The following is a 60,948-nucleotide window of genomic DNA, read 5'->3' on the forward strand; positions in this document are numbered from 1 at the left end:
AGTGTTAGCAGTAGCATTTGAGAAACCCTTAAGCAAAGAACTTGCTGTTACATGTAATAGTTCTGACTTCTTATTGGGAAAAGAGCACATGAGTCACCTGAAGTAAAGAGATTCATATTTTCTCCCAGACACATCTTTTCTTTCCATGCTGTTTAAAGACTGAACTGTATAAAACAGGATTGACATTATGTAATTACTTGCCTCTTACACTGTGCTAATTCAATTTGCTTTTCATTCCCAGGTATTTAAAAGACCATTATTTTCCCATCAGACTTTACTGTCTGCCAATTAAAGGTTTAGATCGATGATGTGGAGAGGGAACTCTGTTATAAAAGGTTTCAGGTAGACATATTGAAAACGTCTGCCTTGAATTGCTTTTCTTTACTTTTTTTAAATGTCTGCAAGTTTTAGCAGATACAGTTTTCCTGACATTTTTAATAGTGTTTTCCGTCATTGTTCTGTAAAAGCAAAATATTTGTGTCTGAGTACTTAATATGCTAAGCAGTACTTGCTAAGAAAGTAAGAGGAAAGGATCAAACTGCTGCAGGACTTTCCATTTCTTTTGCCTTCTTGGACCTAACAGTTAAATTTACTCTGAATAAGAAGTTAATATTGGTTACAGTTTTGACATACCTCCCTGGCATATTGTTTTGCCCTTACCTAGCTAGGTAATTTTCAATTGGACCAATGTTATAGTTTTGCCAAGATCTTCTGAATCAGATGACCAGAAGTAAAGGTGTCCAAGGGAACATAAGGTAAGACTGGTTAATAATCGAACATATAACCACCTGAATGGAAAATACTAGTGCTATCTGTAGTTATTTAATATCATCTTAAGTAATAAGAGCTATGTTAGTAAGGGCTCTTTTTTGTACAGTAATTTGAATTTAGGTCATTTTCCTTCTTTCTGTGTGGTTATGGGAAATGGCTGCTCTTTTAAGGAGTAGAAAATCATGGTAATTGCATTATGCATGAGGACTGTGCAAAGGGACAGATGATTTAAAGGTATACACCTTTTCCTCCTCAGAAAGAGCATTTATTGAGAAAAGAAAAATGGATAGAAAGGTCACCATAGGCAGACTCGAGTATACCACATCATTAAAACATTTTTAATAGCAGTGACATTTCTGACAGCTATAATATGACTATAGTTTAGTGTTTAAGAATATATTGGAGAATGTCTTAGTACTTAGCGTTGATAAAAATGATTTTTCAGTGGTACCCTTCATTTAACTTTTTTAAGCAAATTAAGTTCTCAGGCTCAGCACCTGGAATGGGAAGTCTTTGAATTAGACAGTAGACTTGTCTTGTCTAGACAAGCATCAGAATTAAATATTCCAAGAAACATATTTTTGATTTTACTTTTCTTACTAGATTCTTTGATTTCATTAGCTATCATATCTCATTAGGAGATACAACATTTACATCTAATCATTTTATTGTCTTCATCAAAGTTTATATCTTTTCTTGTCTTCAAGAATAAACAAGATATACCAAAGAAAAAGACTTATGTTTCACTGCCTAGAAGAACACACTTCTCTATCCATAAGACTTTATGTTTCATGAAGATGACAAAGAATGGATCTGAGAAAGGTGCTAACCTTTTTTCTCCTGAAATTTGTGTCATTCCCCACCTGCAGTTTTCTGTCACTAGTTGTGTTTTGAGGTTTTGTTAGAAGCTAAGAGGGGGACAGAAAAGGCTTACCTTTCATTTCTCTAAATTCATTGCCACCTCCTGGAAGGGAAAGTCAGAAAAAAAAAACAAACCCTATGACATGCCAGTGCGATGGTGATGAAAAAATTACAGTAGCACCACAGTCCTACTGGAGGTCTCTTCTCTCCTTACAGCTCATTCTTGTTTCTTTTGAAATGGCCTTTTGAAAGGCTTCTGAAAAGGATGTATTACATCAATAGCGTGGCAGGAAACTGTATTTGTGACTCATTTGGTATTGCTCTTCCTTTTTATCCTGTAGATGGTGATAGGCTCTATCAGTTGCATAAAAGGGTGAGGGGCTCATACAGAGGGCTCTTACCGCGCGTGGTGAAAGTGTTCTGAAACATTAGTCCTAGTACTCCAGGTATATTTGCCAGATTAACTAAATGTCCCCTGAAGTTTTGCTTGGCTAGAACATTTTGCATTTCTTGTCCGGTACCACTGTTTCAGGTTGAGAAGCTGTTGTGCTCTCTCAGGTGGGGCCACATTTCCATGGTGGCTGAGGTTTCTCCCAGATACTGACTGCTAGATCTGTGCTTATAATCTAGTTTTCTCTTCACTTATAGCTTAATTATAAGCACATGTAATGAAAAAGCTGTTTTCCATTTAGCCTTAATGAAATTAAAGCTATGTTCATTGAAATTTTGTCAGGAAAAATAAGCTTTAGTACTTTAGGCAGAGAAGAAAAGCATCACTGTAAGTGTTTACATTTGATATAAAATGATTGTATCAGAATCACTTATTCACTACTTCTCTCATATTCTGATTTGACTAAGACATCTTAGAAACTTTCTTTATCTCCTCCAACTTTCCTATATGGCCAAGCCAGAAAGGGCCAGATCCAATAAAGAATCCAAAAATGTCCATATGCTGCAGAAGATACAGATTTAGGCATTTCATACAGGTTTACCACTTCCAATTTCAGTCAAACCACTTCTGACAAACAAATATCAGAATACAGAATTTTAGGCGTCCCCACTAATTGTTTTCTGGACCTGGCCCTAATGCGTCTCATTGTGAATGAATATCTTTTCCATGTAACCATTCAAAACAAAGCTGTTGTACTGATTGCAGTTTATCTCTACTCCATTGCATGCCTTCCTAAAGGACTTTTAAACTCCAACCCACAAGCCTTGCTATGTGTTTGGAGATCTTGTGGAATGCCTGTGTTAAAATAGCAGCACAATGCATTGGCTGGTGCATGCTCCCCATCAGTTACACTTCTTCCACCTGCAACAGACATGACCTTTAGTTAGATTTTTTTTCAATTTTTAAAATTGTTGACCTCTGCATCTATTATTAACATGCTATATTTGGAAATAGAAGCCTGTGGTGGTGTTTAGAAGAGTGACCTAAAAGCCCTCACTCTTTCTGTCGAAGAGCACAGTCCACATCTTCAGGAATGCAAAGGAGAAGTGCTGACAGTGCTATTCAGGCAAAGTTCTGGAGCTGTTGTTTTAGAAAGGTCTGATGTTGTAGTGTGTATTATTAATGAACACAAGATTCAAGATTAGAAACCCAGCAGTGATGTTTTCTTTGCAGCTGACCTTATACCATGACAGGCAGTTTTCCTGTTTGTGAAATAGTTTAAAATAAAGTACAAAATCCCCCTTCTCCTCACAGCTGGATTTAGCATGAATTCATGAGAGGTCCAAGATCCCCAGTGAAATAATTCTGCTCAGTTAGTCATTTCACCCTATGGCTTCCAGTATCTGGGCTTGGCAGACGGAAGGTACATGATACAAGCACATTTCACAGGCAGAACATCACCGCCAGTCAAATACCATTTGTTCATAGTTACAGTGCAGCAATGCCTGAGACTTATTATTATCTCCTTATGTTAAAGAGGAAATATAAATGTTTCAGACTGAACCAAATATGGTTGCATTATCTCCACCAACCTACTAAAGGTGACTGTGGTTGTCAACAGATAAATTGTCCTGTCTTACTAGGTTTCCAACTGCACGTTATAGTTACTGGGTATAACCCAGAGAGTTTAAAGCAGACTGCATTATAGGAGACAAAGTGAAGTCACAGTATGTCATGGGAGTAAAAACAGGAGGTCTCTGTTCATACTCTTTGTAAAGTACTAGATGTTAAGACTTTTATTAGATATTAGGAAACTCTTGGAAATATTATTTTTCAATACAGTTTATTTAATTACCAAACTTGTTAAAATCCCTCCATTCTACTTTCAGTTTCTCAGGATGTAGGGACTACTCTTCTTGAAAGACCACTTCTGTAATTCCAGAAAAAATGCTAGAGTTGCTAATACTGGGGATTTAATAATGTAGAAAGCAATTCTTTCTTAAAGAGAAACCAAAATACTCTCTCGGTTTTATCTCCACTTTTATTATGAGCTTTTTTCCCAGGCCATTGGGCTATGTAATTTGCAGCTTTCCCTAAAGGTCAGACCAGGTTCTTGACATAGTCTCTGAACTTACTCTGAATTTTTTTGTGAGGCACAATGATCCTGGTAAACAAATGAGGCCTCATGAGCTTGTGAGACCCACAAAGAAACAATATTTTGGTTCTTTTCCACTCTGGAACTTCAGTAGAAAAGCCACAAAACTGTTAAAATCTTACTTTCCTTCTCTCCAACTCATGTTCACAGTGCAGTTCAACTGGTGACTTTCTTGGGATGCTTTCCTGCATGTATGGTCAATGAGAGAGCATAAAGGCAAGGTTTTTCTTCTTCCCTTGCCTTGCCTTGCCTTGCCTTGCCTTCCCTTCCCTTTCCACCTTGTCTAGCCTAGACAAGAGTCTAGTGACTCTTCGTTTATCACTGATATATCAATCTTGAAGAAGAAGGGATATGGAAAAACAGACTTATTAGAGACAGAGTGGATGGAAAAAGAGAGGCTGTAGCGTATGTACTGAAGTACAGAATGATACTTTGATTTACGGTGAGATGCACTCTGAGGCTTTTTTTTTTTTTTTTACAGTTGCTTGTTTATTGCAAGTGATCATAATAACATCGTTTCTGTAACTGACTGAAGTCTGGGACCTGTAATTATTTAACTGATGCCGGCAAAGAAATCTACTGTTTGATAGCCAAGCTTTATATTTCATAAGGAGAATATCAAGCAAAAAAGAAAATAATATAGATCAATGGGTTAAACTTGAAAGTAGCCTTCAAAGCGTTCTTACTTTTCAGAAATTGACTCACAATTAAGAGAGTATTTGTTGGCTCTTTTAATCAAAATAAAACATATCAATAAATCAGGCAATCAGTGAAGAGCAGAGCATAACATATTGTCTGAAATTGTCCAGTGCTTCAAATCTTTCGGATGCGTGTGCATGCAGTGTGTTAGCTCTTTGTCAGAAGTGCTGCAATCAGTTACAGATTGGGTGTTGAGTGGGAGAGCGTGCCGTGTTTGTGACAAACCAAATATGAATTGTGGTGGTAATCCTGACAGTCTCCAGCCATAACAGAAGAGTGTCTTATCGCCCTCCTGTTAGGAGAGGAGAGGTGGCACTGTGGTAGGATTTGCATCCTGACCGAGGGTAAGCCTGGACCTTGCACCACGCTTCGGTTAAAGGCAGCTCAGTCGTTCTCGGGGGAGCCAGCAGCGCTGGACTGACAGTAAACTGGAGGTTGGTTTGGTATCCTAGGCCTTGGTAGAGGTTTACAGGGTGTACCGGTGCCTGTTCTGCTTCCATCAGGGCTCTGTCAGGTACATCTTCATAGTGCTAATAGCTGTAACCACCCTGGAAAAGTGCTTTTATGAGCGCAGATCTGTGGAAATCATCAGCCTAAGAACTGCCCTGTTGTTTCAGACAGTGGCTGATGACAGGTAGTTTGCTCCAGTGCTAGAAAGCAATAACTAGAGATTGAAATAAACTCTGACACTTGAGAAACATACTGATTATTGTTTAGCACAACTGTGGCTATTCAGATTATCCACATAAATATATTTTTTTTTCTTTTTAAATCCTACTGTATACTTAGGAAATCAGTTATGGAAATAGTTTGCTGGTCTGATTAAGAGGTGTGTGAGCATCCAATCCTGAACGGATTTACCCGTACATCTCTCCTTATATGTTCCAAAAGAGATCCAGCATAATTTTTAGGGAACAGATTTTTTACCCAGAGGAACCTGTCAATGCTTGGAAGGTGAAAGAAGAAGTCGTAAGACAGAAAAGTTACTCAGAACAGGTCATCCAGACATTGCAAGTTTCCACAGAGAAGTTTAATAATAGACCAGCTCAAAATATGAGGTCAGCACTTTCAGTTTGATTCAAAGATACTATTTTCTACACATCCTTACTTTTCCTAAAAAATTTCTATAGCTAACCATTTTGTTCTCAGTTCTTAAAACTCATTCAGTATTGTGCAAAGCCTTTAGAGGTCATACATACAGAGGAAGGCCGTCACCCTAATGTTATAAGGTTTTCCAGAGATACTTCTTTAGTATCTCTGGTAAAGAGGAGATAGAGGATCAGCCGCTGTTATCTTTTCTGAATTCTGTGAACTTAGAGTGCACTGCACATTGGATTAATGGACCTTTTATTCACTCCTCCCCTTCACCCAGGCTAGCAGGTTTACTTTTCACCAGGGTCGAGGAAACAAAATTAAACTCAACTGAAACAACAAAAAGCCCTGCTTCCAATCATTGCGCTAATCTCTTTCTTATGTATCTCCTATATATAACAGCCTTGATTCAGTCTCCTGAATTTTCTATATATTTGTATCAATTTTTCTTTAAACCAGGAGGTAGCATCACCTTGTCAGTATCTTTAGCTTGTAAATGGAATAGAGCTTGATTCACATTGTTGAAATGTCCCCAGGGCTGTGGAGACTTAGGTTTACAGATCACAAGGCTTTAGACTGCAGCAAGACTATTCTTTCTATCCTTGTATTCACATGGGAGGAAGACTGACGTCCAAAAGGACATTTGCAAGGTGGATCAGAGCTTGCTGGTTGAAAAATATACAAAGCAAAAGAGAGCAAGAAGCATGTTCATCTGATCCCATTCTCCAAGGACAATAGCCACTTCCTAAAGAAGCTCCTTCTTTGAAATTGTACAGGGCTACAACCTAGAAGCTGCTGCTCGGTTTCCTCTGGCAGTGGTAATAGGTCCAGGGGGCTGTATCATAGGCAGCCTTTAAGAGAAGAGTGCAGTTATCTGCAGCCCCTTTAATAACACTCTCTTCGTATCCTTTTAAGCTGCACTGTAGTTTAGAAATAAATGAAGTGAGGAACTTGACCCCCTGTTAATATAACTTGGTGCCTCTTCACTGGCTCTCACAGCCCTACACCAGTGCACACCAAATTTTGTTCTGAACCAGTGTGCTCCTCTAGGTACTCACACATCATTTCTGTCACTCCTTCTGCAGCTGGTGCCTTCCCTTCACTGGAGCAGAGTCTCCGAATGGGAGTGAATCCAGCTGTGCCCCTCTGCTGATCTCCCCGTTTATTGCTCACTAGAACTATGGCCAGACTGTCCTTGATTAAGCCAAACCATTTTAAATAGAAGTGTTACCTAGAACAATTTTTACCTAGAGCAGCTTAAATATTCCTTGAGCTATAAACATGCATCGGAGTCTCGAGCAGGATGGTTTCCTCCAAAAGGTGACCATCCTGCGAGGTCAGATCCACACAAACCAGCAGAACTAGGTTCTACAGAGGCAGAAAATATAGCACTAGGCAGCTGCCAGAAGGATCAGTAGCATTTCTTATGCATTGAATTGGATACAAAGCCCAGTTATTGAAAGGCAAAGGATGGCTGTTTTTCTGAGTGAGCTGGGAGGCTGGAGAGCAGAAGTCTAGCACTGGAGAACGGAGAGCATCACACTGGATTTTGATTTTACATAGAGAATGGTATTTTTGGAGGTGGGAATTCCCTTGGTTTTATCTTACCTTACAAAGTAATTAGTTTATGAGCACATTATGCATCAAAGTGATGATCAATTGTGTGTAGCTCACTTACAGGTGGAATAAGGATGGTAGAAAGGTTTTGATTTCAGTATTTGCAATCTATAGAAAAACGTGCAATAACCACTCCATCACTCAATTACCTCATTGAATATCTAAGACTTTGGGGAGCCAAAGGATAAACACCTATGTCAGTGTCTGTCCCACATTTTTTATAGTTTATTTTCTTCCTAAATTATTGAGATAAATTGTTTATATTCCTCCTTTCCATACATAGTCTATAATTACGTATGTTATCATAATATGAAAGAAACTGCTGTGCAAATTAGACTGATGAGAGAATTAGCTGTAAGGACCTAAATGAATAAGGCTAGATTCTATAGCATTAACTGGTTTCAACCTATGGATTTGAAAAGCTTTATGGCAGTAAAAACATTTTATCTTCTTCCTTTCTTGAACTTAAAAATATTTACCAGATAAAAATTTCCCTTTTCTCCTCTGTTGAATTTCATCCTTCAGAACTAAACATGGGCAACATTTTTCATGAACATGCAGACAGATCTTTTAATGATCACTGCGTGTCAAAATGGTTACAAAAAGGCCAGGTACATGACAGCGCCTTTATTTGTATTGTGCATTGGTTCAATCTGTTCAACCAATTCAGAAGAAAGCTTTCTGGTCAAAATGCAGCTAGCAATTCATGCATATCAGTTTGTATAATTACTGTGCTGTAAATGATGGAGTTTTCATTTTATATTTGTTTAGCTTTTATAACTGTTCCTTGATATCATTTTTCATCAGCTGAGAGTCAGTGAGATGAGTTTCTAGAAATACAAACTTAAAATAGAAAATAATTTGGAGTTGGCATATTTATTTGTAAAAATGCAAATATTGTAAAAAAAAGTAAAATTTGTAAAAGTTCAAATGTTGCCTTTTTTGGAACTGAGTACAACACAAACACAAACATTGTCTAGTAATTTTGATTACCAAGTCTACCTTCACTAGTGCCTGTGAAGGCAGAGCACACTCAATAGAATGTACAAGGTGATTTATTATGCCAGTAGTCAAGTGAAAATTCTCAATATGAAATCCAGCATATCTGGAATCATTGCTCAGCACCCATTTGAAGATAATTCCTGCATCAGAAAGGTTCATAATATTTGGCGACAATGTATTGATTTCTTCCTGACTCATGCAGAACTAATTCTCAGCCACACCAATTAGAGAGGAGAACATGGAAAAAAAAATCTGTAAATGTTGTTCATTTCTTTTGGCCATTTCTTTGATCTGTGTTTTTATCTGAGGGAGAAGTAGTGTGTCTAATAGGAAACTGTAATACGTTATGAAACAGTGAGACTTAGAGATCTTGTTAGGCAATCACTACTTCAGCAGAATAAAATGCTGTTGCAACAGGAGGAAAATTATACACCAATTATTTATCCAGTCAAAAAAATCGTACCCTGTAACTTCAAAGGTTTCCATTTATGAAATAATAGAGAGAGGGCAATTTCTATTCTTTTAGCAAGCTCGGGCATTTTTATTCATCTGAAATGCAGCATGCTGAAGTTTGGGACCTTACTTAAGATTATAAACTCAGAGAATAACATGTAGCCTACGTGACTGATTCTAGGAACAGTCAAAACAAAATAACTGTGTAATGTTTATACAGATTTAAAAGAGTTATTATAAGTAATTAACTTATCCTGTTTCTTATTATCCTTCAAAGACTACTTTCCCCATTATTGGAAAAATATTTTTTCAGGCTGCATATTCCCAGCTCATGTATTTGTTTGTTTGGTTTTTGTATTCTCATAATATTCAATAATACTCCTTATTTTGATAAACTTTGGAACTCTCTCCTAATATTTCCCCTAACATCAATTTCTTTTTTAAAAATTCCTTGACTACTAAACCAGAACAAACAGTGAAAGCAAAGTATCTGTGTGGCAATTCTGAGCACCTTTTATTAACAGTAGGTGGGATTAACTATCTTCTGTTTGTAGCAGGCTTATTGCATTTTGAAAATGAGGTCCTCTCAGTTTTGTCTTTGGCAAGAATTCCAAGGGAATGAAGGTGCAGAGTTAGCATAACGGAACTGTTAAAATGTGAATTATCTCTTATGCCAACAAGTATTTTATGCAAAAGGTTAGAGCATGAGAGTATGGTTTAGCAGGGAGAGGTGGCCTGGAAATGAAGTAACCTGGTGGAGCTCTCCCAGCAAAACAGTCTGGGAATATTTCCAAAAAGGGAGGTGAGGGGAATTCTTTCTGAGCACAGAGAACCCAAAAGGCTCCCCAGGGAAAAGTGAATTAGTTGAGGCACTTTATACAAACTATTAGCTGTCCTGTAAAAGAGCTACATTTTGTGCTACATTTTTTTTCTGTGTCAGAAAGCCCACATAAAGCTCGCAGTCCTTTTCGTTTGCCTGTGCCATGTGACAGCTCCCACATGCGCTTGCAGGTATAACCTGGGAACCAGAATGTGATTTGAGGCAGGGATCAGTGTGGGAGCCTGGGGAATAAAAAAAGTAGTAATAGTTTCAGGATCCTGACAACTGTTTTAGAAGGTTCATTTTGAGAGCAGGAGTTTCAGACTCCAGCTCCCTAAATTCCCCCCCACACACACTGTACAAATTAAGGATAGCCAGTATTCAATTTATGTTACAGTAAGGTAACAGGAGTCCAGCGGGGGAGTTCAGTCACGTCTGTCACAAGGAATATAAAAACACCGTGAGCAAATCAATTCATTATCTCTGAAGGGAGTAGGTAGGATAGGATATAGGTGTTATTTCACAAGATGGTTTTATTATCTGTAATAATTTGACATCTTTTGTATGCATCTTTCATGTGCCATTTTAAATCCTCCATTCCTTACTTGTATCAGCAGAAACAAAAATGACTGATGGTAAAGGAAAGCTGAGATTTATCTCTATAATTTCCAGAAAAGAAATATTACTTTTGAATGATTGGACTGCAGTAAGAAATGTGTTCTACATGAAGTGGTGTCAGAAGACAATACTATTTCATCACTCCATTCCTCAAGCGGTCTTCCTCCCTTCCTTAACGAAATGGAACAGTCTATGCCTTTATCACTTCTCCCATTTAATCTTGTTAATGCAGTCTGTTAAGACTCCACTTTTGCAACAGCACAGGTGTAACAGTGAATGAGTAGTGGGAAGAATACTGTTCTGCACCTGGGCGTCTTACTTATTTACGAAAAAATGTGTGATATTCAACCCAGAATAAAAACTGATGCAACTGGTGAGTTCAAACATTTTTTTCCCCCTTCCTTAGTAATATAAGATACTCCCATGAAGAATAAATAGAGAAATTTTAATCACACTGTGCAAAATCTATCCCTGAGACAACTCCACTTGGAGTTTTACTAAAGATTAATTCTTCCTACTGTGTTAGAAGATGGCAGATTAAATTGGTAAGTAGACAGTCGGGAAGTATAACATTTTTCAGACTGCAACAGATGCAAATCCAGGAATATCTCCAGCTGATTTGATTGCTTTTCAAAAGATGGGGCAAGGATTTTAAATAAAAAAGTGCAAAAGTGAAAATCCATAACGATGAGCAAAAATGCTATCAAATTCAAAAAGCTTTAAGAATGGAACATCAGAGGATTTCAGAGTCTTTGAGGTCTGAAATAATTTTTGTTGTTTTCCTGTTGTTATCTGTGGCTGTTGTCATTTTACCTCATAGGAGTTATATTATACTTAAGGTATCAGGGAAGATACTGCAAGGTTTGATCCAATCCCCAGGAAAGTGGGTAGGAAATTTTTCCATTGACTTTGATGACAGTTACATAAGGTCACAGGCAATGCACATTAGATCCTTTTTCTTTGCTGCACTGCTGTAATGCAACTTGAGTGTATTGATTTACTCCAGATTTACTCCAACTTAGTGTTAATCAGAACCAAAATCTGTACCAGCAGAAACACATTTCCGCATCCCTTCTTTTCCTCAGGCAGCCAGCCTAGTGGTTTTCTATCTTAAAAGAAAAACAAAAACCAAAAAAAATCCCATTTTTTAAAAAACGTTTTTTGCTACTGGATCGTACTTATTAATAAAAATAAATACATAAACTTTGCTTATGTATTCTTCCTTATGAACTTTTCCTTGAGCATCACAGTTAGTTATTTTGGCAAGAAGCCTCAAGCTGTAAAACATTTAACATGAAAAGCTGCATTAATTAGTGGTTTATCAGGACTGCAAATATACAATATATTTAGCTTGCTAGAATGTTTTGCCTTAAAAAAAAAAAAAAAAAGAAAGAAAAAAGAAAAGGTTGCATTATGCCCTGTGGTTTACCTTAGTATTGTTAATCAAAGTATAAGATTTTAATATTCAAGTCACTCAAAATTTTCCTGAAGATACCCTGCATAAGGCAGTCAGAAAACTGTATAATTAAGCATTTTTAATTGAAGTGGACAGCTAGGTTGACAGAGATTCCAGGAATGAAAAACCTTCCAGGAAATAGAACTAGTGAGGGATGGGGGGGGGAAAGCATGGATGTTGACAAAAACCTGTACTTACCAATTTGCAAAATGACCCTTTATGCTCCCCTTCATTCTGTTTTGCCTCTCCCATACATTGGTTCATGATCCACACTCTGTAGTACTTGATATTTTGGGATTACTGTATTGAAATGCCTATGTGCAGATGATCCAGTGTGATACACACATTTCTTCACAGATTAGCTGATCTACTTTATATGCTTTATTTTCAGTGTTAGACAAATGAAAGAAAACCTCCATAAATTTCCAGAAATGTAGTTATTATAACATTTGCTTGCTACAGGAACTGATAGAATGATTAAAAATCATACTGGAGGTGTTATGTTTAAGAAAAACTGAGTATTAAAGACTGAGCAGAATATCTGTAATTAAATATTTAAATATTCTTACAGGCATGTCTCATCAAAAAATAGCATAGAAGAGAGGTGCCTTGCTAGTAACACTGAAGTGCTAAAGGAAATCAGTTAAATTAGTCTGACAAATAAATTGGTCTAATTGATAAATCAGAATGAAAGCTATTTTGTTTTATAAATGATTTCCATAGCAGAATACTTACTGTGTGAGATACATCCTTGTTATACATCATTGTTAGATGTGGAAGATTTTTCTGTAACATATTTATAGCGCACTGTGTGTAGAAGAGAGAGAAATGTTGGAAAGTAATTGTTTTCTAGAGTTTGTGAAAATCATCGGTAACTACTGAATATACTTTAACAGTATGTTCATGCCATTTTAAGTTACATTTTCTTAACGTGAAAAGTGAAATAGCATCTTTGGATATAATGTCCTGTACCCAGTTCCCTGGTAAGATTTCAGGTAGCATAACAGTGTTTAAAGAGAATTTTCATACAAGTTTTTTAAAGGAACATACAGGATACAAATTTATTGGACCTTATATGTACTTTACCGTATGTGGCAATTTCTGGATTTTGTACTTTTGTACTTAAATACTTTCTTATTCTTCTGAAAATTCATATTTTATACATAGCTTTTTTCCTGCAGAAACTTTAACAATAGCAATAGCTTATAAAAGGCAGAGCGTTTTGAGAGCTAGAAAAAAATCAGTTCTTACCATATGTGATTAAATGTTCGCAGAAGGGAAGAATATTAAACATAAATATCAGATTACTTGAATGGCAAGATCACCTATTTATAAGAGGGTAAAATACCATTCTAATTATCACATAGTAATTTTTCTGGGTTTTATCATATTTTTGATTGTAATTATTTCTAACAGTGTATAACTTACTAATATCCAGAAGCAAAGATTTACATACTTTTTGATTCTTTTGTGTTAGATTATATGCTTATAAAGAAATGAGCATTTTAAATTCTCTGCATCTTCTACAACTTGTGCACAATTCTTGCACTGATTGTCAAAAATGGATATTTGTAAGTGTCAAAATAAGTGTGAAAATAGAATATCTGAAAGGTGAGGGGATGGAAAAGGTTCTTGCTCAGATGTCCAAAGCTGCTCTCTCTGTGGGTCCCACAACTGTATTTTGTGTGCATCCACAGCTTGAACAAACCTCTTCAAATTCCTGATCGTTTGCAGGGCACCCTGGTATTACACAGCTAGCCCCCGCCCTAGAGGGGCATTCCCGATGGCTCGCTCTCCACGGCCTTCCTGCAGCCTTTCTTCTTTTTTATCAGCATAGGTGCTAGGGAAGTGGTTTGGAAAATAAACAGCCTTACGGGGGGGGGGGGGGGGGGGTTAAATAGGATTATACTTGAAGCCTGTGGGTTTCAGGCTGTGTTTAGCGGCACCTGAGTCATGAGTACTGAAATTGCCGAGTGTCAGCTGGTTTTGCGTGGAGGCCTGAACCATGCCACAGTCCTCATGTCTCCTGATGGCTTTGCTTTGCGTCAAGTTCTGGCCTTGGCTGTTACGGGAAGAAGAGAAGACTTGGGGTGTTTGAGCCAGGTGATATGTTGTTCGGAGGATGAAAGGAGCTGTGAGCGTGCAGCAGCTGGAGCCCAGCAGCGGCAGGCTGGAGAACAAGGTGCTGCCATGAGCAAGGACTGCTCTGGCTCGGTTAAGTGCTGCCGCTTGCCTTCCACTGCAAGCTTAAATAAGTTATGAGCTCATACCCATCCCCCTGTTCTTCAGCTTGCAAAGTTCACTTTATCCTGAAAAAAAGTAACCAGGGATTGCTAGGCTCTCAAAAAAAGAAAAAGAAAAAAAGGGGAAAAAATAGAAAAAAGGAAAAAAAAGAAAAAAGAAAAGAAAAAAAAAGAAAGAAAAATTCACAACCACCAGGCCACCTTGAGCAGTGAGCAGCTTTCTAAGCAAATTACTGAGTAAAGATAAGGAAGGAGGAGAAATATTTTGTCCTTAAACTGCTAAATTGTTTTGTGTATGTTGTATATATTGTGAAATATGTCAGTGAATATTCACACAAATTATGAAAAATAGCTTGACAGAGTAAATAGTAAGTGTGCTTCTTCTAGGTAACAGAATATGCAATGCAATTGCAACAGAATTTGCATATGCAATGTATTTTCTGGATTGGCTGCTATTGTTTGAGCAAGCACACTTTTACTAGGTAGACAGTTGCATAGAAAAACATGGTCTTCATTGCTTAAACAGCCATCCTGACCAGCTTATATAAACACTAGCTAAAGCTGCTAGAGATTATTTGCAGAACGTTGGATCTGATGAGCTCAAATATAAGATAGCTTGGTTAGTATAATATTTGGGATTACAATGGTAATCTCTTTAGGGAAAGTGTGCAGTATCAGCAGAACCGTTGCTTGAGTCTTTGAAGGAAGTGGAAACTGTACAGTAAGAATTTTGCATTTATTACACACTTAAATCTTGCCCTGGGAATAAGGCAAGTTTCTGAGATCTTTATGAGCACAGACTACAGTTCTGAGAATTTAATTAAGTAACTTTGATTTGAACTCACCTATGGAGCCCAAATTGTGGGTTTGGCAACATGTATCGGTTGTGTGGTAACTTGTTTTACTTCAAGATCATCCTTTGAAGTTGCATACATAGTTTTGCATAAGAGTTACAAACCAAAAGAGTCCCTAGTTTATTATGGAAATGCCCACGTTGAGAGTCAATGAATGTGCTCCCACAGAGATCTACAGAGTGGTTGTTGTGCTATCACAGTTATTGATGCTTTGACCCTTTCTGGTCTCTTTGAGTGCATCCTTTTAGAGGACAGGCTTTGCTTCTGGCAAGGGGCCTGATCCTTATATTTTTTGATCCAGACCCTGAGCTGCATTTAGTCTGTGCTAACCTCCACTGCCCTGCACAGAAAACTTATGGTTCCTTTGATTTTGATCACTTCCCCGCACCACTCCTGGAAAGGTCCTGACAGCCTCAGATGCTTCTGTGTTTCCCACGCTTTGTCCAGCCTGTCTCCACCAAAATAAGCAAACAAATAAGCTGCTAAGAGAAAAATCCAGTGTTTTTGAGGTCTTCTTAACCTCTTGGTGTTTCTCTGAGTTCTGGACTGCCATTCTTAATGAAACAGCTGCAGAGCTTTTAGTTGAGTCCAGGAAATAGCATCTCCAGCACTGGCTCATAAAAATCCTTAAACTTTTAATGGAAGTCCACTTTACAGATCTTCTGTTAAATTACTGTAGGTTTTAACTCATTAAAATCACCACTTCTGCAGGGAAAAAAAAAAAAAAAAAAAAAAAAAGGATTGATAATACAATATAAGTGGATATCAATTATCTCATGACATTGTGTCAGTACTCTTAAGATTCTTATGGTTATCCTCTTGCTCACATTTGTACAATCTTACAAATTGCTCAGCTTTTCTTATTGATTAGCATAATGAAATTCAGCTCTGAGAAATTACTGTTAACCTGCCTTAGGTTTGAAGTCCTTTGTTTCTATCTCAGGTACAATGAAAGACTCATCATGACCCCAAAGCTTTTCTTTTTAAAAGAAAATGTCTACTGGTTTAATAAAAGATATAATATCTACCTGAAAAGTCTTATTTTGTCTATATCCTTGGACCAGCATAACATACAGCAACTGTTCATAAACTATTAAATAACTCTGTTAGATCTATTGTAGTTACAGTTAGAAAGGGAAAGAAAGGGCATTTGAACAAAAGCATTTTTGTTTATTTCTGTTCTTATGATGGGAAGAAGTTGTTCTACTATGCTCTTTTTTCTACTATAATTTCATGTTCACTCTGAATGTAAAGACAAATAATGAGCGGAAATTATTTTTTCCAGATATGTTTCAAAAACAGTATGTAATGAATGATATACAATAAGATAGGATAATATGGATAATTGGGAGATTACCTAGAGTTCTGGAGCATCCGTAATAATTTGAACTTATATTACTCTTCATCTATCAATTTCAAAGCACTTGACAATGGTTTTTAAACATCATTATGGCCACAGTATAAACATACTCAATAAAGTTGTCCAAAGTGTGTATCTACAGTGTAGATATACTTATTTTTCTTTCATATGTGAAATCTACAAAAAGGCTGTATATTAGTTTTAAAGTACGACTTCGAAACTTTTTGTCAGTCTTACAAGCATGGTAGTGCATGTATCTACTTCATCCTGACCTGTTAAAAAATAGATGTTAAATACACGCAATAAGAAAGCAGAGTCTAACTGCTTAAAAAAATCACTATTTTGCATTGAAAAGCCTCAAAAGTTTTTCAAAGCTTTTCTTCTGTAGTCTTTAAAACATTCAGGTAATAAAGAACGGAGTTGATCTGTTAGAAGAGGTGAGCTGCAGTGGGTTTATTTTTCTTTTTTCTTTCTTTTTTTTGGGGGGGGGGGAAATCATAGGTGAGGGGGAAGAAAATATGTCACCAAAAAACCTTCTGAGTGACATTATGAATTAAAAACATTTCATCTGAAAGCGTGAGACCATGAAGGAAATTAGACCTGCCAAGTGTACTAATTTATGGGGAAAACAGTATTTTTAGTAGTAATCTATCATTCTGTTATTTTAAGTAATGATTTATCAGATTTCTGGATATCAAATAGCCAGGACTACCAATTCCCTTGAAATCTTTGACAAATTGGCACAGAGTGTGTACAGATCAAGTGCCCAGTGTGGTCAGTGGAACATGTAGATGCACAAGACTGCTGCATTTTGCGTATTTGTGTGTCCCGGCATGTAAGCAGTATTTGGGATTCACTGGCATTGCTGCACGTGCGCGGTGAGGGCCCTTGGCAGAATGGACCCATCAGCATTCACAGATCTAACAAAGTCCAGGGTGCAAACCAGTAGCTAAGGTTGTTCATATGATTGTGCAAAAATGCTAAGGTTTTATGAAGCAGGTATTTTCTAGTGTGAATTCTGTCATATCTGCTGATTTTAACAGCTCATTTGGGGCATGGCTGACAGCAAATGTGTATCTATAGACACATTAAAGCATTAGCTAGTATTAACTAGCTTGCTTAGATATTGCTAAAGTCATAGTTCTTACTGCATGAGGTATAGCAGAGGCTGGAAAACCCAACTATATTTTCAGATTATTAAATACAAATGCAAAGCAGTGGAAGTGTTGCTGCACAGCCACAAAATGCCTAATCCAATTGCAAAGGAACTAGAAAGATCTAACTGGTGGCATAACTTATGCTGGAAACATTTACTGATGGTAATGTGCAGGAAAAGAAAATGTCCAACTCACAGAGGTCAAGACAAAATAGCAAAATTGGTAACTAAACAAAAGCTGACTACGTTTGATTTGAAATCACTTAGGGATATAAACATGAAAGTGAATAGGGCCAATCTGCTGGCAGTTTTCTAAGAACTGCAGCTTAAGAGTGATGGGAATTCTTGGAAGGTAAAGAAGCTGCTTTATTTCCCATTATTTCTCTGATTATCCTTGATGTTTACAAGTACAATCCCTCCTGGATCACCAAATTGCAGAGGGGACTTCCCTTTCAAAGTTCATGCTCATTGTACTTTGCTCTTTTGATCAAGAACTAAATATTGAAAGCTTGAGACTTTTTTCCCTTTGGAACAAAAAGTACAAGTCTGGGAGATTATAGTCCTGTCTCTACTGAAGTTCCTCAGATGTTAAACTGAGATTACACAAAAAGTAAGCTTTGCTTTGTTCTTGTCAGACAACATATGGCTATGAGTGGCGGTCCTCACCAACACGACTGACACGTTAGCTGCCTTGTTGACTCTTATCTTTGTTTCAGGAGGAATTTAGCAAGTTAAACTGTTTTTCTATTTTCAAATTTATTTCTAATTTCACCAATATAACAAGTATCCAAACATTATTACTTTTCTGCTATACGTCAGGATGGTGATAGCTTTGCAGAATTTTATGGAGTGATACTTCTTAAGAAGGAGAAAAACTAAATGTGCTTTTGGAAAAATTGGGCAAGTGGACAGCTGAGAATTTTGCTATTGCTGGAAAAGAGGCAGGAGCTATTATTATGAATAGCATTATTAAATGGGTAAGAAGGAAGGTGGAAGGATTTTAAAAGTGGACATAAGTAGTTTTTCTGTTATACATTTCCTCGTGTTCACTATACCAGAATAAAATAAGTTCTTTTCCTGTGCTGCTGAAAGTAACTATTATGGCAACTCCCCTATTAGTTCATTCCATTTTTACTTCAATATTCAGGAAACAGTACTGAATGGATTTATTTTGTACTTATAAGGAGTTCAGAAGTAAGCTACTTATTTTATAATACTTATAAAGAGAGGTAGAATACACAGTTCCCAAAACTGTTTATTGACTGAGGAGGAGAAGGGAGAAGGAAATACAACATACAATCCTGGGTGACTGAACAAAGATGCTATGTGAAAAAGGTGTAGTAGCCCCTGACAATCATTAAATCTGCAAAAGAAACCTGGTACACTGGGTGTTAATTACAGTAATTCAAGATGTTTCTGGGAATACAGTGGCTTCTTTTTCATCTGGCCTGTACAATTAATGACTCAAGTTTTCTGTTACGAATCCTTAAATTGTTCTGCTGTCTTATGAACAAAAAGAAAGGCCTAGGAGACAGTAGCAGAGTCTACTTTTCCAAACTTCTTCAAACACCTTCTGTGTCCTGAAAATGCTGCCTTTTTTGTGTGTTCTCCAAAGAGCTGTGGCAGCAATTTGCTAGAGACCCTGTATTTACTAATTTGTAAAATGATTAGTTTTGAATAAGGATTTGAATTAATTGATGAGTTGTGGGCCTGAAGTATTTGTTTCATATTAATCTAAGCCAAAAGTCTTAACGTTTAATGATCTGATCCACAGATATTTACCATTGGCGTAGTGCTCATAAGCACAAGTCACACATGGAATTGTTGATTGCTCACAGTAACGACCACTGAGCTTAGTGCTGTTAGTCTTGCAGAATCGGTTCCTCTGTCGCTGTTCCTGTAGCAGTTACAGACTATATCTGCAAGTAAACAACATTGAAAGTATCTTCTTATTGTTTTTATTTATTTTTTCCTCCTGTGTCTTTGTCTTGTCCTGAGGATCCCCTTGTATTCCCACTGTATTTCCTGCATTCGCATCTGTCTTTGAGGCTTGTCAACAGAAAGCAGTGTGTGGTCCCAGAGCCCAACTTGCACATGACTTCAAGCATGGATCTGTGAGCAATTAGCTGAGCTATCCTCTCAAACTTCAGTACCTGGAGGTGCATGTATGAATGTTTTAATAACCTGAGTGGGAATAAGGCATGGGAAATTTTTAGCAAGATCAAACTGAAGAAGAGGCAAAATTGCCAAGGAATTTCAGCTTTCTTTCTGTAAAGATTTTCTTTCAATTTTGTGAGGATATCAAGCCAGAATGGCTAATGTTCTGGATATGAACTTTTTTTCTTAAGTACAAAGACATCTGAGATTTTGGTTCTGGGTCTTCTCCATCTGAAACATACTAACAACAAATTACAGTTTACTAAAATTCAACCTAACCATTTTGAATTGGGAGCAATTTGAAAGCTAGTTTGCTTGCCTAAACTAGTGCTAGCCTTGCTTAAAAATGTACTTGATCAGTGATAACATCTCAGGAAACTGAGCTCACAGTGGCAAGCTGGAATCTTTTCCAGATATTTGTGAATCTCTCTTCCGTGGCTTCTTTGAGGTACAGTGTCCCAGGGTAATAGTTACTTGAGTTCCCAGAGAACACGGGCTGCCAATGTTCACCTAATGGAGCTTACTGTAAATCTGTAGCCTATATAATTGCCAGGGAGTGGAGGATGAGGTGCACCTTCCAACAGGGTGTGTGGAGCCTTTGCTGGACACTGCTCTGAGTTTTAGTCCTTGAACCTCATGTCAGCAAGAATATTACTCGTAGAAAACTCTGGTCTTCTGCCACGAGTGATAAATGATAACTAGAGGTTTAAACTGGGCAAAATCCAGATCATGGCATTCATTGTATTGCCACAACCATCCACTGTAGAAGTGGCACTTAGTGCTTAGCTTACAATGTGAAATATTTTTTAAGTTTTTTCTAGCATTTATGACCCCTTTAAGTGACCATGAATTTGAAATGGAATACTCTTTTCAGGATCAGCATCTAAAATACAGTCTTATTTCCCAGTCTACCAATCCCTTCTGGAGTTGTACATGTCCAGCTGGCATACTAAGAGTTAGCATTCCTCAGGGTAGCCTGACTACACAAGCTCTCAGCTGTACTACCCAAGGATGTGAACTGGTGCTACTGCTCCCCTGGGTATGCAGCAAAGTGATCCTGCCAGCTATAATGGTCATCACTCAGTAGGTTGAGAATTACAGAGAGGCTTGGATCCCACACAGGAAAACAAATGAATGGGAGACGAAGCAGATTTTGCATTTCTCCTCCTCGACATGTCTTCCTAGAATAAGAAACAAGCTTTCCCTACATATCAGAGCATGTGCTCTTGCAGTGCAGACAAGAATAACACATTCAGAATTCAAAGTTCAGCTGAGGGAAGCAAACAGGTATGTTAGTAAAAGAAAAAAAATACGGAAGATATCTGGAATATTTTTTCCTTTTATGACTTAAATGACCATTTTGTTTATAAAAGGGTGGTCTGAACATAACCCTATTCAAACATCTTCATATAGTGCCTACCATTAGATCTCTGACTGTGTTTTGAAACATTTGCCTAGCCCCAGAATCCCAAAGCTCAGGCACTAGATATTTCATCTCAGTTTATGGTCCTTGCTTACTTCTAAATTAGTGCTGAAACTTGCAAGAGTTAGCTTGCAGAGAAAGAAAAGTTAAGTAATCACTTTAAAACTCATCTCTGTTAGTGGAATTAGTATCTTTGTCTGTCTTGAAGCCATACTTTGAAGGATGTGAAAGCTTCATCATTTTTAATGCTGTGAAAAATGCATCGAAACATGCTGTGTAATTCTACCTCAGCAAAATGAAGAGTAAAGTGGAGAATATTTGAAAAGTGTAGACAAGAATGATCTGGATAATTATTTAGGATCCGTAATGAATGTCATTAACAATAATGGTAATGAAATTTACAAGTAAAAACAAAGGAGAAGAATAGGAGGAAAAGCTTACTAGTCGTGAGAGAGCTTGAACTATTGAAGAGAGTTCTGTGGGTAATGGTAGAAACTAAATAATGCAAAGCAAGTAAAATTCTTCTAAACAAAGCATTCAAAAATATATAATACAATACAAAGCAGTTTTAGATTTCTGGGAAGGGTGAACAGGTTACTTGCTATATAGCTCTAATTTTTATGATCTCCATTTGAGGAAGAAAGAAATGAAATATAATTAGGTACTCAAAATAGATATTGTGTGTGTTTGTTTGTTTCAGCGCAAATTGAAGTGATACCATGCAAAATTTGTGGAGATAAGTCCTCTGGAATACACTATGGAGTCATCACATGTGAAGGCTGCAAGGTATGAGATTTTAATACAGCACAGTCGTCAGCATCCGCAGTAGCCTCAGGCATCTGTGTGTGTGATAATACCCTGTGACACTCTTTCAGACAAGGGGTGCCAAAGGCTGTAAAGCCTGCTGCTGATATAGTTGTGTTTCATTTCTAATTCTACTAGTTGCTTTCCTTTTTCATCAAATAGTCTTTAGAATTGCCTCCTTGTCTGAAAAATGAATTAATCACATCTGATGCAGTGTAAGTGCTGATACAGAAGCTAGCAAATGTAAGTCATACGTCGTCTACCTTAAATCAACTTCAGAGCTCTTATTTCTTATATCATCCATACAGCACTTAAAGTTGGTGCAGTATCTCAGTTCAGCATCTTAAAAGCTTACAGGTGTCTGTTTGGTCGGATTTTATCCCCTTTGTATTCTCCGCAAGCCAAATTCAAATCTCCAAAGGAAAAAATTCCTCACATTATGAGTAGTGTAAAAGGATCCTTTACCCTCCTTTTTTTACCCTCCAGTGTAGGGGAATTGCTGGGAACTGGAGGTAAATGTACCCTCCATGCCGCTTTGTCATGTTAGCCCAGCCATGGGCTCAAATCAGCTCAAGTCAGACCCCAAGCTAAGTGAAGAAAGGCTTCAGTTCACAGTTTTAAAAGGGCTCTCTGGTTAGCTTATCTAAGGAATTATTTCATTACTCATGGAAATCCAGAATTTTATGCTCTACACATCAGTATTTCAGCTTTGAGTTTGAAGGTGAACTTGCAAAGATGGAGAGGGAGCACCTCTGATTTATTCTCTATGCAAAGACATAGGCTGTTATGTTTAAGGGTAGATTCACATTTGGAGGTGAAATGGCCTGTATTTACTTAATGCTTTTCAAAATTTTAAAACATCTGAAAAATCTGAAAATTTGAATGCACTCATCCCTGAAAGAAAGAGGTTAATTTAATGCCAGTGCATTGAGAAGCAATATGTTGTCAAAGATTGGATCCTCCTTTCGGAAATGCTAACAATTGTAACTGAAACATCTCTCGTTGTGACACTGTCTTATTGTGATGCTAGACTGGAAATAAGCATCTTTTTATGATGATCACACAAAACACGATTAGTCTAATTGATCTGATACTTCAAAATTGGCACAAAAACAACACGAGAAAAATGCTTTAAGCAGGAAAGGAGCTTCTTGTCTCTGTACCCAGCCTACACAGAGCAGTAAGGGGTAGAGTCTGCCGTAGATGTGATTAGTGTTAATGCTGGCCCTCGTGTGTGCATCGAGAGGAGACGATACCTCTCAGCTCTGTATGTAGACTGCTTATTGAGATAAAGAGCTCCTCTTCCACTTACAACAGTTTTAACCCTATTGTTTTTGTGCCAGTTTGCAGTATCAGATCAATTAGTCTGATCTTGTTTTGTGAGCTTGTTGTGAAAAAAGATGTCAATTTTCACATCAGGTCCAATGAGAAGTATTTCAGTTGTCGAAGGTGTCTCTTAAGGTAAGCGCTGTCTCAGGCAGCATAAATCAGCTTCTCACTGCCCAACAGTTAAATAACTATTTGCTCAGCTTGCATACTAGTAACAGCTCATTTCTGGCTCCTTTTGTCTGAACACGCTAGAAATCTCAACCAATTAAGAGGGAGAACACACATGGAAGAAGGAGGAGATGCGAGCCCCACAAATGCAAACTCATGTTGAGCCCCTCACCATACTGCTGAGATGTTTCAGGACCCAGCATCTGAGCATTGACAGTGCAACAGACTTCAAGGCACACAAAATCCTTTGGCTGCTGCAAATGCAGATGTTAAGTGGTGAAGGGGCATCACAAACACCACTGCTGTTCTGGGCTGCGTGCCTGGATGCGCTGAGTAACGTGCTGGGCCCCTTGAGCAAAATGATACTTCTACCACCGTCTGCACTGGAAGGGTGAAACTGAAGATGAGTTTCCACCCCATGTGTCTTGGTGGCATCTGCTTTTGCTGGGAGACCTCTTCTTACTCCTCCTGCCTCTCACACAGCAAAATGTTTGGTAGCACTACTTTGCGTAGTACCTCAGACATGCATGACAATTTCCTTTTTCAGACTGGCTGAGAGTAAAGGTGAATAGTTCAAGATGCAGAGAAACTTGTCGATGTTGGGCATTTGGAGAGACCTGTCTTTAAGTCTTGCTCCTCAGTAATGAACTGCCTCATTCTTCCCCAAAAAGGAATTATTCTCTGAAAATACAGCCATTATTATTCAAAGGTCACCTAAAAATGATGTAAAGTAATTCTCTATACCTTGTAATAAAATATTTAGATCTTATTGGGGAGCAAAAGAGTACAAAAATCACCTTGGAAAACTTGTTGTAGGTTAACATTTTAATGGAACTCTTGATTTTTCCTAAGAACAACTAAGAATAAACAAGCATGCTCTTGCGAGATGAAATCAACATTAATGGAGGAAAAATAGCACTATAGAATAAGTCACAGTCAATGATCAAGTGTTATTTGGGGCTTTTTAACTTCATTTGGTTCATTTTTTCTCTAAAATCTTTATTCACAAAGTAGTTCCTAAATCTAAACTGGAAGTAGGAACTCATGTAAAAAACAAAATGACTGTAAAGTTCAGCAAATAGATGAGGAATGGCCTACAATTAGCATCCATTTAGCCTTAAATTAAGCTCTTCTCTACAACTTCAGGAGAGTTTTGGTCAAGCAGAGTCAGGTAAGTCCCCATCAGGTTTTTTCTAATTGTTCCCCTAAAGGACACCTGTGTTTCTCAAAGTACATATAATGCAACTTAAATTAATTTTTAGATATGTTGTAATCACTGATAAGCCCAGAACAGGGAGGATGAAGTGAGTCTCTTTACTCTTGACTTCATGAGTCAAGAGTAAAGAGTCAAGAGTGCTAGCAAGGCACTTAGTCCTGTCCATCGCTGTTGATACCCCATGCCATCCTCATGCAGTCCACGGGGACTTGAGCAAACCTTCACGTGCTACCCTTTGCGAATGAATTGAGCCCTGTTACAACACAGCCCAATAGTTTCCCCACTGTTATTCCCCCAAAACACACAGCTCTTGCAACTTCTATCTCTTATTATTAATATCTCTTACAAGGTAACACAGCTTTTACTTGCTAAATGGAACCAGCCCTTGGTTTTGGATTCAGTCTGGAGCAGTTTAGAAACCAGCCTAGAAAGGCACAACCGCTTCTGTGTCTCTGCTCCTGGTGACTAGTGTAACCATGCAGTAATGTCACTTTCTACCCTTTTTCTCTTTATAGTTTCCTACAGTTACTAGACTGTCCTTCATCTTTTCTACCACACAACTGTGCAGTCACCTGCTTCTGAAGTGGCTGAGTTTGCCAACAAACTTCTTTTCTTTGTTTCTGTCTCTGCCTTTCTCTGGACTCGCTGTTCCTCCTGTGTTTTATTTTACAGGAAGGAAAGAATATTAAATAAAACTCTGTCTCTCATCCTTATCCCCCAGTTTCATTCCTCTTGTCATCTCTGCATGTGACAGCGTGCATGTCACTTCTACCACAACACTGCCTCTTGCTGTTGTTTCTAGTAGTTAAGAGCTCATGGGGCCCCTAGGTACAAGTTAATACTGTAGTTATAGCCCACTGATCTTTGGTCAAATTGCCCAACAACTGGCCAGAAAAACCTTGCAGGAGCTAGAGTAACTACAAAAATTTTAAATAGGTAAAATGGATAATGGTATATCCCATGGACATAGAAAATGTCATTACTTTCTCATGGTACTGTCTAAAGGTGTTTCTTTCTGCTTTGCATCTGAGCTTTACTTGATACAGTCATTAAATCCTAGTGCTTTTGTGGATGCTTGAATTTGAATTACTGTTCACTCCTAAAGTGTCTCGCCAGATAAGATCAACATTTGCAGGGTTAAACTAAGCAGCAGACTTCACTTTCTAACACTCTGCATAGCCAGTATTAGTTTTACCAATCTCTTTCCTTAAAGAAAAAAATAGTGAGAATGAATACTTTTGTCATCTATTTAAAATCACGGATGTGTTGGTCCTCTGTTAGGAAGAGCATTAGGTGATATGTACTGATTCTTACAGGATGGGAATGTATTTTGTAACTCTATAGCTTGCCTTTTAACAATGTAATAATTATAATTCTTACAGAATAATATAAAAAATCTCCTGGCTAGTACTGAATGTTCTTTAATTTTGTCCTGCAAGGCAAGGCTAGAGCATCTGCAAAACTGTAGCATAAATGAAATTGCACTAAATAAGAGTTTATTGAAGTCATTTGCATGATTGTGTGCATGTGTGCGCGTGTATGTGTGTGCACATACATGTAGATGGTAATTCTTTCTCTCTCTTTCTCGCTATTGCACTTCATCCCTAGGGATTTTTTCGGCGGAGTCAGCAGAACAATGCCTCTTACTCCTGCCCAAGGCAGAGAAACTGTTTAATTGACAGAACCAACAGAAATCGTTGCCAACACTGCCGGCTGCAGAAGTGTCTTGCCCTGGGAATGTCTCGAGATGGTAAGGAGTCAGATCCCTGCTTCACGCCTCAATCCTTTGAAACTCTTCTTCATTGCTGCCTGGCTTAAGCTCCCTGCAGACTGCTGGAAGGAGAGAGAGGAGAAGGAGTAATCCACATACTGTGAGGCAGAGCTTTGCTGTTCAGTTAACAAAAGAAGTATGTTTTCATGGGCTGGAGTGGGGAGAATAACAAAATGGAGAGCAGCATGAGTTTGAAATGGAAGGAGTCAGAAGTGAAATGCGTTGTTGTAATCAAAAGCACGTAAGGGTCACCTCTGGAGAGACAGATTCATACTGCGGTTTAGACAACCTCTCATATTAATGACATTAAATATTGATGTATGAAAGCATCCCTTTCCCTGAGATCTTCAAAGGTCTGTGACAGTAAATAGACAGTTTAGAAACAAAAGCGCATCTTGATCGTCTTTTCTTGTTTGTTGATTTTTCTCAGAGCTCTTGGCTGAACATTTTGCACTGTAAGAGAGACATTTTTTTCACCTATGTTTTGCCACCTACCGCTGTCTAGGTCTAAGCTGCACAGTTTAGTACTGAAAATGTAAACTATACCATGTGAAACTTCAGAAGAGAGCTCCATGGTATGTAGAAAACCAGGGGACCCTCTGGGCCTGGGAAAGCTTGGATCCACTTTTCAACCTGTGGTGTGATCAGCTGCAACCAGCAGGCTGCGAATGTGAGCCAGACCAGATCTGGTCTGCAGGGCATCTTGGAGATGACATGCAAAGCCTGAGCAAAGCTGCCTATGTCCTACCTGCCGCAAGCATCGCTGCTAATGTAGGTGGTTTCCAGATCACAGCAAGGTTTAAATTTTCACCATTAGCAGAAGAAAATGTCATACTTTTGAAGGCAGGTTATATTAGTTTGGATTTCCTGGTAGTGACACTCTGTGTCTATGTTTAAGGCAGAGTATACTGTCTTAAAAAGTATACACAAAATCTGTCATTGGAAATGAATGTTCATGGAGGGAGAAGTTACATAAAAAGCACTTTGAAGATTTTCTCTTTAGATCGTTCACAGTTTGTAAACTTGTTTTAAATTTGCCTTCTAATAGGTCTTTTCCCACCTCAGTATGTCCTATATTTCTTTGAAACACCTTGCTAGATCTGTTCAGTCTGGGAGGGGTATTGCAGTCTGGCCTTTAATTCACAAACTCATTTTGGTCCTATCTTGCAGCATACCTGGTGCCTTAGCTCCTGCTGCTGCCCAAAGGAGATTAAAGTAGTAAAATTCCAGTAATTCATCAGCTTTCTCCCTAGAAGTAATGTCTCCCAAGGATTTGAGGTATCACAGGAACATTTTTATGTGACTGACAGCACTGTCTTCTGAACCTGTAATTCAGGGACTGCTGCCTGCAGACAAAGAGTGATTCTTCTGACAGCATCACCTTCTTCTCTCGTTGTTTTTGTGAGGGCGTTTATACTTAACAATATTGAGGGCCCTCACAAGTTTAAAATAGCCTTTATGTTTTTTTTTTAACAGAGAAATTGAATGTGAATTTTGCCTCTCAGCCATATAACAGATTCATTTTTATCATGTGGAGGCAGGATGCTAATTGACAGCAGCTGGAGAATCCAATTAATGAATATATAATGAGAATAAACAGTGGGTGTTTGTTTTTATTACTGAGGCCCTAAAATTAAAGAAAATATGCAGTTGCATTTTTCAAAAGAAAGTCGTTGTATACTGTCCGTAAGAGTGTGAAATGCATTGAGGACAGATTCCAGAGGTAGCCTATGTATTTGCTTGAGGTAGTTTGCAGCCTGTGTGAAGGGAACAGCAAGTTGAGGTTGATAGCAAGAGAAATGAGTTCTTACAGTAAAGCTGTGCAAACAAATTGAAGGGGCAGCCATTCTCCTTGATGGTTTTACACTCTCTTTTGATATATTTTCTTCCTTTTCTGTTCTCTTCCCTGATAGAAGAGTTGCATGTCCATCCACATGTACAGCTTGGACTCTTTTGGAGGGTCATAGGTGAGCAATGGGCTAGCAAAAATGAGAACCCAGCCCGCCTTGTGCTACTATTTCTGATGATTCTGAATTGCTCTGCATTTAAAAATTGACTAGAAATGTTCAGCATTGGAAAACGCTCATTTTTGTATATGAAAATAAGTGTTTCCTGTTCATTTTGTAACTCTATTGCAAAGAGAAGGTCCTGTTACCTGTGCTCTGATACGCTCTTCTAGATATATCCTTAACTGAAGGATGGATCTCACTTGTTATAGAGCATGATAAGCTATCTCTCCTCTGAGATTCCAAGGTCTAGTCCAATAAAAGCCAGAATTTAAAGACACATCGGGGAGAAAAAGATAATCAGGTGTGATACACTGTGTATTGAGGCTGCAGATTCACTCCTCATAGTTCTACAGCAGTTAACCTGTTGTTTTTGAAAATTTCTGTGTTGATATAATGAACCCTGTTCCTGGGAAGTAGGGTTTGTACTCTAATGCTTTCCTCCCTTTCCCATCAGAGGGAATACATAGATTTTGTGCATGGAAATTATGTAAATTGATTGTGTAAATCCCTGAGTCTTGCCTCTGTGGGAAAGCTGACATTAATTTTTGTTGTTTACCTTCACATCTGTTATTTTCCTCCGGGTTCTAACTCTAACCTGTAATGTTAAAAGAAAAAAAAAAAAAGAAGAGAAGAAAGAAAAAAGTGTGAAGATAGCACCTCATTGAAAGGATGTGATAATAAGGCTTTAGGGCTTGTTTTCATGCAGAGTACTAATCCTGTTAGTGCACAGTTTAAAGGTTTGTGAAAAGTTAATAAATCACATGGGTTATAAATCTGAAGACTGTACATTTCATATAGCTCTGGGTTGTTCCTCAGTGAACACAGAGACAAGAGAAAAGATGCAGGGTCTTTTTAATATTCACAGTCAGGAGTGAGTTACTTGACTGAGGCCCTTCCTGCCAAAAAGGAGCTGCTGCTGTCACCTGGTAAATCCGAGCACTCTGTATCTTTACATTTGTGAGATGAGAACATTGTAAAGCTATTTATCCTCTCTCATTTCCACAGAATAAGATAAATTTCTTCAGCAAAAGTGATGTTAAAAGTAAATATCAGAAAAACAATGGGAGTGTGGGGAATTAAGAGAGAAAAAACAGGAGAGAACAATGGTTTGCTTTGCGTTTTGCCTTTCAGCTGTGAAATTTGGAAGAATGTCCAAAAAGCAGAGGGATAGCCTGTATGCTGAAGTGCAGAAGCACCAGCAGCGACTGCAGGAGCAGCGGCAGCAGCAGAGCGGCGAGGCTGAAGCCCTCGCCAGGGTTTACAGCAACAGCATCAGCAACGGCTTGAGCAACCTGAATAACGAAACCGGCGGCACTTACTCCAACGGGCACGTCATCGACCTGCCGAAGTCTGAGGGTTATTATAACGTGGATTCTGCCCAGCCTTCCCCAGATCAGTCTGGGTTAGACATGACTGGCATCAAGCAGATAAAGCAGGAACCTATCTATGACCTCACTTCTGTACCAAACTTGTTTACCTATAGCTCTTTCAACAACGGGCAATTAGCTCCGGGGATATCCATGACTGAAATAGGTAAGGACATCCCGAATTCCTCTGGTGTTCAATTTACGGCTCGTAATGAGTATATATAAATTAGATGACTCTACCATCTCTATTAAATGCCAGAGTACAGTAATTATATGTGCACATAGATACGTATGTGTACCTCCATGCACAGAGGAACTAAAGGAAAGAAAGTCAGCATGGCAGTGATTAATATAATGTAGATGCAATTCAGAGATGACGCTAGCTTTTCTGAGATTTTTTTAACTAAAATCTGCAAGTTACTCAATTTCTTAAACTCAGCACTTCATGTGTTTTTTATGAAAGGGGAGCACCAAAGCAGGTGATGAATTAATCAGAACCAAGTGATAATTAGCAGTAGAGAGATTGTTTCAAATGAGCTCATTACTAGGATGGATAAATGATCTCTTCAGCCAGCCATATTCTTGTCAAAACCCCAAATCCCACTGGCAGCTCATTCTGGGGAATTTATTGTCAGAAAGCATCATGTGGTGTGCTGTGCTGTGCTGAGTGTGCATTCAAAGTTCGCTGATCTCATGAGACATACAAACAGGGTTGAGGTGAACATAGTCATGTAGCCCTGCTGGATACCTTGAATGCCTGGAGAAGCGTCTCAGGCGTCTGTCCTGTGATTTCTTCCTTGAAAAGCAGCAAAGAGACCTCTCTGTGAGATGTGAGAGTTTGAAAGGCCAGTTAGAGATCATTCCCTAGGGAAGATTTTTGTTCAGCTAATGGCTCTAGTCCTACTCCTCCAACCCAACTGGAAGTGGAGCTTTCTGCTGTAAAGAAATAACATGAAAGAAGGTTGGCATCTTAATTAGGTACTTCCCATCTCAGCAAGTGATGAACGCTGAGTCAGTTGTGGTTGAGCATATAACTAAAGGGGAATACTTCTTTAATTGGATTTAATTAAAAAGAAAGAAGAAGAAGAAGGTAAAAAAAAGATGCTGTTCAACAGCATCCATAACAAATGAATTAACGTCACATTACAAACAAACTCTAAAGGTCTGGTCTGGCTTTACTGCCTTGTGTACAAAAAAAAAAAAAGAAGAGGCCAAGAATTTTAAATGCACATGTGCACCTAGGCCATCTGAGAGCCCTGGCTGGAGATGTGTGGACTGGGAATAATAATGCTACAAATATTCTCAATGGGTATTACAGAAAGGGTGGGTGTAGTAGTAGTTAACATCCGATAAGAACTGAAAGTGCAGCTAGGTGCATGCTTGTTCTCATGCACGCTCATGTGCAGGAAGGTTGTAACAAATTGCACAATGTATTTACAGTAGCACAGGAGAAAATTAGGCTTTTCGGCAACTTTGCTCTGGGGGGGATGGTTACTGGGCATGTTTGGCCTGGGCTACTATCCAGTGATCTCGTACACCCACCATGTTGCAGTGCAAGAGGTTAGTAAGGAACATTTTTACCTTCCCTCTAGGTGACTGCCACCCCCCTAGGTGACTGGTACCGTCACTCACACATGGCTTGCACAAACCTCAGTCCTGGAATAGTGTGTTTAGTACTCAAAAACTGCTGAGAGACAATTTAAATAGCTACAAACAGAGACAATTACCCCTTTCTCAGCTGTTAGTTGCTGGAGTTTCCACATAGGTCATTACCCATGCTTCTATGAAAAAGGCCTGAAGCTGGCCTGAAAGCTGTTTTCCTACTGCATCCTGCAGCCAAATGGAAATGTTCCCAGAGACAGTCAGAGAAGGCACCTGGAAATATGATAGTTCGGACGATCTGTGAATTCCGGTTTATGCTGTTACAGAAGTGAACCCAACAGTGAGAATGTAGCCATGAGACTATAGCTTTATGAGCCAAAGGATCCCACGGAAGTCAATGGGATCTTTTGATTCCATAATCAGTTCAAGCTTTAGGGCAGGCTTGAACTTTTATCACATTCCTTTGGAAATTGGAACTGGGCTCCTAAATTGCTCGGATTTTACCCAAAATCCTATGTCATTTATGACACCCGCAGCAGAGAGGTAAGGCTGTTAGTGAGAGATAAGGTAGTATAACAGATTGACTGACATAACTGAAAAAGATAGATGAGAAGTACCATAAAATACTGGGATTAGTGCACAGCTGAATGGTATTTCCAGTATTTAAAAACAAACAGCCTTTTAATTCTGCACAGGATTGTTAGAGCTTCTGTAAAACTGTGGTCTCTAAGTCAAAATAGGAAAACTCAAAAGCTCTTGTATGCATTGATTTCATATTACAATGTGCTTAAATTTTACTGTATCATTGCGTCATACTCACTCCAGTGAGATTTAGGAATACATTCAACTCATGTTAAGTAGAAGTTAACTGCTTTAACTCATAGGTGAAACCTGTAGAGACTAGAGAAGGTGGAAATCTATACTGCATCCGTTCTTATGCCTAGATAAAAATTTCTTTATACTGTCTCATCTAGTGGTGAACTGAGTCATTGTTTTAAGTATTCCAAGTCGTGCTATTTCTCTTCCACACTGGAGACTTTCTAGCAGATATCAAGATCTGGGAGAGATCAAGTCTTTGTTTTTCCTTAATGTTTATATTCTTCAAATAGTTGCATTTTTTAAGCACCACCTAACTTGCCACTTACCTGTTTTGATTGAATGTTTCCCTCTTAATTTTGTTCCCTATAAATGTATGCTTCAAATTCCTTCCACCTCTGAGCTCCTAAAAGTTGTTATAAGCCTTTCCAAGACATGATGGTTTCTCTGCAGGCAGGACAGAATCAAAGCAGTCTCTGTGGCTTCTGCTTTATTTGCCAACCAATGTCCAATTCACCACTTACTCTTTCAGTGTTATTGCTTTGGTTGTTTCTCACTTGCATTTCTCCTTCTTAGGGCTAGCTTTATTGAGGTAACTCTAATTGTACTTTTTCAAGATTGAATCTCATTATCTCTTTCATACTTTTTGGTTCTGTTACTTTATGTCTCAGTCCTCATTGATGTTTGTGACTTCTCTCAATTAACAGTTATCTGCTCATTTAATTAATATGCTGTGAACCCTCTCTTCCGTATTATTAATGAAAATGTTAAATGCTTGTAAAATAAGTCCTAACAACGGCCCCTGCTGCACCTGACTAAACAACTTGCTGCAATTGCATAAATTACTTTAGTACTTAGTTTCTGCATGCTATCCAATAGTAAGATTCTCTCAAAAATCCAAACAATCAGTTTGATTTAATTATACATGCAATATTTTCTAAGATACGCTACCAAATAATTTACACATCATTTGTGCTCTTTTCTGCACATGTTAATTTTCTAATTCCCCCAAAAAGTAATTAAATTGGTCAGGCATACTTAGATCTTTAACAGCTATATTCCCTTAATTTAAATGTAAAAATTACCTTTTTCTTCAATGTAACTTCATCTGCATTGGACTTAGCAGTGGAAATGAATGCTCCTTTTAACAGCTTTGAAATTCAAAACTTTTACACAGTAGATGTTTCAGTGCATGATACTAGAATGGCACTGCAGGCAAAATATAGTTTTTCCTGTACTGCATGCTTACTGGCATCTCTAAATACTGTATGAGAAAATAGGTGTAGGTACTAACAATTTTAAGTTACGTAGGGCTCCCTCACATGTGTTTAGAGCCGGTATATTCCTCCTTATAGGTTGGATATTCCAGGGACAACTGCACGTTAGCCAACAAAAAACAGAATAGGTTGTCAGTCACATATGGAAAAAAGGCTAAGCATAAGGAAAAACCAGTTTTCTGGATACAGAAGCAAATTTCTCGCCTCAACCAGAGGGAGGCGGATTCCTCACGGTGCCTGAGCAGGGTCAGGTTTCTCCCTGGCTGAGGAGCAGGCTGCCCACTGGGGAAGGCAGAAATTTCCTGATGCTGCTGCAGCAGCTCAGATCATGGAATAACATCTGCCCTTGGTTTTGAAGGCATGAATATGTGGTCCTTCCGTGCGTGGCTTTTTCCTCTCAGAGAGAACTGCAGAGGTCACCCAGCACATGGTAATGCTTTGGGGTAAAAGGGATTTCTGCTTCCTGACCCTGGCTGCCCCACGGAAGGACAGTAATGCTTGATCCCATGCTTGCTTTTAAATTAGTGGGTATTAAAGGCTTATTTTTAGAGTTTTGTCAAATTAAATACCATCTTGTTTCAATGTATGTGCATAGCATTTTCTGTCACTGAACTAAGCATCCTACTTCTCTCACACAACGTGTGGCTCAGTTCCCTGTCTATGGGAGTTAATGGAAAGGTTTCCCTGAACCAGCTATAGCTGAGATACCAGCTTATGATTTTGTAAAGATGAGAAAAAAATATTAGTGCAGGCTGTTGTGGGGAAAACAGATTGGTTCAGGGTTCACTCCAGGTCAAACTGACGAGCGCCCTATGTCTGTGTATATTTAGACAGTCGATAAGGTACCAGGAGAGAGTACAAGGTCGGGTAGCCAAAGCTCCTGTAGTTACAGGAAAAAAAAATGATGTCTATGTATATTTACATGACATTTCTTCAATATCAGCACTATTCAAAGGGAGAGGCACCCATTGGCGTTCCTAAAAGCTTTTACCAAAACTGAAAATTAAATAGAAAAGTTTATCTCACCTTTCCCCAGCCCCCTCTGGCCCTGTCCTGCTGCATGTATCTCAGGGCACACAGGGCAGCCCTGTGGTGAAGTCTGGAGAAGAAGTCACCTATCCTACTCACCAAATCCTCTGTGAAACAGCCCTCTTGCCTCTACCTGGAATATGACAGTGAAGCAAAGCCTGCAAAATGTTTTAAAGGCCAGCTTAGGATAGCTATGCAAAAGAAAAGCCCTCTTGGAAACTGCAAATAACCTCCAGCGCACATGTAATCTTTAATTTAGTTCAGTTCATACATCCATCTCAGGTCCTCCAGTGAACAGCTTTATGTACTGTAAAGTTATTTGCTTATTTTCCTTGCTGCACTAGCATAGAAGCTGGAGCTCAGCAGTGACCTCATTCAGTATCCCAACCTGGAAGGAGGTCTTCACCAGCAAACGCTCTCATCTCTGCTGCTGAGGATATATTTGAAAGCCAGCCTCTCACCTTTCCCCTTTCTGTAGAAATTTCCATTAACTTTACAGAATTGAGCCTGTTCCTCCCTGCCTGTCCTGTTCAGGGATACCCACCGCACTGTACTTCGTGCGTGCAGTACCCACCAGCCTCACATGGGTCTCCTGGAAAGGATGCTGTGCCATGCTGATGCAGCTTACAAAAGCGCTTCTCCAAGCTGGTACATGTATTTTCTTTTTTCTGTAACTCCTTTCTCCAGCTCTCCAGGCTTTGTTCACTGTGCCAAAACCAGTGTTAGTAGACATCTTACTGAACGAGCACTGATCATTCAGATGCTACGTGAGGGGGTATTGCGGGGACCAGCGGACCCAAAATCCAGTGAACCTCTCTCTAAGTTAAATTCCATACCTGAAGTGACAGTAACAGCTGCAGTGTTGATGTTCCCTTTTTCGTGCAACTTCTTCCAAGGCTGTGGTGCACCACACAGGAAAGCAGAACTGATGGCTCTGTGATGTCTGGTGTAATCACGTTTCTTTATCTCTTTTCTTTTCCTGAGCGATGTTTTTGTATCCATCGTACAAAGGTGAGAGTCAAATTTTGCAGTTCGGTGTATGCAGTTAAAGCAGAAGCCTTATAACTATATTTCAGTGGAGCAATGTTGCCATCTAGTGAGCAGTTAAAATATGTGTAATGTGTATTTACATGCAGATACCCTTAGGACGTATTTCTTACCATCATTACCTAGTTAAAGGTGACAATCAAAATACATTAATATTTCAGTTCTGAGCTCATTCATCTGACATAACTTAGACTCCCTTCTGCTGATTATTTTAACTAATTAATTAATGCTTTCCCTTTTCAAACACTCAAGAAGAGAGCAGAGAACGGCAAGCTCTAAAACCAATTTGACGGCTTTCCTTAGTTAGAAAATATTTCAACATCATCAAAAATGGACATAAAAGTGGAGGAATAAATTAGAGCACTGTGATGCTGAAGCATTCTAGCTGAACTGATGCTGAAGTGAACAGGGTTTCTTAGTAAGTGTAGACTTTGATTTTTTTAAGTAAGTCACTTATTTAGAAATAAATGTTCTCTTTACCTTCTAAGATTGTGATATAATTTAGTAGTAATGTTGAAGAAATGTAATTTTTGGAAGCTTGTAATATTTTATAGTTTTCTCTTTTCCTCTCCTCCAAATTAGTAATCTTTCTCTATTTGTAAATTTACATATTTACAAATGAAAATTTACAGATCAAAACCAGCCTAATTACAAATTTACATAATGGCTTTACTGAGTTTATATTACAGGGCCCAATAGCTTAAAGGATCAAAATGTTCATAAATAACTGATTATGTTGTTATACTTTACTAAGTGCATATTTTAGCACTTGCTGACTTAAGAAGACTTAGGGAGGGCGCAGACTATGTTATAACTTTTGGTGAAGACTTAAAAAATAAAAAAATGTTTTCTAGAAGGTACTATATTTAAGCACTAGATTTTTCACCCTGTGATTTTCAGATCACTGAGCACCCACTGCCTCCCACTAACTGCGGTGGGCTTTGGATCAGACTCATGTTGGGTTCTGGCAGTCCTCCTCAAGTACACTTAGCACAAATTACGGCAGTTCAATAAGCAGAATACAATGCACCTTTTTAACTAAACCTAGTTCAAATGTATGCAATCCAGTAATTAATTGAAGCAATTTGAAAATGCAGTGTATAGCCTAAAAGTATAGCTTAGACTCAGTTTTCCTGCAAATTCTAAAGCTTTTTTTGAAATTCCTGAAAGGAAAGAGACTTCTCTTTCAATTAAGTCAATTCATATGTCAAATGCAGGCCAACGAATAAAGCCACAATAATGTTACCAGTGACAACCATTGGCAGTGTTCCTAATTGGAGTTTGATCATGCTGCAAACTATGCACTGTGGACATTGCTGAAAATGCCATTTTAAATATTGCCCTTTATGTTTATTGTGGGGTTAAGTGTTGCAAGTAGGAATACAGTCAGACTCGCAGTCAGGAAAAGGTTTTTTTAATTTTGGTGTAAAAGATGCATGTTTTGGGGAGCAGAAATTTGCCACTGAAAATATGTTTTTCTGCAGCAACCTAGGCCGTGGCATCCTGTCCAAACTGTGGTTATGAATATTTGAACAAAACAAGCAGCTGGATTAAGTATTTAAATTAATAAAATCGATGTCATCTTTTAACTGAAATTGAGCATGGATAAAACAGATAAGGGACATTTCTGTGATCTTTTGTACTGTTTGACTTTTCAGCCTGTTTTCCAAAAGAATTAAAAAGAGAAGTTAAACAATATTAAAAACAACATAATCTGTAGCTTATATTTCTGAAGCATGATAATATATTTCTCTAGAGTGGGTACATTTTTTAATCCATTAAAGCAAGTACATAAAATTCCTCCTTTTTCTCAAAAATATGAATATGTCCTTACATAACCAAACTTGACAAAAAGTGTTCATTCCATTGAGAATCCAGAAAGCAGTTAGAAAGCAACCATTTGTAGCAGTCAAAATATGTAAAGTACCATATCACATATCCCATATATTACCATACATCACGATATCTTCTCAGGAACAGTGCAGTGCTATGAATATTGTCAGCTTATAAATAACACAAACAGATCAATGCAAAGCGAGCAGTGTGATGAGCCCTGAGATGGTTTTTTGCTGGCAGTTGTGGGAATAACCGTTCAGCTGACGCGCTGTGATACCGCAGCACTGTCAGCAGGAGAAGAAACGGTACCTGCCCCTTCATGAGAAACCCCCAAAAGGAGAAGGTTGGAGCAGGTGCCCCAAGGTGGAGGGTCTGGGGTGTGCGGAGGAGGGCGTCTGGCCAGGCTGTGTCTCATGCACGTCCTGCAAGGAGGCAACTGCGGCACCACCGACGGGAATCGAGAGGGCGGAGCGGTGGGGAAGCGGCGTTTTCTCAGGAATCGCTGTAAAACTGAGAGGTGGCGTGCTACCTGCAAAAATAGCGGGTGTGGAGTTAGCAGTGATATGTCGCTATTGCAGCCTGATTTTCTTCGTGCTTGCTCCCCAGCCTGAATAACTCTCTGTCACGGTGTCAGTGCTTGCTTTCCTCAGTGTTTTTGTATGTTGCTTCTGGGTGATCAGCAACAACAATTTGAAAACTCAAATTCAATCCAACTGGATTTGGATTTTTTACAGCTGAGTCTGGGGTTCATATTGTATTCCTCTGTCATTCTGTACCACATCGTCTGGTCTTCCCGTAACACTGAGGCGTGAGGAAGCCTCCAAAAGCATGATTTTACGATTGTTCTTTCCCAGAATGCATACATCACAATTTCGACTTTGCAAGACCTCAGTTCACTTTCGCAGACCTTATGCCTTCTGTTTAGTTTGGTAAATCTCACCATGCATCCCATGCATTTCACTACTTTCCATTCTACAGCTGAGAATAATGTAATTCCATGTATTATGCAGTTTATGGTGCTGTTAACAGCTCTATGGGTAACGATGTCTTTCTTTAGACGGCCCATTCATTTTTGATACTTCATTTCAAAGAACAGCAATCGTTCTTTTGTACAAGAGTAGAAAGATATGAGGAAAAGTTGGAGTGAAACACACAAGAGGTAGGGGAAACAGTGCATATATTTAGTGGAAAAAATCAATGCAATGAGACATATGGGGCTGAAATTCAGACAAGAAATACTGAAGCTGAACATCAGAAAACAGTTTTAAAGTGCAGTAGTCTTGCAGGGATGAAAGTTGCATATAAATTTGAATAGTTAAAGCCAGATACTAAAGCACAGAGCACTGTCTTGCATTCCTTTTTTACGGCATGGATATCTTTTCTCTTGATCAGTGAAATCACTGAGGTTGCTAATGATAACCAAATTGTTTCACTTTCTCATTCTATACTCTGGCAGCACTTTAATCTGACTTAGTCACTGCGCTGTGGGAAAATAGAACTATTTTGGAATGTTTTCCCATTGCTTTTTAAAACATTTTATTCCTAGCTTGCATTAAATCTTTATTAAAAAGTAAATATAAGCTTGTGACAGTGAGAGAAGTGCTAGGATGTATACCTAACCTCTCCCATATATCAAATCTTTGATACTTTACATGTGGGGTGCCTGACATTACTCTTAGCATTTAAATTCTATGACAAGGCAAACTCTTTGATGTAGTTTAAAACCCAAAATATTTCAGTTATCTCATCCATTTTTCTTAGTCTCACAGTAAACAATGTCCACTCTAATGTTTACTGAATCGTAATAAATGAAGCTATGTTCTTATTTCAGAATAGGCTGAATTTTAATATAAAAATCTCTTTGTGTAAACTATGCTGGAAGAAACTAGGAAGCAGTTTATCTCAATGAATTTGTGATAATTGTATGGTGCCTGTAGAGTCTATGTCCCATAATTTCTAACTATTGCCTTGGTTTGTACTTTTGCTGCCAGCTAAATGATTTCTAATTAGTACAAAATATACCTTTTTTACTAAATTGGCTGAGACCTAGGAAAACTATTATTAAGTAGAGACCTTTAAGCATTCATAAAGACCCACTAGGATTTAACAGAATTCTGCATAGAACTGGGTCCATCCTCTGGGTTCCTCTGTTTTAGGGCATCATTCAGTTGCAGTGTATTTTCCTGTTGAAAGGCAAATGAAACAGTGATTTATCTGAAGAGAGAGGGGAAATACAAAATTCACATGCATAACTGTCTGTGCAATCTGTTCCTGACATTAAGCACTCAATAACTTCAACCCAAGAGAGGATTATTTCTGAGCAAAACTCAAACACTTCTAGATTTTTATCAGTATTTGGATGTTTCATGTTGTCTTCCTGGGCTGCATATCGAATAGCAGTAGAAATTTATTAAATAGAAGTAGATTTTGAAACTTGCTATTGTATCTGTAACAATACTTGAAAGAAATGTTTTTTATATTACTATGTTAAGAAGGTAAGGACAGATGAAAAATAGGATGTGCTTTTTTGCAACTGTTTTTAGGATAAATGTTCCCACTTTTTTGCCAGAAACTTTAAGATTTCTCAGTCAGTTCATATTAAAAATTCTTCATGCTGGAAAGTAACCGCAGAACATACTTCTACTCTATTCCGTGCATTACTGCCTCCACTCCTACCTAAAAATTTCTTCATATAATCTATTTAAGGAAATCACTTTGCAAAACTTTGCATGTCACAGCCACATTGCTGTTGAATTAGGGTTCAGCAGAGTGGTAACGCGATTGTTAGCCCTGCATTACTTCGGGTGCTACAACATATATAGTGAGTTTTGTCAGTTTTAGGATTGGATAGCCATGCTTACAGCAGCCTGCCAGCCAGCCAAAGCTGCGGTGTTACTGCAGCATTAATTCAAAGTGGATCCCTGCGAGAGCTCAACTTAGGATATAAGCTGAGATGAGCTCTTAGCTACTCAACCAGATCCTAAGGGTAAGTGGCAAATTAAAATTTCATTATTCATTTTAATTGAGGATGATTATCAGTGTTTTAGGAGGCACACTTCAAAGTTCTTCAGCTCCCAGTGCAAAAGATGGGAATGCTGAGAAAAACTAGAGCCTCTCATGAGAGAAGAGAGACAAATGAAAGAACTAAAGAGCCTCTAGGAAACAGCCACTGCAGAAGTCTATGGATAATTTCCAGTTAGCAGGCCAAATTCACAGCTGGTGAAAGCTGTGCTCAGTCCATGGAGTTACTGCACCCATCCCCACTGGTTTTGAAGCTGACCCCCAGTGTGAGTTTTCCCTCAATACTGTAGCTTGAGATCTCTGACATTAAAACATTAAAAAGGAAGGACTGACTCATCAGCTGAGGAGAGACCCCTGCAGGTCTGTGCTGTGCTGATTTATATTATCTAGGTTGCAATGTTCGTTTTTCTGTATGTACTTTGGATTTAAGCAGCTCCTAACCCACCAGTGCGATGCATACTTGAGCTATTGTAACCTTTGGAGAGTGCCTTTTGTGAGGTGTCTACTAAGGCCTAAAATAAGAAATTTGAAAAAAAAAAATAAAAAAAGCCCAGCTGAGTAGCTGAAATTGGAAATAGAGAAGGTCACTTGCTGTTCCAGAAGTTGAGAGTTGCAGTCCCGCATCTCTGCCACAAAGGCATAACCCATCCACTGTTACTGTTCCCTTGCAACATATGCTTTTGGTCAATTTTGCTGATAAAATAGACCTTGTGCAGTCTCACTCTTTGTCTAGTCTCTGTAAGGTGCTTCCTTCCCCAGTATTTTTTTAACTGTTGTCCAACCTCACATTGGAAGGGAAACAGAGGCCTCAGAGATTTAATTTCCCACTCATTTTCTGAAAAGAAGCTGCTTGGCAGATGAAGGAGACAGCCAGCCTTAGAGAAGACACATCCCTGGTGCTGGGCAGCCAAGCTCTCCCAGCCCAGCACAGCGGGAGAGAGGGCAGCATGGGACCTGTGGGTGATGTACCCCGACCCACCATAGACCAGGCCAGTCTCACCAAAGCTAGTTTCACTTTTTACTCCCACCAAGAGTTTACCATGCTCCAGACTGAATTTAAAAGCTAATTATTCCAGCAGACCAGTACCGCTCTCTCATGCTTCTCTTCCTCCTTCTCCTCCTCGTCCAGTCTCTGCTCCATAGAGTCTCTCAACCTTCACTCTATCCACTCTATCATAGATCATAAAAGTTCCCCGCAGTTCCCTTCAGGAAACCCACAACTGATCATAGATTTAGAAAGAGTCTTTTTGACAGATAATCTTTTAGCTTCCACATTTACAATTTTCAGCTTCTTCTGGACATATCCTACTATATATTTGACCACTTATTGCACCACTGCATCATGAAGTCCACTATCATTCTGTATCTGTCTGGGTACTATTATTTTTTCCTACAAACTAGATATCAGTATTGTTCAAGTTATTGCTTCCCAGTCTTTCTTTTTTTTTTTTTTTTTTTTTTTAATTTTAGATTGCCCTTTTTCTGATTTAAGTTTCATTTTCTATTATTTCCTTCCAATTCCTACCATAATTTTTGTCAAGGTGTTCAGGAGTAAGGTTTGGCAGGAGAGAAGTGGAACAGGGAAATGACATGTTAGAGGGCTGTTAAAGCACAGGCTATTGTTTTCAAGATCTCCTCAGGTGACAGGAACCAGAGCAACAAAAGGTTTAATGCCTCTTGCACAGTAGGGGCTTGTTATTCGATAAGTCCTATTGTCCGTCCATCCATTTAACTTCTTTTAGGGCCCAATCACCAGCCTCTGAGCTTCTGTTACAGGAAGGGGAGCGTTTCCATTTGCATCCACGGCAGAGCTCTGAGGTCAGTTTGGCCTCTCTGAAGAAACCTTTGGGTTTCTGAAAGCGGCATCTTTGCTCTGGACCTGCTCCGAGCACTGATGCAGCTGTCAGCGGGCTCGCTCCCTCGCGGCTAGCCTCATTCCCTGCCTCCCTAGCTACTTTTCTGGAGCTGTTCCAAATCCTCTGCTTTCCCATTTAGCTGTCTGGTGACGAACTGAGTTTTCATATCTTCCTCATTAATCAGCAATTATCTGAAAGTATCTAAAACGTTTCAAATACATTTTCTTCCTTGTGAGTTGCCTTCATTGGGATATGATCAAGTTCATCTGTGGAGGGGGAGTGATGACTTTGGTTCCAGTTCAGTGCCGTTGTCAGTCTTTAGGTGAACTGTTTTGCTGTCTGGGAGTTTGAACTACAGCCTATAACTAAATTCTTCTTTATTCCATTGCTTTGGTGATTTCTGTGAAAAGCTGAACTTGTCAAACTCCCCATTCTTTTCTGTGCAGGGAAACCAGTTCTACTGCCAGGTAGGAATTTCTGCAATCCAAAAGACAAAGTTATCAAATCAACTTTCCTTTAATATTATATTTCACTAGGAGAACACTTCAGATAGGATACATGGTTTCTTAGGGTGTATTTTGTCAAGTAGGTGATGTACTCAGACTAAAGTCTGACATTCCATAAATCATAGATGTTGTAACCTCTCACTCCTTTTTTTTTTTTTTTCCTTTTGCATTGTGATTTAATGCAGATTCTCACCACACTTACTCCTTTGATGTGTTTTCATTTTAAATCTTTGGAAATTTAGAATCACTATGAGCCAATGGTATCTAACTTTCTTTGTCACCCCTAAAAACAGACGAGACTTTACAGCCAAAATAGTGGGCCATAACAAAAAACAAGTCAGACATACACAGAACAGATATGCAAGACAATTAATTATTCCAGTGTATATATTGTCTGAATATTTCTGATTTTCAAGACCTCATATTGGTTAAAATTATTATTTGGTTGATTGATTATGTTGTTTCTAGTTTACTTCTCTGGGATCAAAGATGTCTTTCTAAAAATTTTTTTTTTTTAGAGATACATAACATTTGTATAAAATGTGTCTGCTTTGCATGAACAATTTCAGAGTACCAATACTAAGAATACTTCAAATTAAAAACCAAACTGTTTAATGGAAGTGCTGGCATGTCACAATGCATGCTAGAGTTTAGTCGCTTGAAACTTACTATTTTCTGTAGGACATGTTTCCTAAACAGAATTAATCTCTTAATATATACTATGGCCATCAATTTCTCATGGCATAATGTAGTATCAAGTGATCATGATGTATGATAAGTGGTACAGCCCAATATGAAAAATCCAACAAACAGACAACAAAAGAGGATGAATGAAGCACCTGACAAAATCTCTGTTTACATACTATGGTAAATATGCATTAAAAGCCTTACACTTTACAGCTGTATTTATTATAATACTGACGGTATACTATTATACAGGTTCAGAACTTTCTTTTGAGTTGAAATTACTATTTTTCACTCAACACTTACAGATAACTCTTTGTAAAATACTCTTTGCAAACTTTGGTTTTCATATCTTAGTGGTCAGCATCATCACCTTTAATTGCCTTCTCATAAAGTAAATCTTTAAAATTTGCTGTAACTTATGCAAAATGGAGGCTGACAACATTTCAGCTGGAAACATAGCCCACACTGAGGTCACAAGAATGATGATGTCTTTCATAGTGCTTGCAGCCCTCCCAGTGTGATTCTTGGTAATGGTTGTTGACTCACGATGGTGGACAGCTAAATGAACCAAAGTTAAGACCTAATAAATGAAGTATTGGCCTGGAGGACAGGAGGGCCTGGCTGCTTAGCATCGCCCTGGCAGGATACCTCCACAGGGTCGAGACCACAGCTTTTGCTTTGAGACGATAGCTCTCCTCCTGCTGCATGGAGCCATTTTCCTTCTCTCATTATTTGTAGTTCTATTAAAGGAGTTCGTATATTGAACTCAGCTGCCAGCAACACTTCAGAGCAGTCAGGTCATACCAGTCTCCCAGAAATTCACTGTATTTTGGGTACACCATAGTACCTGTGCTGCATGCCAGGACAGGCTGGTACTAGATGTCAATACCTTATTTCTAGTGATTGTCATTAAGTTCTTTCTACATGGAATTGCAGAAGTGCAAACTCATTCCACATCGCTAGCAACGAGAGAAAAAAAAAAAAAAAAAAAAAAAAGCTAAAATCTAGTTGAAAACCTCTGAAAAAAAGACAGTGGACTTTGCATTTGAGCACTACATTCTTTGTTCTGCCTCTTTGCCTGTCTTATGTTGTTGGAGCCTCAGAGAAGCCAAGACAAGTTTTACTTCTTTTACTTTTTGTACTATGCAAAATGCCATATTTGCGTAAAGCTGGAGTTCCTTCTGCTGCATGCACTGTCTTCTAATCAGCCAGCCAAGAAAGCAGCCAGGCCCTTGTCCCCTAGAGCAACTGCACCCTTTCCATGACATGCTGTGCCTTGCCTAGCCCATGGCACAAACATTCAAAGTCTGTCCTGCATCTAGTTCCTCTTTGGACAGCCACATTCAGTGCTGCTGCTTACTGTTATTGCCTTAAGGCCTGTGAACATTTAAATGAGTTTTAATGTCAGCTTAACATAAGCATAAGTATCTAAGAAAATAACTTTGCTTACAGCTGGATGGGGGGTAAAACAAGATGCCAACCCACAAAATACTGAGGAGTTTTTGAAGTACCACTCAACTGTTGGGTCCCAAGGTAAATACGCAAGTGATAGGAAAAGAGTAAAAGAGTAGGAGAGGGAATCTTCACAGTAAAGTAGCAGGGCTAATCAAATATATTTTTAATTCAGTGAAGTGAAAGGGTCTTATTTTTAGATTGTTAGCCCTCAGGCCACCTTATCTGATTCAAAATCTGGCTCTGCAGTAGTGCCAGGGTTTATTTTCTTTGTGTCAAGAATGTGGATAATTGCTGCTTTATGCAATGAATGGTGAGGCTAAGGGAACTGGATTAGGAAGCACAAAAAACAGGAAAAATAGCCCTTGGAGGGAGAGAGCAAAATCCTTTGCTATTCATAAAGAGAAAGTATAGCACAAGTTAAAATTATATACCATTTAGAGATGTTTTAGATACAAACCTGTTCCTTCGTCCATACTTCAATTTCGTCTGGTTAAATTCTTCCAGTAACATAAACAGCAAAATCTCTCAATTTGATTAATTTCTGCAATTGGGTTTACTGTGGTTTGGGATATTTCCAGAAAGCTGATTCTGTTGAAACTGCACTTAAACAGAACATACTGGGGGTTAAAATCTGAAAATTTGTGTTTGTAAAAACTTTTTCCTGAATTGAATTTCTTTAAACAACGTTTGTTAATTTGGCTTAAGAAAAAAAGCTGTTTAAACTTCATCATCTGTTTATTCTAATGTGCCCAATTATCTGTAAGGGCTTTTTTACCTTTTTTTTAAAAAAAGGGGGGGGAAGAAAAGAAAAAAGAAAAGAAAAAAGAAAAAAGAAAAGAAAAGAAAAGAAAAGAAAAGAAAAGAAAAGAAAAGAAAAGAAAAGAAAAGAAAAGAAAAGAAAAGAAAAGAAAAGAAAAGAAAAGAAAAGAAAAGAAAAGAAAAGAAAAGAAAAGAAAAGAAAAAAAGAAAAGAAAAGAAAAGAAAAGAAAAGAAAAGAAAAGAAAAAAGAAAAGAAAAGAAAAGAAAAGAAAAGAAAAGAAAAGAAAAGAAAAGAAAAGAAAAGAAAAGAAAAGAAAAGAAAAGAGGAGAAACTTACCATTACGGGATGAGACTTTCATCTGTCCTGTGAAAGAACGGTGGATGGATCCCTTCACTCACTAACACACACTTTTAGTTTTCTTTATCCCTTAGTCGGTTCTTCCATCAGGAAGCCTAAAGATAGAACTAGCCTGTTAAGTGATCCCCATAAAGATTGCACTGGGCAGGTTTCATTGTCAGTAAAAAGAATGGAGGTCTTTTGTGTGTTTTTTTTCAGCACTCATGCACTGACTTTCAGCTTGCTAACTGTGTCAGTAAAACAGACATTCAAAGATAACTCCTATAGCAGTGATCACAGTGAGCATATACATATATACATTCATTTTTAAATTATGTTTTTAAATTTGATTAAGATAGACCAAAGAAACATTCATATTTTGGGCTCCTGAGCACCAAGTCACCCACAGTGCTCAAACTATTGAGGATATGAATGAATAAATAATGACATGGTCTTTTTTATGTCCCATGCTCGGGTCTGCCCAGTGCATTGCCAATGTCTTTTTGAATGTCTTCTGTTTAAATGTGGTCCCTGCTTTGTGAGGTTCTGCGGCAAGCATGTCAGTTCAGTCTCATGACTTCCACTTGTTTCCTTGTTAAAAGGTATTTCACTTAAGTGATTTATTCAAGCTGAAACCTAAAGCTTCATTAGAAATATAGATCTCAGAGCTGCAAAGTTAAGGAATCATTGCTCTTCCTATAGCATGTTTTATCCAGAGATTTCAGCTTCTACATTTAATGAACTCATGTTCGAAACTCTCTGTGAAAATCTATCTTATCCCCTTGCATGATATGAAAGGCAAAGACCTACCTTCAAATTCTTCTCTGAGAAGTTTGCTATTAATTTCAGTGGGATTTCAGGCCAGCATTGAATGCTACACTTTCGCCATATATCTGGTATTCCATGTCACACAGTAGTTTATAAGGTTGTGGTTTCACAGTAATTTTAAAGTAACTTAATTTTGTGTTGTCACAGAATAGTGGAATCTATTCCTCCCCCTTCTCCTTCTAAAACCCAGGCTGTTAGTTCCAGCTTCTGACCCTTACTAGCACCGGGCTGCATGTTCATGCCCAGTAAACTAAATCAGAAATTGATCCAGCTGAAAAAATAACTTGAGAAAAACAGATATCTCTCTTCCTGCTTCTGTGATCTGAATTGCCTCAAGGTCATGCAAATGCTCAAGTCAGAGTTAAGCTGCCAGGACTGGGCAGCTGTACAGACCCGTGGCAGATGGAAGTGATTGGGGTCTCAAAACCATGTTTATTTAAACACAGCGACAAAAATTCATTTCTAAAATGAAAGCATCCAAACAGTTTCACAAGACCTGTTGTTTTCATATGCAAATCCATAAAAAGTCGAGCATCCTCCGGTTTTGGGTTGAATACCGAAACATTTTGCAGCAGACATTTTCAGAAATAAGAAAAGAGAGAGTGAGTTAGAAAGGTACCACTGGAAAGAAAGGATGTTTTTTTTCTGAAAATTTCTGAAAATTTAATGTTTTCAGCATTTTGCTATTGCAAATCACTGTTCACTGGGATGTTTTATGCAAGCTGTTTTTTCTTTTCCCCTTCTCAGATCGAATTGCACAGAATATCATTAAATCTCATTTGGAGACGTGTCAATATACAATGGAGGAACTACACCAGCTAGCATGGCAGACTCACACATATGAAGAAATTAAGGTTTACCAGAGCAAGGTACAATCCTGTAATATGCTTTTTCTTCTCCCCATCGTTTGAGACAGTTAGCAATATAACATATTGGGCAAGGACATGCTGATGAGTTTCTTTTCCAAGAGGTTAAAAATAAGCTTTTAAATGCCTTTAAGGAGCCTAGTTACAGAAAGCGGAGGAGTGACAGTTCATAAAAAGGAGCAACAGCTTTCTAGCTTGTCAAAATGTTTGCTGATGCCAAATCTTAGGAGTGGTTGTAGAATCTAGCTTTCCACTCACAATTGCCATAGGCCTAAACTTTTTGTGGAATTTCAGTTGACTTTAATGTCATCAGGATTGGCTCTTTGTTGGAGGAGTTTTCAGAAAATAGGATTACATAATTTTGTTTCGTGTCATTTTGAAACCTGTTAGACTTGTGTCCTCTTTTCATGTGAATAATAAATATTTTCACTGCAAGCAAAGTAAATGTCTGTTACTTCTAGACATTAGATATTGATGAAAACAAAGTGCTCCTTAAAGGGCAGTTATTCAAAAGTGACTGGAAAACTGATCTGATTACATTTTCAGTCTACCTCCATGATATGCAGGTCAAGCTGGCTCAGGATACTGCTCACTAGTAGCTCTTCAGATGTAGTCCAGCCCACAGAAACCGAGCTGTGTCCTGCATGCCTCCTTGCTTGTATCACTAACAATGATTCTGCAACCAGAATTCAGCTGACACATTAGTTGATCAGGCAAAAGTCAGAAGAGAGTCCAGGTTGTTCCCTGAAAGCGTTGTGTCTTTTCAGGGCTGACAGGAATAAAAACACAGTACAGCTTGCAGAGCTATGGCACACGACCCAACAGCATCAGTGTGCGTGTGCACACAAATGTGGACAAGGGAAGTAGTTATCAAGGGGATATAAACCTGGTGTAATCACTGTTCAGACTGCAATGACACTTTAATGCCTTTAAAAAAAAAAAAAAAAGTTTTAAGCTAGAAGAAATATTCTGCTGGGTGATTTAGCAGCATTGCTCTGCTTTCTCGCTAACAATTCCCCAGGAGCTTACATTGTTTTTATCGCTGTCTGTATATCCTACACAAAAGCCAATATTAAAATCACACTGTAACATTGGCCAGTACAGTCCCCCTTTTGAAGAGGCAATGCCTCTCTGGGACAAATGACTTGTGAAAAGAACCTTCTAATGGGAAGTGTCAGGCAGTTTAATAACTAGAGGTGCCCTAGCTCTGCCTTGGGCAAAAACTATGAATTGTGCTTTTCTGCCCAGCCACCTGAAGTCCTTAATGGGCTAACATTTACTGCTTTGCTTTCTCCTCTGCGTTTCTGGGAAGACAAGAGAAGCTCTGTGGCAGCAGTGTGCCATCCAGATCACTCATGCCATCCAGTACGTGGTGGAGTTTGCAAAGAGGATAACCGGCTTCATGGAGCTCTGCCAGAATGACCAAATCCTACTCCTTAAGTCAGGTGGGTAAACAGCAAGGACCAGAGACCCGCTTAGCATGCAGTGCGTGAGAAGTGTACTCTGTCATCTTGTCTGGGAGTTCATTTTAATTATAAAAAAGGGTGACTCTTCAGTCTATATCACTGGCTACGTTAACATGTCAATAGTGTTGCTTCCTTCTGGTCCTCATCCTCTACAGTCAGTTGTGGTTATTTAATACCCCTCCACACACAAGATCGTTGTGGAAACCGCAGTCTCCAACCTGACATGTAGTGGAAGGATGTTGTGAATTCAGCTGGCCAAATCAGTCATCTGCTACACCTTAAAATCCCCATGTGTCATTAATGGAGCGAACACTGGCTCACCAGGCCTGCCTCTGTGGTCATCTCTAATCTTTCTAATGAGGCTGCAGCAATACCCTCCAGCCAGCACACAGGAGGAAAAATCCCTGCTGGCGCCAATTGGTGTCGGGAGAGATGAGAGCGGATTACGGCTCCGGTGGTGCTCCGAGCATGTCTAGGAGCGTGTGCATGCTGGAAAAGGCACAGGGAACAAGGATTTCTGCCCGATGGTTGGGCTCAGGAGTGTCTGTCTTCCCTGACAAGATTTATCATGACTGTGTGATAACACCATTAAACTGTGAAGGACAAAACGGTGTTATCAAGTGAACTACTACTGGTAATTAGCTGCATTTATCATGTAAGTTTCTTACTCTTTCGTCATGCAAAAGGTGGGGTGCTGGGCAAGGCAGCTCATCAAAGCATGAGAAGTGCTGTCCGTTTCTGGGAGAGCTCTTCATTAAATCTGAGAGTCGGTGCAACTCAGTACATCGTACCCAGAGGTCATGGGTCAGCGCGGGGCTGACCTGAGGCAGTGGGCACAGGTGCAAAAAGGGAGGGATACAGAGAGATCGAGGAAGCACACACAGTCTCTTGCAAAGAAAGAGGGTCTTTTGCGTGAGATTGATTTCTAAAGCTCATACGAGTTCCAAAATTTCTGCAGGTGCCTGTGCATCCAAAGTAACTTCATCCATTTGACTGGCAAAGCTAACAACACAATTGCACCTTAAGCAAAAAGATATATTTGACCATACGGTTGGACAACTCTGGTTAGCGTCAGCGTGTCTAAACATGTCAGGTTTTATTTTCCATTTTGCTGTTAATGCTAAGCAGAAGAAGTTGAAAAATCAGGACTTTTCACTCAAAAATATGTGTGTAAAAGAATCTCTAGTTTCTCTTGCAGGAAATTTGAATTTAGATAGGGAAATTTGAATTCAAATAAATTTTAAATTATTTTTCCCCTTATTTTTTCCAAACTGTATGTTTTACGTATCGGGAGTAATAAGAGTGGCTGAGGAGAATAAAAGAAGTTTCTATGACTGTTTCTCAATCTGGAAGTGAAATAAGAGAAACAAAAGGAAAACATCATTTAGGGGTATTTTTGATAGCTTTTTAATTTTTATTTTCTCTCTAAAAATATTTCCCCCACTCCAGCCAAATGAAGCTGGGATTCCTATCCATATAGGATGAAGCTCCTTTTTTGTATTAAAAATATTTATTTAAAAAGTCTCAACAAATGCCTAATTTTCTGAAGAAAATACTTATAATGGAAAATATTCAATCCCTAAATTCAAAATAAGTCCAGGCTACCAATTTGATGCAATGAAGAAAGTCAACTTAAAAAAAAAAAAAAATGAGGTGAGGTTAGACTGGAAATTTCTCTCTTCTCTGGTCAATCAAGAAAGGAATATTGCTTCCTTCATTGAGAGAGAGCTCATTTACGTGGCTCCAAAGAGTGTCTGTCCCTGCTAATGTTTCTAGTGACTGATGTTTTCCTAAATATTTTCTCGAAACTTCCTATGTTCTGACTTTTGCAGTAATGTGTGGCGCTTTTGCTCTTTTTTGTGACCAATAGGCTGCTTAGAAGTGGTTTTGGTGAGAATGTGCCGTGCCTTCAACCCACTCAACAATACTGTTCTGTTTGAAGGAAAGTATGGAGGGATGCAAATGTTTAAAGCCTTGGGTATGTTCATTTCTTTCATTTCAAACATTATATTGAGCCAAATGGTAGCAGATTTATCTTTCTAGGAGTAGTGAATGCCGTGAAATTCTTCAGTAAATTTTGAATCCTGAAACCTCCAAATCTCCATACTTGAACAGAAAAGTGGCTCCATTACCTGCTAACAGTAGATAACTGCTGAAAAAAAAGCAATGATAGAGATTTATGAGATAAATTTCCTACTATGTCCTCCAAAAATTGCAAAAAAATTGAAAAAATAAATTGTGGTAGAACAAAAGTGATTTGTCATCACAGCTTAGTTATGTGTGATGTATAAAATCACTCCCACTGATTGTGTTGGGCAAATGGAGTAAAGGGAAGAATTGGTTTTGCCTTCATCAATGAGGAGACTAAAAAGATGGACCACAGAAAAAGGTATCAAGGGACTTAACTAAAATCCTCTGAATCTGCATAAATTTTTACGCTCATTTAGATTCATGTGTTAAAACAATTGCTTCACTTCTCAATATGGTATTGAGTGCTACCCAAAATATTAAAAGCTAAATAATATTAACAGCAATGAATACATCAACAGCAAATTTAATCACGAGGCAATCAGGACCAAACTCAGAGAGAATTATTTACTTTACATATATTACCATGGGGTATATATTTTTATTATTAGCATATGGATAAGCATAGCATTACATTTCATAAATAGAACAATTACATATGTTAATATGCATTAGTTGATTTATTTTGATAATTGTTATACTTTCACAAATCCTCAAAAATATTTGTGCTGTTTATTAATACAAGTTATATGTGAAAGATATTTATTTTATTTATCTATTTAAAATTATTTATTGTTCATCTATGCCCTTTAGATTAATATCTGCTTAGTAAAAACATTTCTCACGGGGAAAAAAAGACTCGTGAGATCTCTGTGTGCTTTTGGAAAAATTCGCGCCCTAATTCTTGATAGCTTCTGTGCTTCACTGGATATTTGGTGATACATGAAATAGCCAGTTTTCAGAGTAGTTGGAATTTTAATAGCTGATGGAAGGCACCTGTTTTAGACGTAGACATTGACTCCAAATTTGCTGTGACACCAAAACAAGCCAATTTTCAAGTCAAAATCAAAAGCTGATAAATTTCTAGCGTTGACTTTGTCCTCTGTTGTCTATAGGTTCGGATGATCTGGTGAATGAAGCATTTGACTTTGCAAAGAATTTATGTTCCTTACAGCTGACTGAAGAGGAGATTGCCTTGTTTTCATCTGCTGTTCTGATATCACCAGGTAATTAGTCATTCCAGATACCACAAAGAATCCCTCTTTTTTTCTTCCATCTTTGCCCATCTATATTTCTACTTACTTAAACAGTTGGTGCTTTTTTTAATTGGTGTTTTAAACAATTGAAGAATATCTGGACTAACCAAATGTACCACCCACTCTTTTTGGAAAAAGATCAGCAGTTAGATATATTGGAAATAGGTTGGAAGTGCGAGGACCTCATCATGAAAATTCAGATAGGTAGACTATACAGTTATACAACACTTAGTTAAACAAACAAACAAACAAGTCAGTTGTTTGCTACCTGAACTTAAACCATAAGAAAAGACTGGCTGCATTTGAGCCAAGGATGATCTTAGCATCTGTGGGTCCTATCATGAGACAAAAGGAACTATAACGGTTGGGAATGGTGGTGACCAACCTGGAGCCAGGTTTTGCAGACCAGAAGTGTGGTGTCTGAAGAGATGTATGTTCCTCCTTGGATTTACAGGGAGCTCCAGATTTCAACTCTTTCCTTCAGTCTAAGGCCAACTTCTAATGGCACAAGGAGAGGGGAGTCCATAACTCTAGCTGGATTTTTCATGTAGAGATGAGAGCAAGAGCTGTAAAATACTGCACAAAGGCCTCTCTGAATTTAGTCCCAGGTAAGACCTGATGCTTCCTGGGGCAACATGCTCTTTTTCATCACACGCCACAGCTGCTCCCAGGCAAGCATACTGTGGATCAGCTCAGGCTGTCTGACCACAGAAAAGGGGCTTTGGTGACTGGATTGACTCAGAAGGTGGATCTAGTAAAAAGGCTCACAGTTTAGTGTGGAATTTTTAAACATGTCTCAGAGGAGGTAGACCCCCTAACTCCTATTAATAACAATATTTTAAAAGCTCTTTGCAAAAAATTCCACTTCAAATTTTTTTTCCAACCTGTTCTGCTAAAGGCTTTCTTTAGGTCACTTTGCCCTTTTGCACATCTGTGGTGGAGATTACATTAGTCAGAATTAGACAAGCACAGATGGTGTCAACATGTTCATTCTCATCATTAATAACACCTCCTGAAAGGACTCTGCTCCTTTTATTTTCCCTTTAAGCAGTCTTTGTGGAGGTGCACTGTCTGCTCCGAGGTGAGAGGGATGAGCTGGTGGCTGCTTATACCATGAGGCTGAGGGGCTCAAATGGCCCGCCAGCTCCCACCACGTGTGTACCTTGGCTGGCTCTCAGCTGTACACGGGAGTGAAGTCTGGCTGCACACCACCCCCCTGGGGTGCTGTGGCTCCCTCTGGGAAGCTGGACACACAGCATCCTGAGGAGTCCTTCTCCACTATCTCTCCTACACCTAAGAAGACCAAGCCTGTGACTACGACAAGACTGGCACTATGACTGGCACTGTGATTATGATATGTGATTATGTGATCATGGCACTATGACTGGCAGTGTGATAGCACACTGAATGCTACCCTGTACAGTTGCAGCCAGGGCTTGCTCCTGGGTAGCCATAGTAGCATGTTAGAGCAAATCAGTTTTGCCTTCAGCAATCTGGAAATTTATTTGGGGTCTGGACTGTGAAGTTCCTCAGGAACATGTTAACAATAGAGGTAGCAGAAGGTAGTTTAGATGTTTGCAGCTCACTTCTTATTATGAAACCAATGTAGGTAGGAAGGTGCTGGAATCCTTGTAAGCAGGATCTGTATTTGCCTTTTTTTAAATCTAGGCAGTATTTTACCTTACATTTTGTTTTCTTAAAGTATTAGAAATTGGAAAAGTAGGAGCTAGATAGATGGACAGAAGAAATAAGATTATTGCTACCAACTTCAGAGCACTTTGAATAAGACAGGGACATCTCATTTGAGGAATGAGCATCACTGATGTGATTTCTAGCCAAGTTTAAATAGGTCAGATTTCTGTCCAGAATCGTTTCCCAGGTAATTCTCTAAGGGAGAGCAAATTACAGTGCTGGCCAACAATATCTAGTCACAGAACCATTCCAGCAGCTCTGAGGCTCTTGTGCCTTATGCCTGGTAAAGCCTATTCAAGTAATTAAATGTGTTTCCCATTGACTTTAATGAACTTTGGATCAAGTCATTTATTAAATATGCTTAGATGCAGGTAGGCACTAAATGGATATCAAGATTCTGATTCAAGCTTTGTAGTTCTTCATATGCCCTTTTTTTCACAAGGCACCAAAATCTCTTGCATTCTGCCAGCACTTCATGTTGCCTGAGAATCCACACTTGTTTCTGCTTCTTGTAAAACGTCTGTGGCTGTATTAAGTGCTTGAAAAAGCTAGCAACTCAACACTGGCTGTGGGCCAACTCTATGGCAGGCATGTGTTGTGAAAGTCAACTCTACTAATGAATTTCAGTCCTGACGTACAGCAGTCCTACTACAGCACTCCAGGGCTGGGTGTTTCTTGAGTAGCGGCTTCTGTTTCTGCCAAGCAGCATAGATCAGCAGAAGCAATTCCAAGTTCTTTTCACCTCAATCAAGCTTGAGGGTTGAAGCTTGTGGGACAAGTTGAAATACTACAATAATCCACAATTCCACCTTTCATGTCCAAGCTGGCTTTTTCCTACACAAAGACAAGAGGAAACATACAGTCTATTTCTCTCCTATTCCTTTAACCAAGACACAAATGTGAAAACACTTGATGCCTGCTGGCTGCTCCTTCCTATAGCCTATAAGCATATGTATTTTCAGTCATGAAAGAAGCAATAAGAAAAAAAGTGATGTGCAGAAGCAGCGCATACATGTGTGAAAAACTCTCATGCAAAAAATGCAAATTTTGATTGTGTAAGTAACTCCCAGTACAGCAGGGTGCTTGAATTTAAGACTAGGGAGGCAGGAAAAATCAATATAGATTGAACTGACATTGAAATTTGCCATTTATTGTCTTATCAAAACAATAACAATAAATAATGGAAAAGGAAATAATTTCACTCAACACTAGATGTTCCAGGTAGTTCAAAATGCCTGTGCTGTATTTTGAGAAAATGAATGCAGAAGTAAAAAACCAGCACTTATTCATTTAATGCCCTACCCCATTCCTTCTGCCCGCCAGTGTAGGAACACAGATACTCCGTAAGTGAGATACTCAGATTCAGTTTCTTTCTTCTGCAGAAACTACCAGAGTGGTGACTCTTGTGCTTTCAATTTCAACGATTGTTTGGGTAGTTTATATGAAACAGGAGTCCCAAGGGGAAGGAGGGGATCTAAGGACACCTGTTAATGTAGTTGCTGGGGTCCTGTGTGGCAGACCCATTTTCTTCCTAGTTCAAAGCACAGATCCAGATATTGCACCTCCCACATGAGTGTCATAACCACCATGCTGGTAGGTAATTATTTGGTTTGATTTTTTATTTCCACTCTAATTTCCACAATAAAACATTGTAGAGTGACTCCAATAAGAAATGCTGAAGTATCTCCACCTGCAAATGCGTTGGAGCCCAGCTGGCCCCCCATGTTCCAGTCCCTCTCCTGAATTTTTGTCTGACCATGTTCTTTTTTTCCCATCTCCTTTTTTTGCAAAAAGAGAGCTTCTGAGCTGTCCCTCATCTTCTGTCCAACACTATACCATAGCTTAGTAGTCTGTACACTATTAAAGGTAGATGAGTCCAAATTCCTAAAGGAAAAGCTCAGAATTGAACCAGTATTTCTCATACCATATTGGTAGCCATTTATCTATTGAGTTCTTTTTCCTCAACTTCTATGAATACAATTAAAGGTATCTGAGGAATTCCAGCCAAATTTACAGATGGTTTTAGGTGTTAGAAATCACATTTTGGGAGTCAAGCTTAATATCCATTGTAAGAGTTTTACCTAGCTCTTTTCATGAGTTTAACCACTCTCACATTATGTATGGCATACTCTGTGACAGATAGTTTATGAAACCTGTGCACCAACAGCCTCAGTCTATTTTTAAGCTTATTCCTGTGACAGAAGGATAAATCTTTAAGGATTGCTCTCTCTGTTAAATCTTTTCAGCTTCAGTCTGCCACAATAGGCCTTGATTTAAAGCTATTGAAATACGTGTTTTCACAACAGCTTAAAATTTTGCATCTAACCTAGGAAGTCTAAATGCTACTATATGCTCACTTCTGCAGGTGCTATGGTCACTCTTAGCTAATTCTGTTTCTGTGCCCACTGGTTCAGCAGGAAAGCAGGGAGATTTTTCGCTGAGCACCTGAGAAGTATCTGGAGATTTAGTGATTTATCTCTTTTTGTAGTAGATGGTGATGTACACTTTTCAAGCACTCTTCTCAGTGTGCTGGAAAACACCTTCTGTACTAAAATACTGTTGAGATCTAGTCTGTATGACAAGCATGCTCAAAGAAATGGTCAACTTATCGCATTTCTATGGAATATTTTAGTAACTGAAGGAGTGAAAAGACAGAGCTCTGAAAGGGAAAGGGATTTTTCTGCATCTTCCAATTCATGCCCTAAGACAATTTTTTTTTTTTTTCATTTCCTGTTTGGAAGCTAAAACCTGTCCCAAGCGTCAGTTTTGGATTGTGAGAACTGGAACAGGAAGTTTGCAGCATGGGAACACAAAGGGTTTACTGGTGCAATAAACACATTGGATTAATATTTTCAGAATTGTCTTGAGGTGTGCTACTTCACTTTGTGTGTAGTTATTTCCAGAAGTTATGGCTTGTAAGAACATAGATCTTAAGAAAGACCTCCTACACGCATTGAAATCAATGGGGATTTGAGTTCAGCAGAAGCTACATAGGGTTCCAAACAACTGTATCTGTAATTTTTATTCTCCTAGATAATCTTTTATTTTGTGTTGTTTAAAAAGAAAGCCTTTCTAAATAATGAGAAATTTGCACTTCAAGATGTTGCAACAACTCATAATTCTGTTGAATTATTAAAGAAATTCTTTTGAAGGAAGACATTTCTTTTTATTCAGAATATAACATTTGGTCTCAAAATGTTAGCCTAGTAAATAATGAGATATATTTTGTTTTAATTTTTAAATAATTATATTCTATTATTTTCAAAGGACTGACTGTTTTGATCAATATGTTTATTATTTATGGATTAAAAAGTCATGGAGACGACACAACATGTTTTTCACCTAAGCAGTGTGGAGCTAAGAAAACACTGACTATACCAATAGAGAATAATAAAATGCATGGACCTTGTTTCATTTCTGCTCCTATCTTTCTGTCTAATATCCTGGCACAAACAAACATAGTATCAACATTATGTTGCTCTACACTTTGTATGTGTTAATTAAACTATCAGGTGATCCTTTAATGGACTGAGATCTGCCTCTGAAACCATATCTTAATTATCTTGCAGTCCTCATGGGACTATGTTTGCTCTGAATGCTCATGGGACACTGTCCACCCGTGAACATGCCTCACTTCCATACTTTTCTTGGCCTTAGCCCCTGCCTTTCTTTTTCCCAGATCGAGCCTGGTTAATCGAGCCAAGGAAGGTCCAAAAGCTTCAGGAAAAGATTTACTTTGCACTTCAACACGTGATCCAGAAGAACCACCTTGATGATGACACTTTGACAAAGGTAAATTGTTAAAAAGGAGGGCCGAGTACTCCGAGGCCACGTGTCTCTTTTTGTAGCAGCTTCTCTGTACATTTGTGCATTAATGTGAGTTAAAAGGATCAAACTATGTGCTTTGCACTGTGTAGGAAAAGAAGGAAGGCTTATTCCTGTACTCTTGTCCCTGAATGTCTTACCTTTTTCTTTCTTTATTGTTCAAACCACTAATGACTCTATTTGGTACTATTGCAAGTATGAAAATGCTTTAAAAAAAACACCTCTGGAGACACTTCCTTCTTCTTAAATATATGCTTTGGCATATGACTAAAATTTTCAGGATATTTTGTTTAACTTCTAATGGTAGGAACAGTTTCTTGTCTGTTGGATGGGTAATTCTGATGGAGTTCAGAGTATTGCATTCAGTCAGCCAACAAGATGCTACCTTAATTCATTTCAGAAACTGTAATTTATGCTAAACTTACTTCCAACTTCTTCCTTTTCTTTTTTTTTAATGTCTCACAGTTAATAGCCAAGATACCAACCATTACTGCACTTTGCAACTTGCACGGAGAGAAACTACAGGTATTTAAACAATCTCATCCAGATATAGTGAACACACTGTTTCCTCCATTATATAAGGAGCTTTTCAATCCAGACTCTACCACTGGCTGCAAGTGAAGGGGAAGACAATTGTCACATAGTCATGGAATGCATCACTATTAGGACAAAAGAAATGTTTTCATGAAGAACTTATTAAAAATGTCACTACTGCAACACTAGGAATGTCCTGCACTTAATAGAATTATTTTTCACCGCTACAGTTTGAAGAATGTAAATATGCACCTCTGAGTGGGGTTCTTTTATTTTCTTTTCTTTGTTTACTTTTTTTGAACTGACCCTGAATATACAAATATAGGACACTGGGTGTTACCTTTTTTTAATTTTATTTTATTGTGGGGATGTTTTAGGAGACAACTGTTCATAGAATTTTATTGTAGATATAAATGAGAATAGAGCAGTACTTTGCAGTATTACTCTTGCTGTTTATTGTTCAAATATAATTTAAGAAAAATCCACTTGTTAGACTTGCCTATTTCTTGGTTTTAGATAGTTTAATGCATGTGGAAATTTGTAGCTGTCTTGGAAATTATTGTGCATGTATAAAATACACATATAAATATGTATATGTGCTATATACATATATATATGTATGTATTATATGCATACATGCTATAGCTTAAAAATCCCATGCCTACTTTCAAGGGATGCTCAGCCAGGCTTTCATGTGTTTCTTACTCTCCAAGTAATATTTAATTGGGCAATCAAGATTTACTTTGCCAGTCAGAGTTAAATCATCAACTGCCGATGTATAATGACAGGATTACTTCTGAGACATGTAATGTGTAGTGCATGTGTGCAGTCTATAAATGAAACATCAGGAATGTATCAATGGTGCAAAAGCCTTGTCTGGATAATTCAAGTGGAGAGAGGAAAAGGTTTTTTGGAATTTTATCCCTATTACAGGGATAGAGCATGTACAAAAGTGAACGTGATAGGACCTGATGTCAGTAAGGTACCTAAAACACAGAGTGTAGATGTGGACTATCTCACTTTTACAGTTTTCTGATTCAACAGAAGGTTTTATTTTATATATATTTCTTTGAAAAGTAGTTGCAAGGCTTGTTTGGTTTTTTGCTGAAGTCAATGGAAAGGCATATAGTAATATCAGTGAAAACCACAGGAAGCCTAAAATGTGTCTCTGAAGAGTAGGAGCCACAGGGGATGAAGGAAGGGAAGAGGAAAGACAAAGTGAGCAAAGAACATTGTTACAAAGGCCGTCACAACTATCATTAGATTTGACAGAGCCATCATCTAGATGGGTCGATGGTTTCCATTTTACATATGTATATATATATATATGTAACAATATATATGTATATATACCCATATGTTTGACTTTATATGCACTTGAGGAGTGCGTATAAAGGGGAACAAACGATCATAGATTTCTTTGTCTGTCTCTGAATTGACTTTGTTCATTTTCTTGCAAAACCAAGGGCCAGCACAGAGCTAGGTCTGATCTGGAAACATGCAGGTATAGATTGGATTGAAGTTGCCATCATCACTTCAACCCTGACCATTCTGATCCTTGGTTTTAATTTATACCTTTATAGATTACAGAGCACGTACTGAACAAAGGAGAGTGGAAAACTGCCACCGACTTAATCTGGTGGATTTATTACATTTAGTTATTAATCATGACTGATATATATGGATGCTGTTAGAGCCACAGACCATAGACTTTCTGCCTATAGAAGAGCAGGGGTTCAGCTTCCCCCACAACTGTGTCCTTACCGCTCTTCTATCCTGAGGAAGCTTTTCCAGAGAAATCCCCTTCAGTGATTCCAGTGGAGGTTGTAGAGCAGAAATCACTGGAAGCAGGCAGTAAAGAATAGATGATCTGAAGGCAGGACCTACAAGCAGACTTTTTTTTTAATATTTCAAATCTCACAGAAGTCAATGAAGTCTGAGAAAGAGCAAGGAGGAGGACACTCAGGGAGGCAGAAGGACCTGCTGTGTGGAGGGTTGTGCAGCACAGTAGTGCCATGGGAGCCTACAGGGGCCCAGGTGGCCCAGGGCACATGCAGAAATACAGGGTTGTTGCAGTGATACCTTAATATCCCAGCTTTTCCAGGAGACCTGCACAGCTCTCATGTCCATCTTCTGTTCCTCTTTCTGCGGGACCACATATTTCACAGACTATTCCAAGGTTATTTTATAAAGTTTTCTCTTGTCCTCTATCAACTTGCTTATGTGGTCACATACGTTTCATGACAGTATCCGCTCTAGACACCACCAACAGCTGTTTGTTCTGCTCTTTCTTCTTAGCAATCCCTTAAATACAACTGCAGTCGTAAACCCAAGTCATAAACTTATAGATGTTTCTCTGAAAGTCTGTTTCAGCCTCAGAAAAAAAAGCACAGCAAAGTCAGTTGTGCTGAGAATAATTTCATTGTAAACATG

The 60,948-nt window shown here is 38.5% G+C and overlaps 1 protein-coding gene across 1 annotated transcript; it reads left to right on the forward strand.

Moving 5' to 3' along the window:
- The first annotated feature begins 13,888 nt into the window (after nucleotides 1-13,888).
- RORB (RAR related orphan receptor B) lies at nucleotides 13,889-58,602 on the forward strand. The gene is made up of 10 exons (XM_062599796.1): nucleotides 13,889-14,190; nucleotides 21,803-21,914; nucleotides 26,254-26,395; nucleotides 29,557-29,958; nucleotides 47,596-47,717; nucleotides 49,027-49,159; nucleotides 51,051-51,158; nucleotides 52,324-52,434; nucleotides 57,836-57,948; nucleotides 58,447-58,602. The coding sequence occupies exons 1-10, from the start codon at nucleotides 13,889-13,891 to the stop codon at nucleotides 58,600-58,602; spliced, it is 1,701 nt and encodes a 566-aa protein (XP_062455780.1).
- The last annotated feature ends 2,346 nt before the right edge of the window (nucleotides 58,603-60,948 follow it).

The sequence above is a fragment of the Rhea pennata genome, chromosome Z, assembly GCF_028389875.1.
Source record: "Rhea pennata isolate bPtePen1 chromosome Z, bPtePen1.pri, whole genome shotgun sequence".
Lineage (NCBI taxonomy): Eukaryota > Metazoa > Chordata > Aves > Rheiformes > Rheidae > Rhea > Rhea pennata.

Bases quoted from the DNA above. Each gene is read 5' to 3' on its own strand.
- RORB (XM_062599796.1), top strand. From the start codon at position 13,889: ATGAGTACTGAAATTGCCGAGTGTCAGCTGGTTTTGCGTGGAGGCCTG. The intron at 14,191-21,802 runs GTTATGAGCTCA...TACTCAAAATAG, and splicing joins TCCACTGCAAGCTTAAATAA to ATATTGTGTGTGTTTGTTTG. The intron at 52,435-57,835 runs GTAATTAGTCAT...TCTTTTTCCCAG, and splicing joins TGCTGTTCTGATATCACCAG to ATCGAGCCTGGTTAATCGAG.